We start from the raw sequence: 72,089 nt of genomic DNA, 5'->3' as shown, positions 1-72,089 counted from the left end.
TAAAGTTCTCCACATTGTTTTAGAAAGTCGGGGTTTAGTTATACAAAGGGAGTGGAGCTTTACCTCTATGACTGAAAGGGATAAATAGGATTCTTAAAGGTTAAAGAATGCAGTCAGTTGCTCAAACTCTTGAAGCTTAATACCTTTGGCTATTCAAAAAGCTAATTAAAACCCAGCTGGAACAAAGTCAATAGACAGTATTTCAAAGGAAAACACATCACAATAGAATGTGTAATTTGTGATGATTGGAGCAGTTCATAGCAGATTGAGTATTCAGAAGTTTAAGAATAAGTGCTTTAGAGAAAAATTTACATATTTTGTGCACTTAGAGTATAGATCAGATTTTCCCACCAGCTGCCAAACATTTGTTGGTTACAACTTCCATCACACAACTTGGCTGCTTGTGTACTATGAACTACAGTCCAACACATCTGGAGCATGACATAAATGTCAAAGGAAGTGTAGGCAGTTGGCAAATTAAAAATAAAAATAAAAAAATCTCTTCTTTAGCACCACAGTTGCTATGACTAATATATACTTTAGAAATGATGTGGTCAGTGTGCTTCTTTTTGTACCTTTGATATCATTTACTCAACAGAAAATTAAGTCTGGATTTAAGATGACTCCTCCAACAAATATTTAGCAGGATAAGCATTAGACCCTCCTGTGCATGTGGCATATCAGGCTACTCCAGCATTTTTGGTTTGGGGCGACTACTTCAGCATCTTCCTGTGTGATGTTTACAGTGTTTAAGCCTTCCATGAACATTCTTTGCCATGTATTTCGAGGGCCTCCTCTTGGTCGTTTGGCTTCAGGAGGGGGGTATCAATCTCATTGCCATCTTGTGAATTCAATTATTCTCCATGTGGAGAATATGACCTGCAAGTTGGAGTCTTCTGCTTGCGACAATGTTATGTAATTTGCAGGAAAAACTCTTTTGGAGCACTTCTCTATCAATATCAACAAATATTAGATAGGAAAAAAATCTGTTGTTGGTTTGAGCACCGAGTTTGGCGATTTGGCTGCAAACGTTTCGTCTCCATTCAAGGAGACATCTTCAGTGCGCTTTGGATTGTGCTTGTCTGGGGGAGTACTGGCCTTTAAATACCTTTCTGAGTCCTGGTCTGATTTTAGGTTGTGCGATTGGCTGACCGTAGTTGCCGAGTCATAGTCCTTGGTTTTAAGTACCATCTGTATGATGTAAATTATTACTGTTGTTGTTGTTCAGATGTCTTCTGATGATGTCATGGTCTGGTTTGATCGGCTGCGTGTGATGTGGTCTGATTTCTTGTGATCTGTCGAGTTATAACTTTGTTTGCAACATGGCTGTTCATTGGTCTTTAAATGCTGCCTTTGGGATCATGGTTGATGTTGTTCTTTTGTTCTAAGGGGTTGGTAGATTGAGTCGATGTCAATGTGTCTGTTTATTGATTTATTGGTGGAAAACCGGCCTTCCAGGAATTCCCTTTCTCTCCTTGACTTTGCCTTCAATCCCAGTTAGATCGAATTTGTGTTCTTTTGAGTCTTCATGGATGAACATGAGGGATAGATGGTCATGTCTCTTGATAGCCAGGAAGTGTTTGTGGAGTCTGGTTGATAGTTTTCTTCCTGTTTGGCAGTTGCTGCATTGGATCCAATATACGGCGCCTGATCTTTGATTCGTTTCTGTCTGCCCTTTTGGTTTTGATGGAGTCCGTCTGAGGGTTGAGGTTGGTTTGTGGATCATTGTGAGGTTGTGTTGGTGCAGCAATCTTGCCATCATTTCTTAAACTTTTTGCACATAAGGGATTGTGATACGTCTGGTCATTGTTGTTTTTGTAGTAGTTGTTGTGTTGCTTTGCATGTTTGTGTTTTTTGCATGTAGGTATCTCCGGATGATGCCTTCATTAGTATATTTTCAGTTAAATAATTCTCCTACTCTAAAGGTAAATCACTGGGGGAGGGAAAACAATGTTACTTTTGGACAAGCCAAATATTTTACATATCATTACAGCTTAGTAAAGTAATCATTTATTTAGTAACACTCACATGAATTGTTATTCTGCTGACTAATCTTGTACTAGGAATAAGGTGTTTGTTAATCCTGTACAGGACAAATCTGACTAGTTATTTCAAGTCACTTTTTCATTGATTCAGTTTTTTATATTGAGAATCAGTTGGGCTTATCAAACATCCATTGAGTTCATTGTTGTCATACCAGCAATACTTATATGAGACACCATTTACAAACTGCAATATAGACAAAACCCAATGATAAGATTAATAGACAATTCAGTTTTAACACCTGTATTTCATATGGATCCAATCTGTACATGATGCAGGAACACATATGGACCAAACAAGCAGATTTATAACAAAAGGTCTTCCTTTTGATCCAGATCACTCTTTAGCCAGTACATGAAATTGAGAGGTTAGGTACATTTTTCTCATGTGTCCGTGAACTGGACCGGTGAGTATCTAGTTGGGAACTCTGTAGGCAATGCATACTCCTTGACTCTCCTCCTACTCTATGCACATGTATAAACTGGCCCTTCTAAGAAAATATCTGCAGCAATAAAATGTATTCAAGGGTTTACCATTTTATTAAGAATGTTTTCATGGCCTTTTGCATAAATGGTGACTGTCAAAATTTAAGTCAACAATGTGGGGTTTCACATGCAAACATCTCCTCAAGTCTCTATGAGCCATCCATAGATCCCTGAAATCTCAAACATCCAATTACTGTCAATTTTTTAAAAAATTCAAAAGTTACATAAATCTTACCAGATCATCACATATCAATACATTTGAATTACTGCAATGTGCTCTACAAGAGACTGCCCTTGAAAACCACCTGGAAACTTCAACTGGCCTGAGAACATGGCAGTGCCTACTCTGATAGGTGCCCCTAGGTTTGTCCATGTAAGACCTCTGCATTGGCATCCAGTTTCTTCCCAGGTGCAACTCAAGAGATGCTGGTCATCATCTTTAAAGCCTTATAAGGCACAGGACCATAATCCCTCACATTCCCAGCAAAATAACTTTTCCTTGTAGTATGGTCAACTGCAGGACAGTCCTAAGCAAAGTAGATCAGGAGCATGATGCAATGTAAAAAAAAAAAAAAAAAAAGCATCTTTACTTCCATAATCCAAGCTGTTGTGTTGACAAATAGCCCCATATTGAAGATATATTCTCTGATTTTAGTTCAAGTTTAAAGGCTCCATTTAATATATGGTAACTGTACTTCATATCTGACAGTCAGAGTTTGTACTCCCTATTGCTGACATAACTTCAATATTAGCACAGCATGATTTATAGCCGTATTGCTTGAATAAAGATTCAAACAAACCTTTAGGGCTGCAACACAAGGAGAAACCATTTTAATGGATAAAAGCAATGTATTCACAGGGAATTCATTCATAAAAAAGCTGCAGTGCTAGAGTTAAAATGTGTACTGTGTGCAGACAAAATAACAACAACCCCAAAGTGATGTTAATGAGACATAAATTGAGAACTACATTTCAGAATTAATTTTTACAACTTAAGAGTCCAATAACACATTACAATGATCGTAGTATTTCAATGCAATTCTGTTTCCCTTTTTGTTTTTGATTCCAAGATAAGCTAATGGATATCTAAGGAATATTTAAATCAGAATTATCCAATCTTGGGAACTTTTAAAACCTGTGGACTCAGTTCAACTCCCAGAATTCCCCAGCCAGTATGAAGTCCACAGTTCTTAACATTACTAAGATTGGACATCCTTGATTTAAATGTTTTCTCCTCAGCCATAATTAAAAATAAAATGAAAGATGGAAGACATTATTTTCCCAAATGTAACTATCAAGTTTAAACACAAATCTTCTGATAAAAAATTGCTTTCCCCCCATCCCCATTTCCCTGACTTAACATCATAGACCGGGAGAGAGCAATTCTTCTCGGGATTATGACTTGGAAATGTTTAAACCTCCTCTTCCTGTGAACCGTCATTCCAAAACAACCCTGAAACTATTATCATACAGTATTTGTAATTTTAAAAAAGAAAAAAAAACACAAATAGAGATGCAGCATAAGGATTTAAGGATAGCTAAATGCAAACCAGAATGCCGTCCAAATGTACCAGGTTCAATTCACAGAGTTTTCCAGCCAGCATAAAGAATGTGAAGAGAGTGGTGCGGTGGCCTAGAGGTGGAGCTCTTGCCTCACAATCAAGAGGCTGTGAGTTCAATCCTAGGTAGAGGCAGTGTCGAGCGTCAAGCAGCACTCGACACCATGTCCATGAATGGCACACAACAACGGCCGCCCGGGGGGGTTGGTGCGGGCGTGGGGGCACAGGGTGATGGTGATGGGGTTAGGAGTTGCGGCTAGGAGGCTACGGCGCACAGGTGATTAGCGGGGTCCGCGAGAGACTACCTGGACAGCACGACGAGAAGGCAGCAGCGATGCTGGCGGAGGGCGGCCGAGGAGACCGGGCTTGCAATGATGATGTCACGAGTACGCGCCCGGAAGTAAGCAGCGGGATTTACAAACGCGCCCAGCTGACCGGCTTTGGCTTGCTCTATAAAAGGGCGCTACTGATAACAGTCGATAGCCGCGTCTTTACCTTACTCCGCATTCCGGTTTTCTGAATCAGCCGTTGTCACTATTAAACCAAGTTATATCGCTGACATCTTCGTGAGTTACTTGTGTCCTGGAGATCGCGGGCTACCGAAGGCCGAGAGGAAGACGTGGCTCCGAACTCCCTCGTCGATTAGACGGCACACCGGAGCAGCGCTATGGCGGAGGGGGTTTCTGCTGACGCGCTGCCTGAGGAGCTGGAGGGGGAGGCTGCAGAGGACACGGTTGTTGAATCAGAAGGTCACAAAAGGGGATCACATGACCCCAGGACACTGCAACCATCATAAATATGAACCAGCTGCCAAGATCTGAATTTTGATCACGTGACCATGGGGATGCTTCAACAGTTATAAGTGTGACATCAGATTTTAAAAAATATTTTCAAGTATAATATTTCAAAATATTAACAACCACTTTAGTATTTTTAAAATTAGAACTGATGTCCTTTTTGTCACTTTTATTATTCTAATTTATATGTTACATTTATGGCTATTATCTAACAATGTGTGGGAGTGTCTTTGGGAGACAGGAGGAAGAGCCGCAGATTAGAGAACCGTCATGCAAAAGGTATCTCAACCCACAGAAAGAAAGGGGGCACAAGAAGAATATCAGAACAGATTTTCCCTAGTTTTCTGTTACTATAATGTTACAATAAAGGTAGTGTTAGTACTCTTGGTTTGTGCTTCTTGTCTGGGCTACCTTGAAAAGCTAACATATTACTGTTGTTGCTAACTTTACTTTCTTCTTTTTTAGCTTTGATTTTTTTTTCTAATATGCTTTAATACAGGGGTGTCAAACTCAAGGCCCATGGGCTGGATCCAGCCTGCGGGGTGCTTAGATATGGCCCATGGGGCCACCCTGGAAACAGTGATGGATCAGCCCGTGGTGCTTCTGCCAGAGAAAATGGGCTTCTGAGCTCCGTTTTTGGCTGCGAAGGCCGCCTGCAAAACCCTCTGCCAGTGAAAACACACGCAGCCCTCCCAAGCTCCGTTTTCACTGGCAGAGGGTTGCAGGAGGCCGTTGCAGCCAAAAACAGAGCTCAGGAGCCCTTTTTCTCTGGCAGAGCACTTGGGCCACCACAGGTGCCGATACGAGTGATGTTGAGCTGGCCATGCCCACCCCGGCCATGCCCACCCCAGCCCCCCAAAGTCAAACACAACCCTGATGCAGCCCTCAAAGAAATTGAGTTTGACACCCCTGCTTTAATACATTTGCATGCCATTAAGAGAAGCATGGTTACCGGACAGTCTAAAATCACAATAAGTGAACAAAGAAACAAACTAGGTTTTTCTATACCTCTAAAACGGGGGTGTCAAACTCGATCCCATCATGGGCCATATTAGGATTTTGTTTGCCCTTGGGGGGCTGGGGTGGGTGTGGCTTGATCATCATGGCTGACTCGGTAGGCGGAGCTTGGGTGGGCCGGGGCAGCACAGGCTGGTCCCTTGCCTTCTCCGGTACTGCCCCACAGGACAATTCTGGGCCTGATACCCCCTGCTCTAGAACATAAGGATCAGTCAGCCTTTTGAGTTAGTCAGGCTAAGAAACAGGCTAAGAAACAGATTTCACATATTTTATTATTGCTGGGTAAAATAAGAGAATCTTGTAAGTTTGACAGTTTTCCTCTATCCTTTTTTATACAAAAGAGAATCAAAATGGGGTACCTTGAGTTTCTTTCTTATCCTTCTTCTTTTCCAGGGCCAAGTTGATGTTAACAATTCTTGAATTTTTTTTCCCTCTGTATTCTTCTACAGGATTGCAGTTTGTGAATGGGACAATGTTCTACTTCTTCCTGAAATTCTGTTATGTAACTATTCTCCCAGTAAATGACCTGATTAGAGCCACACTTGCTTGATTTCAGCTGATTTCATCTCCCGCTTCCAATGCATGGCACATCCTCTGAGAGCTCTTCATTTAGGCAGCTCAGTCTCATCTTATTATTGCATATCGCTTTCAGTTCTGTCATGAAAGAGGTTGCTTGATTGATTGATTATGTGTCAGCAAATCATTGTCAACTCCAAGGAATCACTTAGATTTTTATCCATGATTATTTTTTTCTAAATCTTTTAGATTTCCCACAATGCACTTATTGCCACTATAACCCAGTATATCCACTTTTCTGCTGGTCATTCTCTTCTTTGCTTTCCTTCCACCTTTGCCAGCATTAAAGCTGCTCAAAATCTCAAATCTTCATGTAATATGTCTGAAGCAGGACAAATTCTGGTAATTTGTTCCACAAATAAGAACTCTGGGTTGATTTGTTAGATCAAGGTTCCCCAAACCTGGACTGCGCCCACTACGAAGCCTTGAGCCATTGCAAAGTGGCGAGCAAGCACATGCTCATCCCCACTTGTGCGAGCAGTGGGCAAACATGTGCGCACGCGCTCCAGTTGTGCTAGTAGCAGGTTCGCATGCCTGCTGCTCACGCAAATGGAGCTGTGCACATGTGGTTGCCCACCGCTCACATAGAACCATCCCCTCTCCCCCCCTCCCCGCTGGGCCACAAAGCCAGAAAGTTTGGGGAATTCTGTGTTAGATGATCCATTTGTTTGTTTTCTTGGCTGTTCAAAGCATTGATACTCTTTCTATCCTTCAAAGTCCAACTTTTGCTTCCCTAGAGCATCACAGGAAATACTGTGGCTTGCACAATTCTGTAAGGATAAACTCATCACAGTGTTTGAATATTCTTTCCAAGGCTTTCGTGGCTGCTCTGCCAAGTGCTACTCTACAACTTATTTCTTGACTGCCTGTCCTTTGATAGTTAAAGGCAGAAGCTATCCACCAATTCAATATCTTGTTAACTCTAACACAAAGAGAGGTGGGATATAAATGTGTAATACAGCCATACTGTAACTTGTGCATATGTAGAAAACCTTTATGATAATGTTCATAGCTAGATATTTCTTACACTGTCTCAAGCACAGTGCTCAATTCAAGACCTGTTTGCATCATGCCATAAAAGTGTTCCCTGTTTTTCCTGAGAACTAAGCACAGGAAATAGAAATAATGTCCAGGGATTATAATCTGTTTGCCAAACTGTTTCTTAGTGTAAAATAAACTGCATGCCTAAAAACTGTCCAACAACCACAATCATTTCCATGGAAATTGAATCTGGATAAAAGTTAGGAACAGGATTGTCTATGTGAAAGAGACAGGATCAACACTAAAAACTACTACTACTACTACTACTACTACTACTACTACTACTACCACCACCACCACCACCACCACCACCACCACCACCATTTCTCCTCAAAGCTAAGACAGTTTGTGGACAAATTAATGTTTTCTTTCATTTCTTTCATTTTATTATGAAACTGACAGTCATGAGTAAAATATAAATAAGAAAACTTCATTCCAGTTTGTGTGTATTCACACAAGTTTCATAGGACAGTTTCTTTCTCATGTTTTATCATACTAAAATTTATCACTTCAGTTTCTGTCAAACAGAACAGCTTTGGTATCTAATTATGAGCTTCAAGTCTTCCATTGTAAATATCAGTGGCAAGGTATTTACAGCCTTTTAAATTACAACTACAGGTAGTCCTCGACTTGCAACCATTCATTTAATGATCATTTGACAATGGCACTGAACAAAGTGATTTCTGTTTTTCACACTTACGATTGTTGTAGCATAGCATCCCCGTGGTGACATGATCAACATTCAGATGCTTGACAACCTGGCATGTATTTATGACAATCGCAGTATCCCAGGATCATGTAATCCCCTTTTGCAATCTGCTGACAAGCCAAGTCAAGATTCACTTAACAACAGTGTTACTAACTTAACAACTGCAGTGATTCACTTGACACGTGTGGCAAGAAAGGTCATAAAATGGGGTAAAACTCACTTAACTGTCTTACTTAGCTTAAATTTTTACTTACTTAAATTTTGAGCTCAATTGTGGTTGTAAGTCGAGGAATACCTGTAATTACATGTTGAAATTTTGAACCAAACCTCTTTGATCCAAACACAGATGTTCCTTGTACTGTATGCATGCCTGATAGTTTAGTCACCCATATCTCATAGGAACCCTTTACACCTTCCCTACACATTTCTATCAAGCTTCCACATCTAAATTTTAACATCTCTGTACTTCTCTGATTCTGTTCACTGTTGGACATTTTCCCTTACAAAAAAATGGAAAAGCCTAATGAAGGCTATCATGCTCACATATTTACCCCACGATAATTTTTGTTTCCAAAATACTACAGACCCAGTGTTCCTATCAAAATAGCAAGCTAAACCTCAGCAGAGCTCTTGGCATATTATAATTTTCCCCCCTTGGCAATCAGTGCTGGGTGGCTGGTTGACAGCCAGTTTCATTTTCATCTTGCACACTGCTGCAAAGCAATACTGTAAGAAATGTAAATAGCAGCTACTGAATACCAGTAGTTTTTACGAACACTGTCATAAAAAGCCACATATACAGTATTCTTTCCGTTGTGGAGCATGTATATATCAAAAAGCAAGTTCAAAGGCTAATTTGGCTCTCCATCTCTTCAAAGTGTCAAGAGTCATTGAGAGGAGCAACTATATAAATTGATTGAATACATAAATAAATATCAAGCAAAGCTAAATATCTATGGAGATTCTCAGTCATCCAGGTTGTGGTTGTCCCAAAGACGGTTCACTTCTCAGCCAAGAAGCTTCTTCTGAAGAGCTGAAGAAGCTTCTTGGATGAGAAGCAAAACGTCTTCAAAGAAAAACCAAAAAGTCCAGTTGCCTCTTGAAAAAAGCATCTTTGGGACAAATATCAAGCAACAACAATTTCTTGACCTTGTTTCTATACTGTCTCAGGGAGGGTATTCTTCCAATTTATATGTTCAGACAAACTTATTTCTCCAAATCCTTCCTACAAGGTATGTTTCTTCGTTAATTTCCCATGTCCTAATGGCCATTCATCTTCTACAAATATTTCCCTTTTTAATCCTTAAACTCTCCTCATCTCTTTATCCCTAGAAATTCTCAATCATTCAGGGTTGATGGGTCTGTTTGAAATTTTGAGGCGTGTTGTAGGTAGAAGTAGTCTTCAACTTACAACCACAATTGAGCCCATAATTCCTCCTGCTAACTGAAACATTTGTTAAGTGAGTTTCCCATTTTATGACCTTTCTTGATGGAATTGTTAAATGAATCACTACAGCTGTTAAGTTAGTAACACAGTTGTTACGTGAATGCAGCTTCCCCATTGACTTCGCTTGTCAGAAGATCACAAAAGGTGACCACACAATCTCGGGACACTGCAACTGTCAAAAATACATGTCAGTTGCCAACTATCCGAATGTTGATCACATGTCCTTGGGAATGCTGCAAAGGTCATAAGTATGAAAAACTGTCATAAGTCACTTTTTTCAGTGCCGTTCTAACTTCAAATGGTCTCTAAATGAACTGTTGTAAATTGTACTCTTGTAAAATAGCTCATTTGCAAAATGCTTGCTTCAAAATAAGCATAATTACAAGTTACAAAGCATGGAATTAGCAGAATGTTACCACTGTTCATTCCAGTGGTGAAATGTAAAATTTGTTACTACCGGTTCTGTGGGCGTGGCTTGGCGGGGGGGTGTAATGTGACTGGGTGGGCATGGCCAACTTTGTTTTTTTTTTTAACTTTTAAAAGCATTTTTTCTACCTCTTCAGCCTTTTAAAAGCCGTTAAAAATGCTTTTAAAAGGCTCTGATGATCCCAGCTGAGCAATCATCAGAGGCTTTTTTTTACTTTTAAAAGCATTTTTTTGGCCAAAGAATAAATGCTTTTAAAAGTAAAAAAAAAAAAAAAGCCTCTGATGATCGTGCGACTCAGCTGGACATGGCGGGGGGTAGGGATTTTTGCTACCGGTTCTCTGAACCACTCACCGCCATCGCTACCAGATTGGGCGATCCGGTCTGAACTGGGAGCATTTCACCCCTGGTTCATTCCCTCTATTCTCATGCAACCAGCAGGATACTCTTAGCGCACTCCTAAACAAAGTATTGAGCTGGAACTACCCATCATTGTTCCTTTCTAACAAAATTTGTGGAGCCCAACTGAAACATCCTATGTCTAGAAACATCCTTAAAACATCCTATGAGCTATTTTGCATTGCATTATCCCATTTTTAAAATATTTGGGGTGTTATTTTCTTAAAGGAATCATTTTGTAAATTCAGCCCTAAACTATGAATCAAATAGCAATTAAAGTTCTTTGGAGCAAGCATAACTTATCATTCTACTCAAATAGTACATCTGGTAAAAAAAATGAAAATAGGTTTCTTATATATTACTCATACATCTGTATATAAGCCTGCTCCCATTTTAATCCTAACCCTAATTCAGGGGTGCTAAATTTGTGGCCCGCGGGCCAGATGCGTCACACACTGGCCATGCCCACCCCCATTTTAGTGAAGGGGGAAAAGTCACGATACATCACGTGATGACAACATGATGCCAGGAGTTTGACACCCCTGCCCTAATTTTCCCAAATTCCTATGCATAAGCAGATAGATGGTAAGTTTGATCCATTAGTCACTTGACAAATATTCCCTGTCCAGCACCAAAAGATTTGCAAGCTAAATCATAGGAAGGTGTTGCTTATCTTGTTAACCTTTTAGCCTGGTTAATTTCTTAATTTCGAATTGTTTCACTTTTAACTTGTAAGTTTTAACCTTGTTTTTAACCTCTGTTTTTAACTGTGCTTTTAGTCCTGTTTTTACAATATTTTGTCTTTAAACAACTCAAAGTCACATTTCTACACTGCCCTGTGACTTTGGGCAGTATAGAAATGTGATAAAGAAAGAAAGAAAGGCAGGGCTGTAACTTCATCTACTCTTTTTCTTTCTATATCCCACGCACTGATTTACTTGAAGCAAGAAATAATTTAGCATTTTTGTTCTTCCTCCACGCCCAAGCCTAGATCCCAAGCTCCTAAAGAAAAGAACTAGGGACTTCCCTTCCTTGAAGGGATTATGTGCACCTTGTATAGACAAGTTTAATTTAGTCAAAAACAGATTACATCTCCTCCCTGAATTTAAATAATATTAAATAATTGTTGACAGTAGTGCAGGCAAATAGATATTTGCTATTAGGTGTAAAATATATCCCTGTAATTACTGAAGTTGTACATGCAAAATAAACTATAGCCACAGAGCTGGGCATAAATTCTAACTGGTAGCATTTAAACAATCTGAACCATCTTCAGATGTTGAAGTTCTAAGAGCTGCTACTGAGATCACAAACACAGATTTATTAAAGAAATTCCTCAGAATTACGGTAATAGAAAAGTTCTAAATAATCACTGGAGTGTTCTAGAGGCCCAAATATTTTGGCACAATTCCAGAATTCCCACCTGTACAATCAAAGCCATTTGCAAGATATCTGAAGGATGTAAGGTTAGGAAAGATTCAAGTCAAGATCTTAATCCAGAATATTGCCATTGTTTTATTCATTATTATTTTAACTAACAAGCATAAAAAATTAAACAGAATTAGCATATAGATTATTATTAATTTGTTTCCTTTTAAGAAAACATATATTTAAAAAAAGAAGCCCTACAATTTAATTTTGAAAAGTCAGAAACATCTACCATACTTTTCAGAGTATAAAACACACTTCCCCCCCCAAAAAAAGTGGGTGAACATTGTGGTGCGTCATATACACCGAATGTTGCCAAAGCCCCACCCACCCTTGGGCCCCACCCTTCAGCCATTTTAGGCCTCTGTACATCGCGTTTTCAACCTCTGCATGCCCCATTTTAGACCGGTTCCAGGCTGCGGGAATCGCCACAGCACATCACCACCAATCGCCATCTCTGTGCATTCATTTTCGGTCTCCATGCGTCATGTTTTTGGGCTCTGCATGTCCCATTTTTGGCCTCAGAGCATCACATTTTTGGCCAGCTCCAGGCAGCAGGGATCAGCAGTGGTGTTGGCAATCCCCGCTGCCTGTAACCAGCTGAAAATGCGATGTGCAGAGATCAAAAACAGGGCATGTGGAGACAGGAAATGCGACGCATAGAGGTTGAAAACACAACACACGGAGGCAATGATCAGTGGCAATATGCTGTGGTGATCCCTGCAGCCTGGACCAGGTCTAAAATTGAGTGTGCGAAGGTCAAAAATGCAATGTGTGGAGGCCAAAAATGCAACATGCGGAGGCCAAAAACGCAACTCGCAGAGGCAGCAATGGGGTCTGGTGATCCCTGCAGCCTGGAACAACTGATTGGCAGTATTCTGGGAGGCCAATCCAACCGCCAATCAGCTGCTCATGCTAAATCAGGCTGCGATAACGTGCTGAAGCTAACCAGGCTGTTTGCTGTTTGCTGCAAGGATGCTAGCCAGATGAATACCGATGGAGGCTCGTAGGCAGAGGCAGACTTTTTTTTCTTGTTTTCCTCCCCAAAAACTAATGTGCGTCTTATACTCCAGAGCATCTTATACTCTGAAAAATATGGTATATTGTTTTCTTTCTTAATTTCACATTCTATCTATCCCTTCTTAACAGCTCTGACTGGTTTTTTTCAGAAGAACTTTTAAAGTCAGAAATTAACTTAGCCCACATAACTATTTAATTTAATAAATATTACAGTGTCTTAATAGTTAACAGCGTACATAAATTAGCATTTATAAAAATCAATTACATTGTCTTGTAAGACAGAGGAGAAGCAAGACCTTCACCAAGGGATCATTTGTATTATCTGTTAATTATAATTCATAATTGTCCCTTCTTATCATTTTAATTTGCATAAATAGCATAACTTTAGCATTTACCAGATTTGGATACTTGGATACAATTATACTTTAAGCTTTCTTTTTTGAAATGTTCAGTATTAATTATGGTTTTAAAATTAGCCAGTTCTGATCGCTGACCTTGGAATTACCCTGCAGCTGTCCTCTCTGACTTTGAGGTCATTTATCTCATGATTAAACAGGCTTGTTAATTTATCGCTTTTACACAAAGTTTTAAACATTTTTTTATAGCATGGCAGTTTGCCAAGGTGTGTTTTGGAGGTTTGGTTTCTCCTATGCAAAAATATAGGAGAATTCATTTATCAAGCGTGCCCAGAAGGTACCTTATTTGATAGGCTCCTGAGCAAAAGAGTACTAGAGATAACAATGAGCAAAATTTGGGAAGCAATGAGTATCTTTATCCTGAGCAAGGCATGCCAGACCAGATAGCTGCTCTTCAATAGGTCACTGAAAAATGTATGAATGTGAGCAAGTTTATTGTATATGTAGTGACTTAAAGAAAGTATACGTTAAGGTGAATAAGCTTGAATTACGGAACATTTGTGCTAGTATGGTGTGATTAAATGCAATAGTGTAAGAATAGTATGTGTGAGAATAAATGGAAAGTTTTGTAAGTTTTGTAAATTTTGAGTATAGATTAAGACAAGGATATATGATGTGCTCTTGGTTGCTTAATATATGTAAATGGATAAAACTTCAAGGAATGCTTATAATAATGTTAGAGTGTGTTGGTTGAAGAAGCAAATGTAGGTGAAATTATGTGAAAGATTATGTTGTTGTCTGGGGACCATTTGCAGCAAATGGTGGCATCATTCCTCTTATAAAGGATCTCTTGTAGGGGTGAAATGTAAAATTTGTTACTACCGGTTCTGCAGGCGTGGCTTGGTGGGGGGGTACTGTGACTGGGTGGGAGTGGCCAACTTTTTTTTTTTTTCTTTTCAAAGCATTTTTTCTACAACCTCTTCAGCTGAAGAAGTTGCAAAAAATACTTTGAAAAGCCTCTGCCGATCAGGCAACTCAGCTGGGATTATCAGAGACTTTTCAAAGCATTTTTTTTAACCACCTCTTCGGCCGAAGAGGTTGCAGAAAAAAATGCTTTGAAAAGCCTCTGACGATCCCAGCTGAGCCGCGCGATCATCTGAGGCGGTTTTTTTTTACTTTTAAAAACATTTTTTCGTCGGAAGAGGTTGTAGAAAAAATGCTTTTAAAAGTTTTTTTTAAAAGCCTCTGATGATTGTGCAGCTCAGCTGGGCATGGTGGAGGGGCACAGGGATTTTTGCTACCGGTTCTCCAAACCACCTGCCACCATCACTGCTGGATCAGGCGATCTGGTCCGAAAAGGGAGCATTTCACCCCTGGTCTCTTGACAAGAAGGGCCTCTCATGGCTTTCCAGAAGCCAGGAATATAGAATAATACAGAGTTGGAAGAGAGCTTGGAGGTCTTCTAGTCCAACCCTTTGCCCAAGCAGGAGACTCTATACCATACTGGGCAAATGGCTGTGCAATCTCTTCTTAAAAATCACCACTGATGGAGCACCCACTACTTCGGAAGGCAAGCCATTCCACTAGTTAATTGTTCTCACTGTCAGGAAATTTCTCCTTGGTTCTAGACTGGATTTCTCTTTGATAGGTTTCCATCTGTTTCTTCTTGCCTTGCCTTCAGGTACTTTGGAGAATAGGTTGTCCCCTTCCTCTTTGTGACAGTCTCTCCAATATTGCAAGACTGCTATCGTGTCACCCTAGTTCTTCTCTTCATTAAACTAGACACCGTTCTTAGTATGTTTTAGCCTCCAGCCACCTAATCACCTCTGCTGCTCTTCTCTGCTCTTTTTCTAGAGTCTCAATATCTTTTTTATTTGTGGTAACCAGAACTGGGTGCAATCTTTCAAATGTGGTTTTACCAAGGCAGTATATAGCACTAATACTTTATGTCATCTTGATACTATTCCTCTGTTGATGCAGCCTTGGATTGCATTTGGGTGGGGGGGGTTGGCAGCTGGAGCACACTGTTAGTTCATACTTAAGTGGTTGTCCACTAGGATTCCTAGATCCCTCTCATGATTAAATCTCACAGCAGTTTTGGAAAGCCTCTGGAGACTAACTGCAGAGCCTCAGACAGTTGTGTGCGTGCGTGCTTGCACAGGCACATATGCATTTATGAACAAATTTCTGGGCAGATATTGTTCCAGAAGGCAGGTCCTGCAGCAAGTAAGTGCACTTCTTGGGTCCCATAACATAGTTTAAACAACAGAGTTTGACTCACTCAAACTGAATGGGAAAAAACAGTTGGAAATAGATAGTAATCGACAGTATTACAAAGCCATGATATAAAGAGTTTTAATAGTGAATTGCATCTGGAAACCAATTGATAACTTGTTGCAGACTGCAAAGCAGTAGGGTCATAGTGGCATACTTGGTGCCCTCAATACTGCCCATGTCACCAACATTCTGGAACAGATGTAGTGTTTAGATGGTCTTCAAAGGGAAACCCTAGGTAAAGTGCATGACATAATCCAATTGTGAGATGATCAGAGCAAAAGTGACTACCTGAACGGCTCCTGGTCCAGGTGCTTTAGATGGACCTCTGCAAAGTTTTTTTTGCACACAGCTGCCTCCTACTCTTTGAGCAGGAGCTCAGAGACTAAGAAGTCTCCCAGGCTGTGTGCCACTTTTGAACTAGGAAGTATAACATCATTAAGAGCAAGCAATAAAATATCCCCAGAAATGGAAAGGCCAAATAAATGCAACCACTTGATCTTGTAAGGATTGAGCCTGAGACTCAGGACCAAGCCTTGTCCTACTTCTCTCCATCCCGAACAGCACAATACTGTAGGTACTGGGTTAGACTTTGACACTATCGGATACTCACCGAGCCCAGGGTTGAGATGTACAACTTGTTATCTTCTTGTAACTGTAGTTTTAAAATGTGTTTTTATTCTTGTGGCTCTGTAAATATCTGAAAACTGCCTAGAGTCCATGATGATTGAAGCTGTAGATAGTAAACTGTATAAATGAATACATAAATAAATAGAGAAAAAAGGATAGAGTCATTTTAAAATGTGTAAATGCTATAGAAAGGTAATAGGTGGCGTGTTGTGAGGAATGAATATTTTACAAAAGGAACAAAAAGGACTGTATAAAAGAGCGCTTCTAGCTACTTTGTTATAAGGAAGTGAGAGAAAGAACAACATAAAAGGAAATTTAATGCATAGGAATGGATTACTTAGGAAGTGTATGTAATAAAACATAAAAAGATAAGGTCAATAACAAATGAGGGCTGAATGAATACGGACTGAGCACAAAGGAAAAAAACTGGGATGGCAGAAGTACAATGAAAAGTTTAATAATACTAACATAATGAATGAGAATCAATTTGCAAAACAAATTTCTGAAGGAACAGTGAATAAACTGAAGGGGAAGGGGAAAACTGAGAAAGTCATGGTTGGGCGACTGATGAGCTCCTCAAAAGGAGAAGTGAGGAATTTAAGAAACAAAAGACAATATACAGTATGTAGCAGTGTATGAATGGTGGAAATGAGGATGGTTTGTAAGGATGAAAAAACATGGAAAGTCATAGTGAAGGATGTTGGTGTAAACTAGATGTATCTATATTTCCTTTTCTTCTTATCTCACATTTTTATTTTTTTCGTCTCCTATTTTTTACTCCTGTTCTGTGCTCTGCACAACTTTGTATCAGGAATACAGATAGTTCTCGACTTACAACTATTTGTTTAGGGAATGTTCAAAATTACAATACCATTGAACAAAGTGACTTACAACCAGTCCTTGCACTTATGACCATCACTGCATTCCTACAGTCACATGATCAAAGTTTGAGTACTTTGCAACAAGGCACGTATTTGTGAAGGTTGCAGTGCCCCGGTTTCACATGATCACCATTGGGAAGCCAGATTTGCTTAACAACTGTGTGATTCATTTAATGACTATGGTGTTTCACTTAATGACTGCAGCAAAAAAACAGGTTAGCACAACTCATTTAACAACTGCCTCACTTAGCTACAGAAGTTCCAGTTCCAATTGTGGTTGTAAATTGAGGATCACGTGTGGTAGGATTGGTTCATACATAAGTAGACTATGGACGCGTCCAGTTTTCATCACTAAGTCCATGCTTGATTGTTCTCCCAATACTGTTTGTTTGGGGAATTAAATTTGCCTATTCTAGCCTCTCGCCCCCAGTTCCTCATCGCACAAGCAGATGCTGTGAAGCTGCTTTCTGAGGGGTCCTTGGTGCTCTCTGAGCTTGCTTGCTAACGAGTAACATCATCAGTGCTAGTAAGAAGTGCTGTTTGCTGTCAGTTTATATTCTAGCGCCTGTTTGTGTGGGTGGGGGCAATCTTAAGAGATTCTTTGCTTGGGCTGTTTACCAATGGCTCTTTGGCAGTTTCTTGATTGGGATATTGCTTACTTGATTGTTGGTCTGAAGTTGACCTTGGAGTTAATCTATGCTGATCTAGTTGCTGATTACTAGTGCAGAGGTGCTGGAGTCTTTTTATTTTTGGGATTGGTTGATTGTCTCTTTTGCATAGTCTATAGATGTTGTTAATGTCTATGTGTCTATTGATGGCTAATTTGTCAGACTTCCAGACTTCTAGAAATTCCATGGCATTTTTGGATTTGGCCTGGTCTAGGATTGTCACATTTTCCCAATTGAAACTATAGTTAAATCGTCATGCCTTCTGATTGCCAGTTGGTGTTCATGGATTCGTTCTGCCAGTCTTCTGCTTTCTGTTCCCTCACCCAGCATACTGTTTACAGAATCCCTGATATGATTTTGAGTAGTTTTTCATGAGTTTGAGGAGAGCATCCATTAGATTTGTTATCCCAAAATACAATAAAACACAAAATCAACAGTAACTTCACTTAGGCAATATAAAACTCAATTTTGAATTGATTTCATTATAATGGATTTTGAAATTCCCTTAAAGCTATACCTCACCTTGATGCAAAGGAGGGTTTGTATCGTGGCAATCGGGAAGCTGTGAAGGAATTTCAGTGAATTTCTTTACATCAGCCTTCCCTCGTGTACTCTCCCTTTGATGGGTACACCAATACATGTACAAAGAAACACGGAGGGGAATTTTTCCATTTATTTTATTATCAATCAATTAATTTATTTTATTTCTCTTTTAATGAGGAGTTAGTGTTTTTGTTCCTCCAAAAGCCATGATAGCTCATTAAGTGGGAACTGATTGGATCAGTGGTGGGTTTCAAAAATTTTTACTACTGGTTCTGTGGGTGAGGTTTGGTGGGCATGGCAGGGGAAGGATACTGTAAAATCTCCATTCCGTCCCCAGTCCAGGGGAAGATTACTGCAAAATTCCCATTTCCTCCCAAGCAGCTGGGACTTGGGAGGCAGAGAATAGATAGGGGCGGGTCCAGTGGTGAGATTCAAGTAATTTAACAACCGGTTCTCTGCCCTAATAATTTCTTCCAACAACGAGTACACCAAACTGCTCAGAAAGTTAACAACCGGTTCTCCCGAAGTGGTGCGAACTGGCTGAATGCCACCACTGGGTGGGTCCAGTCAGAATTTTTACTACCGGTTCTCCGAACTACTCAAAATTTCCACTACCGGTTCTCCAGAACTGGTCAGAACCTGCTGAAAACCACCTCTGGATTGGATGATGTATTTTGCACTTGTTTATTTGTCAACTGGAGTTCTCCAAATGTGCAATCATGATAGCCTTCAACTTATTTGATTGTCAACAGAGATGTATAAATAATGAAAATGATCACGAGCCACTTATAAGCCTACAAAAAAAATTCACATGGATTACCAAACCAAATTCCACCAACTTACAGTTTGATTCCTTGTATCTAACAAAGACATTCTGAAAATTGTACATATTCTTTAGCTTCAATTTTTCTTTTCAATTTTACAAGCTACAATGTCCCCTCCAGCATCTCTCTTAAGGTCATCAAAGTTAGTGAGCCTTTTCACCATATCAAGAGGATAACCCCTTGGAATAGTTCACTGGTTAATACTACAACATAATAAATGTACCATCTGACTTCAATATAAAATTAGATTGTGAATGTGCAATATCCTGTGATGCAAATTAATAAGTAGCCATAGATAGATAGATGAACAACAAAAAATATGCATATGCTTTTCCCCTAATACTGATATTAGCATATCAGAAACCTTTGATCTGAATTTTTATAAGTTGCCTTAAATAACTGGCTAGAGACAGTTTTTGTTTTTTACTTTTGTTTGTTAATGAAATTATTATAATTGCAGCTGCACTATGCAAATAAAAGTAATTAATGCTTACTTTTTATGATGCTTCTACATGCATGAACATCATCCAAGCCACACAGTTGTGGGGAAAATAAATGGTTCCTACTTTTTATGATGTATACTTCTTTTACCTACAGATGGAATAGCAGTTGGATTTTCATCATAGCAGGGGAATATTACACATTATTTGTGTTCACTATTTGATTCGCATCACTGCTATTAGCATTTACTCTTTTAGATGTTGAAGAATCATGCTTTAAATGTGGGCATAATATATTGGCAACTAGTGCTATTATCAGCTCAGCAGACATTAATTCATAGACTGCAAGAAGGCCATATTTAATTGCCTGTTTAATATCTTTATCAAGCCTTTAAACAGCACTAAACCATTTTTATGCAATCTATATTCAATTAAATTAAAATAATGGTGAAATCTTCTCACTGAAAAATGGAACCACAGAAAACATGAATGTATTAGTTTACTTAGTGGGACAATTTGTACAATTCTATGAGTAGAGCTTTCACAATACAGGCAAGCCTTGGCTTTCGAGAGGTATACCAAAAGTTCTACCTCAGGTTCTACTGTGGAAAAATGGCCACAGTAAAATATTTCATTTAACTCTAATATGATTTCATTAATGTGATTGTGCCCTAGCTAGTTATAATCTCCACTTAATCACCTTAAAAAATTAAGGTGATTTTAAAAATCATAATTAAAAAATTAAGTATGGTAGTACATTTGGAGTAACATTCTGCAGCCCTAAATTTGCATGTGATATACCAAATATAGTATAGATTGGAGGACTCTGATGTCCAGTAAGGAGCATCCTAGTTGAGAAATTCTAGGGGGTCAAGATCATACATGGAGGACATCTAGGTTGGAAACAGTGTTCCATATATCTAATTTATAACAAGCAAAACTGGAACTATAAGTGACCAGGCTTGGTTTCAGGATACAGTATAGTGACCTCCTTTGATATCTGCCTGGGGTGGGGGGGTTCTCCTTCAAAAGGTCACAGATCTAGAAGAAGCAATTCAAAGTCTCCCCAGTGCCCCAGAATGATGCTATGTTATAGGAATCTGAAACAGTCCATAGCCATTGGAAGCATTCTTGCTATCTGTCACTGTCATCAGAAAGCACATCATATCTTGGCACAGCTTTGAAGGTGGATAAAGTAGGCTCTGAAGGCAGTTGGAGCAGCCAATCTTTCTATATTTGGTGACTATAGAAAGGTGATTTCATATTGCCTGCCAAAAGGAAAGCTTTATATTGTGCAGCCCTTGGTCCAAGTGCTATAGCATTTTCATACGAATAACCTGGTAATGTTTGGAGATAGCATCAAAATTCCAAAACTCTGCCTGACCATCACCGCCTCACCCAGGATATTCATGTTGGCACATCTGCATTTCCTGCTTATTATTTATTTATTATTTATTATCTGAGCCAGGAGGGGGGTTCCCCTTGTTGAGATGTGCCCATCAGGTTTCTACGCATTCCATCGGCCAAGGTCCCAGGGGAGGAGTGGGGGGGTGGCGGTTCTTGTAAAGGAAGGACTTGCTCCAAGGGAGGCCACTGTACCTCAGATAGCCAGATGTGAGTCCCTCCTTGTGAAGTGGGAACATGGGAGGCAGATGGGCTTGCTGATCACGTACCTGGCTCCCTGCCATGTGTCGGTGGCCTTGCCTGAGCTGCTCAATGTGATTGCTGAGGTGGCGGTTGAGACTCCCAGCTTATGGTCATGGGGGACTTCAACTTGCCATCTGTCGGCAAAGCGTCTGAGGCGGCCCGGGAGTTCATGGCTTCCATGATGGCGATGGACCTGACCCAATTAATTCATGGACCCACTCATACGGGAGGACACACTCTGGACTTGATTTTTGTCTCTGGTCAGTGGACGAATGATCTTGAGATAGGGGAGATAGCGACTGAGCCCTTGTCATGGTCAGATCATTCCCTTCTTAGGCTTGACTTTCTAACCGCCACACCCCACCGCAGGGAGGCGGAACAGACTAGGTGGTTCTACCCCAGGGGCCTGATGGATCCTGATAGGTTCCAGATGGAGCTTGGGCCATTCCCTGAGGTTCTGACTCACGGCTCGGCTGAAGAGCTGGTGGCCGCCTGGGATAGGGCGGCCACTGATGCTTTGGACCAAGTCGTGCCTTTGCAGCCTCTGACCCATCGCCGAGTTTACCTGGCTCCTTGGTTCTTCAAGGAGCTAAGGGAGATGAAGCGCTGGAAAAGACGCCTGGAGAGCGGTTAGAGGACCAGCCGTTCTGAATCTGACCAAACACTGGTGAGATCTCATATTAAGACCTACCTAGTGGCGATAAAAGCAGCAAAATGTAATTATTTTTCCGCTCTTATCGCATCTGCAGATAACCACCCAGCCGCCCTGTTTAGGGTGACCCGCTCCCTTCTCCATCTGGGAGTGCGGGAGGATCCCTTGCAGGGTTGGGCTGAGGATTTTGTGCAGTATCTGCATGATAAAATCACTCAGATTCGGGAAGGCTTGGTCTCTGACTGGGTGGATACAGGCGGATGATGGAGGCAGGTCTTGAGAATGTCATTTGGGAGGAGTTCAACCCTGTCGCTCCTGAGGACGTGGACAGGATTCTGGGATGGCTGAACGCGACCACATGTTTATTGGACCCGTGTCCCTCCTGGTTGGTGCTGGCCTCCCGGGAGGTTACGCGAGGCTGGCTCCAGGGGATTATTAATGCTTCTTTGAGTGAGGGTGTCTTGCCTTCCATCTTGAAAGAGGCGGTGGTGAGGCCCCTCCTCAAGAAGCCCTCTCTGGATCCGACTGTTTTGGCGAATTACCATCCAGTCTCCAACCTTCGCTTTGTGGCACGACAGCTTCCACAGTACCTGGATGAAGCTGTCTATCTAGATCCGCTCCAGTCTGGCTTCAGGCCTGGGCACAGCATGGAAACGGCATTGGTCACATTGGTAGATGATCTCTGGAGGGCTCAGGATAGGGGTTGTTCCTCTATCCTAGTCCTGTTAGATCTCTCAGCGGCTTTTGATACCATTGACCATGGTATCATGCTGCGCCGGTTGGAGGGGTTGGGGTGGGGGGCACCGTTTTACGGTGGTTCTCCTCCTATCTCTCTGACCGGTTGCAGTCGGTGTTGGCAGGGGGGCAGAGGTCGACCCCGAGGCGCCTTGTTTGTGGGGTGCCACAGGGGTCGGTCCTCTCACCCCTCCTGTTCAACATTTATGTGAAGCCACTGGGTGAGATCATCCGTGGTTTTGGGGTGTAGTTCCATCAGTATGCTGATGATACTCAGCTGTACATCTCCACCCCAGGCCATCCCAATGATGCCCTTGAAGTGAGGTCCCGGTGCCTAGAGGCCGTGCAGGTCTGGATGGGGAGAAACAGGCTCCGACTCAACCCTTCCAAGACCGAGTGGCTGTGGCTTCCGGCGTCCTGATATAGCCAGCTGGTGCCATCGCTAGCTATTGGGGGCAAGTTACTGGCCCCCACGAAGAGGGCTCACAACTTGAGCATCCTCCTGGATGCACAGCTGTCTTTAGAAGAGCATATGACGGCCGTGGCCAGGGGGGCTTTTTATCAGGTTCACCTGATTCACCAGTTGCGTCCCTTTCTGGATCGGGACTCCTTACACACGGTCACTCAGGCACTTGTCACTTCCTGCCTGGACTACTGTAATGCTCTTTACATGGGGCTCCCCTTGAGGAGTACCCAGAGGCTCCAACTGGTGCAGAATGCGGCCGCGCGGGGGATTATGGGAGCGATGGGGCGCTTCCATGTGACACCCCTCCTGCGCGAGCTGCATTGGCTTCCGGTGATCTTCCGGGAGCGCTTCAAGGTATTGGTTACCACCTTTAAAGCGCTCCATGGCTTAGGGCCTGGTTACTTACAGGACCGCCTTCTGCCACCGATAGCCTCCCACCGGCCAGTACGCTCCTACAGAGAGGGACTCCTCAGGGTGCCGTCGGCCAGACAATGTCGGCTGGTGACCCCCATGGGGAGGGTCTTCTCTGTGGCAGCACCTGCCCTCTGGAACGACCTGCCCCCGGAGATTCGTAGGATACCAGATCGCCGTGCTTTTCACTGTGCCCTTAAAACTTTTTTATCTCATCAAGCTGGGCTGGCGTAATCCCCTCTTAGATATTTTTATATATTTTTAACTGTAAATTGATTTTAGTTGGAGTGTTTTAAATTTATTGGGCCAAAATTTGTTTAATTCTTTTAAAAATTTTAAATTTGTATGTGATGTTTTTATTCTTGGCTGTGCACCGCCCTGAGTCCAGCAGGAGAAGGGCAGTATAAAAATTTAATAAAATAAATAAAATAAATAAATTTATTAATTCAATTTGTATGCCGTCCCTCTCCGAAGACTCAGGGCGGCTCACAATGCATTTAAAATCATTATAAAAAACATTTAAGAATTAAAAACATTAAAAACATTAAAACTCATTCACACCATCCATGGCCGGATCTCGCCGGATTGCAAGAGCGAGATCAACGGCCCCAGGCCTGCCGGAAAAGCCAGGTCTTCACCACTTTTCGGAAGGCCAATAGGGTGGGGATGGTCCGGACCTCAGGAGGTAACTGGTTCCAGAGAGCTGGGGCAGCCACAGAGAAGGCCCTCCCCCGTGGGCCTCTGCATTACTTTCATGCAGAGACATTCCAATCTGAAAGACATGAACACCCTTTGCCTCTCTACCCATCCTTTATTGCTACATATCTATTATAATAGTTTCCAACTCTTGCTGGCACAAGCAGTATGATGTGTCTTTCTGCTGTGCTTCATTTCATTATAGACAAAGAGAAAAAGTTTCTGAGAATGCCTTCTATCCATTCTAAAGCAATACTGAATTGTTTTTATACATTGTATTTTCCTAATTTACCCCTTGCTTTAATAGCTTATATGCAGACCCAATTTCAGTTGAAACCATTTCAATTTCTACAGTGTTTCTTTCACAGCTACAAATATAGCTTAATGTTAAGAATCATAGTTACAGTTTTTATAAAGGTTAAGAATGTATACTTTAATTCTGTATGTAAATCAAAAGATACCATCTCGTGTTCTTGTACATAAAGATCTCTGGATTACCTCATTTTTTGCTGGAGAGGAAAAGGAACTGCTCTACTGCTTTTTCCTAAAATGATCCTAGATCAAGAAATTATTCCTTATTTAATTCCCTTGACAACAAATCAATCACAAAATATTTTTGATAACAGAGAACTCAGAAACAACAAGACATGTGTCTGTATGTGAAAGTACATGCATGAGGTGTGTGTGTGTGTGTAAAATCTCCAGCTGAGAGCTGGTCCCCACTACTTGACACAAGGCAAGTGTCTCCCTTGAGAAAGGGATTTTCAGAAGGCTGCTTATTCTTTCAATCTTCTCCAGGAGATCAGCTGGTTGTAAGGGCAAGAAAATAAGTTAAATCCACTCCAAGTTGTGAGCTGTATCTTCAAGAATCTAGGAAGGAATTCCATGAAATTCTAGGTGCAGCTAGAAAATATTAGTGTTTTGACTTTAATTTTGAATGGACCCCAGCCTTGCCCAAATCCTTTCAGAGCTCTTTTGGATGGCCTACTTATTGTTCCATTAGAACATAGAACATAGAATAACGGAGTTGGAAGGGACCTTGGAGATCTTCTACTCCAACCCCCTGCCAAGGCAGGAAACCCTATACCACTTCAGACAAATGGTTATCCAACATCTTCTTAAAAACTTCCAGTGTTAGGGCATTCACAACTTCTGCAGGCAAGTTGTTCCACTGATTAATTGTTCTGTCAGGAAATTTCTCCTTAGTTCTAAGTTGCTTCTCTCCTTGATTAGTTTCCACCCATTGCTTCTTGTCCTACCCTCAGGTGCTTGGGAGAATAGCTTGACTCCCTCTTCTTTGTGGCAGCCCCTGAGATATTGGAACACTGCTATCATGTCACTCCTAATCCTTCTTTTCATTAAGACAGACATACCCAATTCCAGCAACCGTTCTTCATATGTTTTAGCCTCCAGTCCCCTAATCATCTTTGTTGCTCTTCTGCACTTTCTAGAGCCTCAAAATCTTTTTTACATCGTGGCGACCAAAACTGGATGCAGTATTCCAAATGTGGCCTTGGAATACTGCATTATAAAGTGGTATTAACACTTCACATGTTCTTGATTCTATCCCTCTGTTTATGCAGCCTAGAATTGTGTTGGCTTTTCTGGCAGCTGCTGCACACTGCTGGCTCATATTTAAGTGATTGTCCACTCCATTATCCCTCTCACAGTTACTACTATTGAGGAAGGTACCACCTACAGTATACCATACCTGTGCGTTTTGCTCTAAGAGAATTGAATTCGCAGTAATTGCAGGCAGCTGGAAGCTAAATATTATCTTTAACAGTAGCATTAGTCTGCTACACCACTCAGGCTAAACAGGGATTTGGTGCCATTTTGGATCTTGTAACATGCCTCAGAAGGCCTAGAACTTTAAAGATTGATTACCACTGGCTACCAGATCAAAGCCAGGTATTAAACAGTCAAGATGGTGGCTGTGACTGAATGATTTAAGCCCCATTGCATTTTTATATGCATTACATGTATGTAACTTAAGTGAGGAAATATAGTCTGGATACAGTGTGGGCATCCAGGATCTGGAAAAAATACAACTCCCTTTAATTGCTGCTCACTGGTTTTCGGAACGTGCTCACACCTGATCTAAATCAATGTTGTATTTGTATGTGAATACTGCACACTTCTAGTGCCCTGGTATTGCCCAATAACAGAAAATATATCATTGTTGGCCTTGCTGTTATAGGCCTGCTAGAAGGAAGGAAGAAAAAGTGGTAGCACCAAACATCAATTGAAGGTGATAAATGTTGCCCCTCCCAGGCCATCTTTTTTGGGTGGTGAGAGAAATTTATATTGTATAAAAATGTATATATTATATTAAAAACAAAGTTGTAAAGGAAAGCCCTTCATTCGCTATCCTTAAAAGTGCCTGTAATTTACAAGTCCAAAGTGGCATAAGGGTTTCAATTTAAGGAAAACAGATACAAAGCATTAGAAGCATGGAATGTTCTATATTATGCTAGCATGGGGTGGGGAAGAGTAATATTTCAAGTCAGACCATAACAGCTGACTTGAAAACTACAAACATATGCACCATCTGTGGCTAGTAATGGTCTACAACTGTAATGCAATGCAAATGGAGCCTAATAATCAGAATTCTGGGGGGGAAATGAATGGAAGCTTCTTAAATTGAGCCTTCAGGTGGATTATTCATTTCCCAGCAGAGATGCAAAGTAGCATAGTCCCATTCCTGGTTACCTCTATAACAGCCTTCCTGAATTTCTGCATTTTGTGGTGCTATCAAAATGAGTTGGATTTCAACTCCCTTAATTCCCAGCTAACACAATTCTTCCTTCTTAAGGGTTATGATTGGTGAAAGCCAACACTTGGAATATACTGAGTTGGAAAAGGCAGTTCTGCATGCTGTTATAAATGTCTGTTTAACTTGGAAATAAATTATTTGTTGCTATGAAATAGGAGGCTTGTTTATATAGTAGGCAAAAGCAGCTAGGCATAATTTTGATCAAATCATGGATGAAAGGAGAGATCTGGCATTTGTCACTGAGATTTGGCTGGATGAAGAGGAAACAAGAGAAAACAGTTCCACTCACAAACATCAGCCAGGTTTCATGTTTTGCATCTGTCCGAACCTTGGAGCAAATGAGCTAGTGGGGCAATTGTTTACTGGAAGACTCTAGTTATTGTGAAGACTACTGTTCTGCAAGGAGCCAAAAGTGAAGCCTTGCTTGTGAAATTTGGCCAAGGGACAAGTTGGGTGCTGTTTTTGTACCATTGTCCAATCTGCATGTTGACATCTGTCACTGAGCTGTTTGATCTCATTGTTAGGATAGTTGTGGATTTACTTAAACAGTGAGTACCGAGTGATTTAAAACTGCCTTCCTTGGGATCAGAAGTGGCTTAGGAATTTATGTGAACTGAAAGTGAAAATCATGAGCTTGTCCCAAATCACCACTGGACCAATTCATGTGGCTTGTAATACCGTAGATCTGGTGTTTACCTCAGAGCAGATGTGTTAAGATCTGATTCTGTAGGATTCATCATACCACTGTCAAATTCAGATCGTTTCCAGTAGAAGAGAATATTTGTACCTCAGAGTTGAACTGTGGGATCCTTGGTGTTCTTTAAGATTGGTTGTTTTCCTGCAGACATCTCATTATCCAACTGTGTACATCATCAGTGGTAGAAGGGAGTGGGCTTTGTTTTCTGTTTATATACAAGTGGCTTGCCCTGTTAGCAGTGGTGGGATTCAGCCAAATCGCACCACTTCGGGAGAACCGGTTGTTAACTTTCTGAGCAGTTTGGCAAACTGGTTGTTGGAAGAAATCATTAGGGCAGAGAACCAGTTGTTAAATTACTTGAATCCCACCACTGCCTGTTAGTATATTAGTGTAAGTGTTGTTTTATTCTTGGTAGTTTAGGTAGTTCACTTCCCCATAACAATAGGATTTAACTAGAACTACCAATCTCTGCAGGGCAGGGTTTATTAAGATGCTATGCACCAAATATTAGGTAGATCCAGCAGCTTCCCAATACCACTAGGAGTTTTTTTCAGTAATCTGGATAGTGCTTCTTCTGAATGCCCTGTTGATCACTGCAATATGGAGGCAATGCTCTTAATGAGATCACTTCTGAGCAACCTGTTCTCACCACCAATCTTGTGGGGTCTTTGGTTTATTGGCAGGAAACAAGAAAATCTGACTGGAAACATGTAAGAGCCCAACTGAAAGTGTTTTCTGTTTCAACTAAGCTAAGGCAACAAAACATAATTACTTCTATGCCCTTATTGTGTCTGTGAATGTCAACCAACTGTGCTGTTCAGAGTGTCCTGCTTTTGAGAAAGGATGGGCCAAAAAATTCAGCAAGTGTAAGTTGTGATTACTTGACAAAGCAGTTCATTGGTAAAATCACTCACATTTGCTCTGAGCTGGAAGCTGAATGGATAGAATCTACTGAAATGGACAGGGCTGATATCTCACAGTGTCATCTGGAAGGACTTCTGAGTCTATGAACTTTGATGTTCATAGACATAATAGACTATGCTATGCTATGCTATGCTATGCTATGCTATGCTATGCTATGCTATGCTATGCTATGCTATGCTATGCTATGCTATGCTATACTATACTATACTATACTATACTATAATATCAGAGTTGGAAGGTCTAGTCCAACCCCATGTTTAGGCAAGAAACCCTACACCACTTCAGACAAATGGTTATCCAACGTCTTCTTAAAAACTTCCAGTGTTGGAGCATTCACAACTTCTGAAGACAAGTTGTTCCACTGATTAATTGTTCTAACTAAACATGAAGTTCTCTGTGATCTTGACTCTGCCACTTGTGGACTGGATCCCTGACCTGGATAATGAAAGTGGCCTGGAAGCAGACTGCTGGAAACAGGCTGCAATCAACATCTTTTTAACAGAAGTAAAGATACCAAAGACCCTTACAGAGATACTGGTTCACTCACTTGAGAGACCAGATCTGGATCCAATAAAAATGGATAACTATTGTCCTAACTGTAATCTTTCTTTTGAGAAGAAAAGTAAGGCTGCAATTTCAGAGGATTTCTAGAGGATATGAATTATCTAGAACCATGGTCATCCGGGTATAAAACAGAAACTACATTTTTAATTTTTTTAAAAATTGTCTTATAGAAGGACAAAAAAAAAATATTATAATGACTCTGCATTGTTTGTACTGAAGAATAACCTATGAGGAGGCTTGGATTGAGTTCATGCAAACATTTTTGTCCTTTTAGATTTCTGAGTTTGATATTTTAAATAAATATTATGCTGATTTTTATTGTACTTTATAAGGAAGCTCCTTAAACTGCCTGGAGTCTGGTAAGGTTTCAGGCAGTAGATAAAACTCAAACATACATGCCCTAAAATCAATAAACTCATAGAATACTCACGAGAACAAATTTCCAAGATCCTAAAAGAGTCCTGGGATTATTCTACGCTTTATGCTAAAAACAGCTAGAGTTTCCCATTGTCACAAAAGAGCCATGTATTTACAACACATCTGAAAAGCAATGAACAATATATTTGTTATTGTATCAAAGGTCCCAAGCATTCTGGAAATAAATCATGTTGAACCTCTATTTAAATGCTGGTTAGCTACTGAGGATGTGGCCTTTGTTGTTGTTGCACAATATGATAATTTTAAAAACAGATTTGCCAGAGAAAATAAAATCTGGATACATTAGGGTCAAAGGCAATATTTCATTATATGCATAAGACAAGAATCTCTCAAGAAGCACGTACATTCTTCCAGTGGCAAAATAATTTATCAGCTTGGTTTACTTTAATCTGTCGTAGCTTCAAATGACTTTCATTCGAAGTTTGCGTTCTCCAACTTGAAGCCTTCCAATCAGGGGTGCTATTCAGCAGGTTCTGACAGGTTCTGGAGAACCGGTAGCAGAAATTTTGAGTAGTTCAGAGAACTGGAAAATACCACCTCTGGCTGGCCCCAGAGTGGGGTGGGAATGGCAATTTTGCAGTATCCTTCCCCTGGAGTGGGGTGGGAATGGCGATTTTGCAGAATCCTTCCCCTGGAGTGGGGTGGGAATGGAGATTTTGCTGTATCCTTCCCCTGCCACGCCCACCAAGCCACACCACACCCACCAAGCCACGCCCACAGAACCAGTAGTAAAAAAAATTGAATTCCACCACTCCTTCCAATTCCGTTGACCAGAATTTCAATCATCACAGCGATTGGATCTGTTAACTGGAGGTGAGAGTAGACTTAGTCTGACATGGCTGTGGGTGCTAGATTGAAGAATGCCACCTCAATTCAGGAAAAAGAAATAATAATATTCAGCTTTTCTTTTCATTGCAACAGCTCCTCAGCCAAGGTTGCTGTTAAACAATTGCATTTTATTCCTTTCATTTGGCTTCAAGGGTTTTTGCTTGGTGAAAGGTTGCTCTTTGGAGGTCAAAGTGATTAACTTTGTCAAGGGTGTCTTTCCCAGAATGAAAGCAAAGCAGTTACACGTTAACAGGTTTTAACAGAAGGTGATAGGTCTGCCTGACATTTTGTGACCTTTGCTATGTAATATGGATTCCGAATAGCACAGACCTAATTAAGCAGAATAAGTAGAAAATGGACACTGGGTTTGCTGGCACAGCAGACTGTTGCTAGAGTTTAAAACAGGTTAGTTACAAGCAATTTCCCCACTTTCAAGTAGTGTAGTGGCCAATAATTTTCATTCCATTCCAGTACTTTGTTTCTGAAAAATAAAATCAGCCCTATAAATGTTTGGAAATATATTTTTCCAGTCATCTTTTTGCATCTTCCATTTCAACTTATTTCTCATTTTAGCTTCTCAAAATCCATCACATGATGTTTCTTTTTTCCACAATCAGATATCTTTCCTGAACTATTAATGTCTTGTTTTTGTTAAAAGGAGATTCCTTCTTACTGGACAAAAAAGGGGCACAAAAGTTCACGGTGACTCCCAAATTCTCAAGAAAACTCCTGGACATGATTCAACCTTGGCCGTGAGCCCAAACAACAGAACAGGAGCCAAATGCATCAACACCGCCAAGATCCCTAAAGCAAAGTTATTGTGATTTGTTTAACTTCATAAGAACTATGGAAAATCCACTGCAGCCTTTCTGTTTCCTTTTAAAGTTCATTGTTAGTCATAGAAAATGTTGTAATTGCTACTCAACTTGTGAAAGTCACCTTAAAAAATATAGTTGTGGGAGCGGGGGCTTGATTTGCTGTTTAAATAATGAATATAATATGGTTAGTGTTTTATTGTATTTTACAGTATTGTGTTTCAAACTGAAGCATTTTGAGGATAAAATCTTTCATATTCACTCAGGATTGAGTAATGGCTGCATTGACATGGATACCATCTTACAATATTATTTAGGATTCATTTGGACTTTTAGATTGCAATGAGGTACACAGGATCTTTGTGAGATGAGCCTTGCCCTTCCTGGTTCATTCCAATTGTCAAAGAGGAGATATACCAAGTAGAAGATTTAGTCCTGTGCTTGGAGGTTGTAAGGCACTAGATGGGAAGAAGCAAGCTAGAGACTTAATCTCAGCAAGGTGGAAGTCAGATTTAGGATTTGTGGTCCTTTAAAAGCACTGGTCCAAAATTTTGAGATCCTTCTAGAAGATGCATGACCCTGCTAAGGAAGCAAGTGGAAGCCATAACTGAGAGAGCTATTCTCAGCAATTTCAGCTGTACTTGGGACAGGATGAGCTAGCCATAATCATTCAAAAGCCCTTGCAGTTGGACTACTGCACTTTACTCTATATGGGCTGCCCTTAAATGCCATAGAAACTACAGTTAATGCAAAATACAATTACCTATTTGACCATGGACAGGGGCAGGTATGGCCACATTTGTATTTTTATTATGGCCTCCACCTGCTGAAATATTCTGTTCTCCTTCCATTTATTTATTTTATATATTGGTTTGATTTATATGGCGCCCTTTTCCGGAGACTCAGGGCGGCTTACAATGCGTTAAGCAATAGTCTTCATACTTTTGTATATACCTGCTTAGTAGGGCTTTTGCCCCCCACCCTAAGCGTGACTTTAAACAAAGTCAGCTTATTGCTCCCACAAACCGGGTCCTCATTTTACCTACCTCGAAAGGATGGAAGGCTGAGTCAACCTTGAGCCTGGTGGGATTTGAACTTGCAGTAATTGCAGGCAGCTGGTGTTACTTAACAGTGCTTTAGTCTGCTGTGCCACCAAGGCTTCCATCCCACTTTAAAATATCTCCCTTCCTGGTAATATTTAGGAGGACAGTTAAAACAATGTCTTTCCACAGAATCTTTTGGGATTGATTCTTAGTGTTAAATCTAAATTAAGTTTTTATTATTTGGTAAAGTTTTGTGAGAGGGTTACGATACTGCTACCTGATCTGCCAAGTTGATAATTATTGGCTGTTATTTTATTGTGATTTTAATGTGTTAGTTGTAAGCTGCTTATACTCTATGACTGAAGTGTCATGCACTTTTGTTAATTTTTTTTTAAAGCTTTAGTCATCATTAATTTTAGACCACAAAAAGAACACTATTCTACAAGTCAGCAGAATATAAACTTACACCAAACAGCACTCCTTACTAGCACTAATGATGTTACCTAGTTAGGTAATGAAACTTCTGCAAGAAAACAAGCAAGCTCAGAGACCCCTCAGAAAGCAGCTTCACAGCATCTGCTTGTGCAATGGGGAACTGGGGGCGAGAGCACCAAGGACCCCTCATGTCAACCCTGAGCTACAAATATTCTATTCTGTTCCGTAACTAGAATTTAATAATATACAAAAATAAGGATCCAGAAAATAAAAACATCCAACATCTGTTTGATCCTTCTTTTGTTATTGATATGGTAGTCATTCAACCAGGAATCCAGCTAGCATTTTCAAGCATGAAATTCCATCATTGAGGAAATGAAATAAAGCGTGAAAGGTCAAGCTCTGTTGTCCTTGTCAGAGACATCCTGGAAGAGATTGCTCCATAAAGGACTATTTTTTTTTTCTGGAGTTCTGTACTCTGGTGAACTCCTCAGTTTCCTCTTTCACATGCACGTAGCTATGTGTGATTCACTGGACAGAGAGACTTGCAGCAAACTTGGGGGTGTGAGGTAGGGAAGGCAGAACAATCCTGTGATCCACACAGTTGGGTAAAGTGTCCATAGCTGTGAAAGAGTAAACCAGTGCTGACACACCTCACTTAGCAAAAATAAAACATTCTAAAATCAGGCTGCTTTCCACATTACCAGCCTGTATTACTCCCTGTATTTTTACAGAGGTCTAAATGAAATCTGAACATGTTCATGCTAACTTTGTTTTTTGCTTTTAATTCTGAAATTCATAGTAAAATTTAAAAGGTGTCTGCATATGTTTTTGAATTTCTGTTTTAGCATCCTTAGTTTGCATTGCATACTAACCAATTAGCATACTTGATGGTGGCAAGTAGCCAATAAACCAATATCCTTTGTTGGTCCCACCCCTCTACCTCTCCTGTGTATCTGAATAGAGACATGAGATATAAACTAACCATTCTTCTACTCAAAACTAAATGAAACAACATACTGCTGATTTCCTCCTTCCTGAGCCATGAGCAATGCATGCTTTGTTTCACAATCTGCAAAAAAAAACCTAAACCCCTTCTTCCTGGAGACTCCTGTATGAGAGATGACAAGTAACAGATTATTTCTTTTTTAAAAAAAAAACATAAAGACCACTGGATACTGAAGCACCTCTAAACTTGCATACACCCTTCCAAATGCTAGCCCCAATACAGAATCTTAACTTGAAGTCTACATTTCTGAAAGGCAAGATGGAGAATGAAGCCAGATGAAATGAAAGAAACCAATGTATAAACCAGTGCCAGGATACGGCAGCCTCTGAAAAAATGGGGGGGAGATGAGAAACGTCAAGAGATGGGAAGAGGCTATTGCAGATGCTCAATGCCCTCGTATCGAGTGAAGCAAAATGCTGGACTTAACCATGTGTAATGGGGGGCAAGATGTGTGCTGAGACATGATCTCTTCCATAGAAAACAGGTAGACTTCCTAGTGTGCAGGAGGGCAGTTGAAGGTACTGATAAAGGGATGGTGTCAATAGAATTATGCATTTCAAAGAGGAAAATGGCTTTTCGTACATCCTGAAAATGCCAAGATGCATTTGGTTATGTACAGAAATATGTCTGCTTCGTGAAAATAACATGAACTAAGTTGGCCCAGTCTAAAGAAAGACTGAAGCTTTTTGGAAGAGGCATTCACCCATTCTGGATGGCTTCAGTTTTTTCCATTATATAACAAAGAACAGGTTTGCTTTAAGGACACCTGCATAAGCAAAAAAATAAAATAGTTGGAAAGGAAAGAAAATGTGCGAGGATACAGGGCTTTTAGGAAATTAGATAAGAAGCAGGGTTTATGTCTATTAAGTCCCATATCATTTTTTTTTTCATATTTGTAGCACATATTTTATGCTTTCTGGATATCAGTAGTAACTGTAAATTATATATGTAAATATTTCTGCTGTTGTTGCGCTTAAACAATGAAAAAAAATTAGTAATATAGTTTAAAATTCAAATAAAATTAAAAATATTAAAATAGGCTTAAAAGAAATACAGGAAGATGTCTATTTTGTGAAAATATCATTAACTAAGCTAACCCAGCCTGAAGAAAGACTGAAGTATTTGGCAGGAGCAGTCACACATCATAATTATAATGTAATTGTGATTTCCACTTTATTTTTTATTGCTTTTTAATTATTAACACACAAAAAAGAGCAAAAGAAAAAATAGTAATCTCTTTCCTTCGATTGATTGATTAATTGATTATTAGTTTGATTTATATGCCGCCCTTCTCCGGAGACTCAGGGCGGCTTACAATGCTTTTAAGCAATAGCCTTCATACTTTTGTATATACCTGCTTAGTAGGGCTTTTGTCCCCCACCCCCCAAGCGGTGTTCTTTTTTATACAAAGTCAGTTTATTGCCCCCACAAACTGGGTCCTCATTTTACCTACCTTGGAAGGATGGAAGGCTGAGTCAACCTTGAGCCTGGTGAGAATTGAACTCACAGTAATTGCAGGCAGCTGGCAGCTAAATATTACTTTAACAGTAGTTTAGTCCACTGCGCCACCAGGCTCCTTGCTTTGACTTTGTCAGAAAGAAAAGCCTGTACCATTTTGTCTGAAATGGTATAGGGTTTCCTGCCTAAGCATGGGGCTGGACTAGAAGATCTTCAAGGTCCCTTCCAACTCTGTTATTCTGTTCTATTCTAAAATACATATAAAAAGTCCTTTAACAAAAATATGACTATGTATATATATCAGTTACATTCTACATATATTTGTCTAATGCATGTTGCAACTGTCAGTACTGTATTGCTTTTGGGTTATATCTGATAAATGATTTTTATCACTTAACACAGAGTATGTTTTAAAAAAATCATCATTTAGCAATTGGTCCAAAATCAATCTCTCTGCTTCCATCCAATTTTTCCATATCATCATCTTTCCCCCCAGTTTTTAAAGGTGGGGTTTCCCATAAATATAAATTACCAAACCTGGCAATGAAATGTTTGCAGAACTTGGAGAACATCAAGGATCCAAAAGCTGTCAAAAAATAACAGATGAGCCAACCTGTATCTTTGTACATGAGGTTTTCCACCTTACAATCCCTACCCCTATTCTCCTTGGAGACTGTCTGCCTCGCAGTTTGCATTTCACACACTTCAATCCAGGAAGAAGTCCTAAATTAGAGCTTGGGTTGCTCGCAAGGTTGCTGCCCTAGCCCAGCTACTATTGCATGAAGAGCTTCCTAATGCTTGTTGATCTGGTGACATGGTGAAAAGAAAACGTATGAAATTATTTGGCACCTTCAGATTTAAAAATCAATTTAAAAAGAAAATCAACCATTTTTTGAACCACTCCCAAACCGGCTCTTCTCCCTCTGTCACCTGGATATCAGCTTGTTCCAAACACTGATTTGGCATTTCTGGTTTTGTACTAGTTTTATTTAAAACGAGCAAAACCACACTTTTTTTTCTGCAACACTGATATTTGTTATCCTTATCACTGATACCAGTGTTATCAATGATATCTGTTAATTAATCTCTTGCTCTTTCTTTATTAGGTGTCCCAGCAATACGGCACAAACAAAATCTTATTCAGCATCCACTGCAAACTATCTAGGCTAGAGAACGTAACCTTACCAATAAACCTAATCATAATTCTCCTGGTCAAATACTCTCTTGTTCCGACAGAAACACCCCAAAACCTACCTAATTTATTTCTTGTCACTTGCTCTTAATCTTTCTAACCTCTTTTTATAGAAGTTCACAGTACTTGCCCCTCCCCCCAAAACCCCACTAGCTTGATTTTCCTTGCTTATATAAGCAAAATGCATCCAATGTAGAGGGGAAGAAAGGAGGGGTCCACGGTGCTTTCTGAGCTTGTTTATTTTCTTGCAGACTTTTCAGTACCCAAACTAGGTAATACTGTATAATCAGGGCTGGTAGGGAGTGGTGTTTGTTCTCCTCACTCCCTATCAGCACTGATAATGTTACCTAGTTTGGGCTAGGAAATGTCTGCAAGAAAATAAGCAAGCTCACTAAGGATACCAAGAATCCTTCATTTCTACCTTGAGCTACAACTATTCTCTTCTTTCAGTAGGGAAAAGAATGCTAAACATTACTATCTTTTTTTCCTCTATGAGTAGAATGTGAGTGATGGAATTTTGGCTCTTGGACATTTAGGAAGCAGTACATCATTTGATTCGTGCAAAAAAAAAAAAAGCCTTCTTCAATCAGTCAGCTGAGAGGGGAACTGATTGGTTCATGGAATTCCCAGCTGGCTCTCAGTATTTCAAGGCCAGGGGAATGTCAGCTTTAAAATGGTTTGGGAGGTAAAAATGGATTGAAAATTGAGCTTTGAGGCCCTAAATTACTAGAACAGATAGAAGGATATGGAAAAGTATCTGGTTTGAAAATAAACAAAGACAAAACAAAAATTTTGGTGAAGAATATAACAGAAAAACAAAATAGAGAGATAAAAGAAAATGTAGATATACAAGTGGTGAAAAAAGTGAAATATTTGGGAGTATACGTAACTTCAAAATGTGCAACAATAAAAGAAGAAAACTACTACAAATTAAAGCATCAAATTGAAAAAGACTTGGAAAAATGGAAGAACTTTCAACTATCACTTATAGGTCGGATTGCATTGATAAAGATGAACATATTACCAAGACTATTATTTTTATTCCAAACTGTGCCAATAAAAATTGAAAAGACTTACTTTCAATATCTTAATAAGATCATGAGGAAATTTATATGGCAAAGGAAAAACGTAAGAATACGTTTAAGAATGTTGCAGGACACGAGACTACGAGGGGGATTTGGTTTACCAAATTGGGAATTATATTATCAAGCAGCAGCATTGACATGGTTGAAGGAATGGATTGAACTAAGAAATACAAGGTTGCTAACATTGGAAGGGCATGATTTACAAAGGGATGGCATGCCTTTTTATAGCATGGTAGAAGTAAGATACACACATACTTTCATAGACATTATATAAGAAAATTGAGCTTTGAGGAAGTGCCATCATTTCTAGCCATACTATAGGGCTAAGAGAATTTAAGAGCATGGGGGAGGGAGATCAAATTTAATTTTTTAGTTGTTGACAAAGCTAGTTACATATGTTTCCTAGCAAAGTAAATGAAACCCCTGTTAATTTATTTTTTTTACAAATTACTTCTATTGTTTCAGAAATACAGAGTGTAAATAATTGCAAGAAGTATCTGAACCATTCTCATCTGGAACTGCTATCAGGATTAGCATAAATTACAGTGCCATCTAATAATGAAATCACTGAACGCTGATTGTTCCAACTATTTAAACCTGTAATTATTGCACATTAGAAACGTGTTACATATTATTTGCTCCTTACAGACCCAAATTTGTACTCAAAGTGATAACCAGCCAGGATTTAATCAAACAGAAACCATGAGCAAAGCAACACCGTGGCTTTACCAGATATGCAACTTTAATAATTATGTAAGAATAAAACAAAAAAGCAGCTGTTTAAGCTGTTATGCAGGTCATTTCCTTCAGCCTTTACAATAAATGAAAGATTGGAATCTCTGTGTAGACTCTGATGAAAGGTTTTGTGTGACATTTGTACAAGTATTGATTGTATCTGCAAAAAAGGTTAAACAGCACAGATTATAAAAACCTCAGGAGAGGTCAAACAGCCTGCAGAGCTGTTTACCTGTAGGCTAGTAATAGCCATGTGAGAAAACATGGAGAAAATAAAAGTACAATATCAGGAAAGTTTAAACAAGAAGTCCAACTATCATTACTTTGATTTTTGTTTCAATTTAAGTTAGGTTGTTTCCACGTCTTATGGCTTTAGGAGTCTCAATGTGAGTAGAAGCAACAAAAAAACATACCTCAATTTTCATGAAAGAAGCATATCACTTATTTATATCAGTGACTTGTTTAGATTTGCAAGCACAGAATATTTTACTTGACATTTCCTCAACCAAAAGTGTGTATTATAATGGCTATATTTAGTTGTATACTATTCCTATTCTATTAGGAAAAGTCTGCTTTTCAACAAACACAACAATTGTTTTTAAAAAATTAAAATATCCAGGTAGGACTGGGAAAGACTCCTGCCCAAAGCAACTATCTTATTTCATTATACCTGTCTATACAAAGTCTACATCTATTGGCAATACTCTCATAACTTTTTTAAATAAAACACCACCAGCAGCAAAAACTGCCTGAAAAGAACCTGTGAGCTTTCAAAATACAGATAGCAGATAGATGGCTAAGATTATAGAGAGGAAGAAAATAATTCTAAACAAACCCAAAGCTGATCAGTGTAAATCTATTACACTGTTAGGTCTATAGTTGAGAATGGCTGAGGCATAAATTGTTAGAACGTCAGCTAAAAGACAATTTTGCAAACAACAAGGACTGAGAGGGAAATAAAGAGGTGCTCTTGATAAGAGTAAAGGTTTATGTTCAAGAAACAAGGGGTTAAAATATTATCCTCTACATTATGGAAAGATGATTCAGACTGATGAGTTATAGGCTTCCCTTGCTTCTTCTCCATCACAAATCTATAAACTCTTTGTTTTGTGACCAGACCTCTGATGCTTTCTGCTGAGAACTAAAATGGTATTATATAATATAATAACAGAGATGGAAGGGACCTTGGAGGTCTTCTAATCCAACCCACTGCTTAGGCAGGAAACCCTACACCACTTCAAACAAATGGTTATCCAACATCATCTTAAAAACTTCCAGTGTTATATTTCCAGTGTTATATTTAGGTGTCATTAAGTACAAATGCCCAGCAGAAACTATGCTTTTGAAGCATGGTCCTCAACAATGCTCTATGGTGCTGGTGTTAACTATGAGCCATTGCCAGTTGTGCACTCCCTACCCTGAGCCACAAAACATGGCTTTCAAAATCACAATAGCAGAGGTTATATAGCACACTCTGCCACACCTGGAACACTCTGCCACACCTGGAAAAGCCTCCATAATCATGAACACAATCTAGGAACTCTGTGAATCTGTTAATCTTATTTTCTGAGTGCTAATTTTTTTTTAAAAAAAAGACAAAAGAAGGTAAAACAATGTATCTGGATCCTTTCTTCTTCACCCCAGCGGCTTTAATTTTTTCCAAATGAGGTGCAGCAATTGCACTGTCTAAACCTTGCCTGAAAATACCCAGATTTTTTTCTCTTGCATTTTTATCAATTTTGTTTGCCCTAGAACACGGGTATCAAACTCAAGGCCCGGGCCCCAGATCTGTCCCGCAGGGTGCTTAGATCTGGCTCACCCTGGCTACCCTGGAAACAGTGAAGGACTGGCCCAAGGTGCCTCTGCCAGCAAAAACAGAACTTGGGAGGGCCATGCTGAGCTCGTTTTCCTCCGTTTTCCGGCCTCCTGAGATCCGTTTTCGCTGGCAGAGGGTTGCAGTAGGCCATCGCAGCCGAAAATGGAGCTTGGGAGCCCGTTTTCACTGGCAGAACACTCAAGCCACCACAAACTACCCTGACATGAGTGATGAGCTGGCCACGTCCACCCTGGCCATGCCCACCCCGGCCCCCTGAGGTCAAACAGAACCTTGATGCGGCCCTCAATGAAATCAAGTTTGACACCCCTGCCCTAGAAAAAAGAGAGGGGTTATTTATTTATTTATTTATTCAGTTTCAAAGATTTTCAGTTGTTTGCAAGTGTCTTTTCCTAGAATATTCTCTTGATGGCTCTTGGTCTTAGATGAACGTGAGAATAGGACACTATTGCTCTCAGAATTTTTTTTTAAAAAGAACAGCTTGATTTAAATGGTTGAATTTTTTTTTTTTTATTGTCTTCCAGTTTACAAAGGAAATTGGTTTCCTTTAACAAGATAAAGTAAAATTCTATTCAGTGGATCTTTCTTCCCTGGCAATAGAAACCAGGTCTGCTTGGTTGGTTCGTCTTCTTTTCAACTGGATTGCAAGATTGTATTATGTTTTATAGCACACATAGAAATGGTGATTTATTGTGACAAGAAAAAAGAATTTGTGATTTTACACTATGGAAGAAAGGTTGATATATGAATATATTTTACAGTTCTTAATATAGGTAAAGAGTAAGGCATTGAAAACTTGCCCAATTATCTGTCTTCTTTGTTTACTCAAATGAATGGGGAAAATGAATTGGCTAGAGATGGAAAATCAGGAACAAGGAAAGCATTTCAAGTAGCATCAGCTTGTGAAATTATGCTTCCAGAGGGTAGCCAACTGTACAGTAAGACATCCGAGATAAACCTTTTCAGATTAGATCATGGCAAGGTGTCTCTCCATGTTAATGCCGCTGGTTTACAACTGGGACATTCACTGAGCAGAGTAAAGGAATAATGAAACTTTGGTGGACATTAAAATAAGATAAAGCCTATTCAGCATAGAGTTCCAGGCTTTTCCATAATCTTATAGGAAATGATGCATATAATATGCATCCTGATAACTGATATGCTATTCATAATGAGACCATTGAAGTGCATGGCTGAATTTTTCCTTCTCCCTCCCCAAAAGTGTATTTTTAACATCTACCAACTTCAGCCAGAGGTGGTATTTAGCTGGTTCGGACCAGTTCAGGTGAACCGGTAGTGGTGACCTGTGGGTGGGCCCATCCACCTGCCTGGGCGCAATCCCATCCTATATCGCTGTGTTTTTTATGCCACACGCATGCACGGACGGCATGTGTGAGCGAATTGCCATGTTGTTAGATGTCGCATGTATGTGTGGATGGCGCACGTGCAAGCGAATTGCTGTGTTTTGTGATGCTGCATGCATGCATGGATGGCGCATGCGCGACTGAAGCAAGTGTGTGCATGCACATTTACATTTCCGGTGCTGGCCGAACTGGTTGCTACAGTATATGAATCCCACCTCTGACTTCAACCCTATTTACATGCATCTTAACCAATGTAGCACCTACTTCTGGGTAATTCTTTAAATATTGGAATCATAGGGGCAAAGCCAAATGTGATATACAAACACACACACACACACATATTATTCATCAGACTTAGAGGAAGATTAGGTGGAAAGAAATTACGACATTGTCTTCATAGCCCAATCATGGTGCCCTTCAGATATTTGGACTTCAATTTTCAAAATTTCCCAACCAGAATGGCAAACTTGTTTATTATCAGAAATGGCTCTAACACTAGAGACTTTGTTTTTTTAATGATTAGACTACAACTCAATGTTTAGTTTTATTTTTAAGAAACCTACTGTATCCATAAAAAGGAAGAATCTAGAGGTAGGAAGGAATGAGGAATGGAGGTCTTCCTTCTGATATTTGGTCTATTGTTGAATTTGTGATTTCTGTGTGTACTGTATATCATCTGTTGTGACTGTTGTGATATGTGCTTGCCTTTGTGTATGTGTGTAGTGCCAAATTTAGTGGGCATTTTTCTTGAGTTACATATTTCAGCACGAATTTAACTGTGCCTTCTGTGAAATGGGCCTTTTATTGCTTAAGGCAACAAATATCTAAATTGGGCTGCAAACACCCTAACCAGGTTTTATACTTTTTCTTAATGATGTTATTTACCTCTGAATCTTCATCAGTTTGGTGATGATGTGGTGGTGGTGTGGTTACAATTATATTTCAACCTCACCTGTGCCTAATGCTTCAGTTCTTTGGCAAGATATTTTCCTTTCAGGTCTAGGGAAAAAAATCAAGCTACAGATCTGATAGTCTGCTTCCCTTCATGGAAACCACAGCGTATTTTCAAAATTCCACATTTGGTGCATTGCCCTCACCCCAAAGGTTGTGAATTTATAACAATTAAGAATACCTCTTTTGAGTTTTTACTATTCTTGTCTCCCAAATCATTGCCATTACATGAAGTCTTGGAGTTTCTTCTTTAATATTGTTAATCAATTTTTTCAAATAAAGTTCTAAGGTTCCACAAGGTTTTATGAGAAGTTAAAGGCAAATAAAAATTCACTTGAATGTGGACAATTTTCTATTACTAAAGCTTTGCCTCTTGAACAGGTGTTCTGGGAGTTTTGTTTTAAAGTAACAGCTTTCACACAGCCTGAAAAATATTGAAAATCCTATGGTCAAGACTGGTTCTTTAGGGATCTTTTCCAGTCTTACCTGGAGATGCTGAACCAGAAACCTTCTTCTAACAAATAACTAAGGTCCTACTGGCCAATTTCATTGCAAGGAATCTAAAAATCAAAACACCATGGAATCCCATCCACCCCGACCTCCCAAAAATATTAGCAAGATGACTTAGTCATTTTTTTACATGTTCAAAAGAAAATATACTCCTCTATATTTCTCTCAAAATGATTTATATTTTGTATATCTATATAAATAGAGATAAGGGATGTGGTGGCTTAGAGGCTAAGATGCTGAGCTTGTCGATCGAAAAGTCGGCAGTTCAGCGGTTCGAATCCCTAGTGCCGCGTAACGGGGTGAGTTCCCGTTACTTGTCCCAGCTTCTGCCAACTTAGCAGTTCAAAAGCACGTAAAAAATGCAAGTAGAAAAATAGGGACCACCTTTGGTGGAAAGGTAAGAGCGTTCCGTGTGCCTTTGGCATTTAGTCATGCCAGCCACATGACCACGGAGATGTCTTCGGACAGCACTGGCTCTTCAGCTTTGAAACGAAGATGAGCACCGCCCCCTAGAGTCGGGAACAACTAGCACATATGTGCGAGGAGAACCTTTACCTTTACCTTATAAATAGAGATCACCATTGATAAAATCCTCCTCTCACTGCCTATAGTTTGCAATTTCCATTATTTTTCAACTTTTGTTTTCTTATTTTACATATTACCAAAGTTGTTCCACTTACATTAAACAAATTGAAAAGAAATTAATTATATCATTCTTTTTATTCATAATTACAGAATCTTCTTATCTGTACACTTTTTGTTACAGATGTAACAAAAAGTGCGAATTGTTAGAACAATTGTATAGAGTTAGCAAACCAATACATAAAAATAAATGACCTTCACTCTGCATTCCGACAAAACTCAAGAAAAAGGCAATTTAACTGGCTATATCTTATCATAACCTCTGAAATTCAAAGTACAAATGTCATACATGCATTTATACATCCATTATATGCAAATGGAACTAATACCTATCAGCTTAAATGTTATAGCATTGTGTAGGCACAAATGAAGGATTTATTCTTTATTTCTCACAATTTATCCCATTTCTTTCCACCTCTGCAGAATAGATGGTAGCTCATACAGCTAACATCTATTTAAATGTCTTCAGCACATCCCTGTAAGGTAGATTCACAAATAGTCTAATCAAAAATAATTACATTTTCCCATCCATTGTGAACATTAATTACTCTGATTAGTAATGAATTTTGTATAATGAAATTATTCATAAATAAAAGATAAGACAGGCTACGATAGGGGGTTTCATTTCCATCATAGCAGAACAGCAACCATCTTTGTAACATTCGGTATGAGTATGTACTGTATACATGGCATCTTAATTTAATCCAAGGAGATAAATATGCCCTGGTGTTACATATTTTCAAGTTTTTCTTCCTTTCTCTCCCTATATATTAATTTTATAGATTGTTTTATTGTCTGAGTATACTAGTTGCGTGAGAAGCAAAACAATAGGCTATCTACTTTCATTTCAAACATGGCATTTCTATAATTCAGCCAAGTGTGCTTAAATAAATCTATAAATGGCTGATAAATCAGTGTTCTTTGCTAAACAAACTATTGAAATAATTTATGGTAAAAATAATTCTAGGAAAGAGATTCTTCACCTTGCATTTCAAATATGTATAATATTCTCAATGGTCCAAATTCTGATGGCAATTGTAAAATATGACTAGAACAGGGGTGGGAAAATGCTTTCTCACTTGCATATCTAGACCTCTTGTGGAAGAACTTTTATTCATTCATTCATTCATCAAAATTATATGAGACTCATAATGGTCATGATAGGCTATTCCCCAAAAATTACACAGTTAAAATGCATTTTTCACCAAATCTAAATTTCTTGGATCCCATATTAAAACGTATGAGATCTTTCCCTCTGTTTGCCATGTTTAGAAGTGAGTTGGATCTATCCTAACACCAACTTTGAACGGTCACTAAAGGAGCTGTTGTAAGTCAAGGACTGCCTGTAGATGGTCTTAAAGATATTTACAATATGTAGGAATATGTTTTTTTACAGAGACTGATCTTACAACATCCATGTTTTAAGTCGAGTGCTAAGCCAAGAGGGCAGCTCCTAAGTCCAACTAGTGAGTTTATAACAAAGGCTATATCCAAACCAATGGAGAATCCCTGTGGCATAGCATTATTGGATTGTCACCAGGGAATTCCAGGCTACCATACAATGGATGATTTTAGCCAATAAATCTCAATCCAACAAATCTTCCTAGGCTTGTTTTAGGGATTAGGGAAAAAGAGATACCCTTCGATACTGTAATACTTTCAAATTCCATCATCCCTCATTAGGCAAACAAAATGCTTAATATGTTCTGGGAATCTCTGAGGTTGCTTCACCACACTTTGGAGATGTTTCATATTTGGTTTTTTTCCAGATGATTAAAAAGAAGACAATTAATATTATTATATTTATGAGCCATCTGGCCTGAGGGAGTTTAAGATAGCAAATTGGGGGAAGTCCTCTCTCTCTCATTTTCTCACAACATAACAACCCTGTGAGAAAAGGTGGGCGTAGAGATCGTGATTGACTCCAAATCACCCAGTGAGCTCTATAAACCTTATGGAATCCCAATATGACATTTTATCCATTATTGTCCAGTTTTAGTGCTGCATTTCTACCAGTCACAATCCCGGTTCGATTTACATTATCATGGTGCATACAAGTACAGATAGTCCTCAACTTACAACCATTCATTTAGTGACAGTTACAACACTGAAAAAAGTGACTTATGACCATTGCAACATCCCCATGGTCAACATGATCAAAATTTAGATGCTTGGCAACTGATTCATATTTATGACCGTGGTATTGGACCGGTTCAGGCAAATCGGTAGTGGCGACATGCAGGTGGGCCCACCGACCTGCCCCTGTGCTATGCTGTCCTATTTAGCCATGTTTTCTAAGCCACGTGCATGTGTGCAAGCTGTGCATGCAGGTTGCGTGCACAAGCTGCATGTGCAGCGAACCGTTGATAAAATTATGCGAAACCCACCTCTGGGCAAAACTCATTTAACAAATGTCTCCCTTAGCAACATAACTTTTGGGCTTGATAGCGGTCATAGGTGGAGGACTACCTGTGTATAATGGTGGACTATGTGTGAAGACTTGGTTCATAGGCTCTACAGAGGGGCGAACAAGACCAAATGACAAAATATGCATTGCATATCATGCCTCAGTTCCTATGACCGATGTACCAGAGGTGGGTTTCAGCAGGTTCTGACCAGTTTTGGAGAACCGGTAGTGGAAATTTTGAGTAGTTCAAAGAACCGGTAGTAAAAATTCTGACTGGCCCCATCTATTCTCTGCCTCCCAAGTCCCAGCTGACTAGGAAGAAATGAAGATTTTCCAGTAACCTTCCCCTGGAGTGGGGTGGGAATGGAGATTTTATAGTATCCTTCCCCTGCCACGCCCACCAAGTCACACCCACCAAGCTATGCCACACCCACCAAGCCACACTCACAGAACCGGTAGTAAAAAAATTTGAAACCCACCACTGCGATGTACATGTGTTTGAAGTCTGGATGCAAGTAGGATTTCTATCACAATCTCACCACACACTTGCCCTTACTTCTTTGTATTTGTGGTTACTTGCAGATGCTATGATTTAAAGCTGTTATTCTGTGTACCTTGTTTGGAGATAAATAAAGGTCTTGACTTTCTTCCACAGGACATTTGAACAATGCTATTAATCTCTCCTGAGTCTTCTCTTCTAACTAAACACTCTGACTTCCTTCAATCTCTCTTCATAAAATTTAGTTTGTCATTTGCTGGTCATCCAACTTGCCCTTCTCTGAAACTTGATGCAGTTGGCTGACTCGTACTGTAGATTCCAGAACGAGATGCAGTAAATGAGCTGGGCTGTTACTAACATAAAGTAAAATGAAATTATTACTTCCCATCATTTAGAAACTGTATTTCTGTTGATGCAGGCTAAATTCTTTTTTTGCATTCATATCATACTATTAATTCATATTCATTATTATTACAATTACAATTACAATTATTACTATAACAGATTTTCCACAAGTATTGTTACTAAGCAATGAGTCCCCCATTCTGTACTTATATATTTCGTTTCTGTTTCCTAAATAAATAATACGCAGTTCTATAGTATTTTATATTTAATTCTGTTCTTTCCAGCTATGTCTCTAACCTATCAAGAGCATTTTGAACTTTTATCTTGGGTATTAGCTTCCCTTCTTAATGTGTGGAATCTGCAGACTTTTCTTACAATCCAGTTATAAAAATATTGAAGAGATAGTCACTTGGATGGATTAAAAGATTTATTTAGTTAGTAACTGACTAAATAATTAACTCTATATTGTTTATTACATTCCAAACTTTCAGTATATCTTCAGTATATCTAAGAGCCTTGGTGGTGCAGAGACTAAAGTGCTGTTAAGTAGCACTTAGCTGCCAGCTGCCTGCAATTACTGCGAGTTCAAATCTCACCAGGCTGAAGGTTGACTCAGCCTTCCATCCTTCCGAGGTAGGTAAAATGAGGACCCGGATTGTGGGGGCAATAAGCTGACTTTGTATAAAAAAGAACACTGCTTAGGGCGGGCTGAAAGCCCTACTAAACAGGTATATACAAAAGTATGAAGGCTATTGCTTAACGCATTGTAAGCCGCCCTGAGTCTCCAGAGAAGGGCGGCATATAAATCGAATAAATAAATAAATAAATAAATAAATAAATACCTCCTTTCATATATTCACACGATCATATACAACAGTTGAATAGCAAAAATTATTTTATAGGTATGATGCTAACATAATATACTCATTATTTATTTATTTATTTATTTGTTTGTTTGTTTGTTTGTTTCAATTTGTATACTGCCCTTCTCCAACAGGACTCAGGGTGGTGAACAGCCAGAATAAAAACAGAACATACAAAATTTAAAAACAATTTAAAATAATTAAATATTTTTGGCCGCAGTTTAAAACAAACCCAATTTAAAATCAATTAAATTTAACCCAAAAACTGTGGGATCAAGCCAGCCTGGTTATGGCTAATTTAGTCACCCAAGTAATTTAATATATTACTGTGCTACTCTATCTTAAATCTATAGCAGTTACTGATATTAAATTGGTCTATAATTAAAACAAAGGTTAATTAAATGATTTTCTTTATACATTCAATTCACTCATAATCCATGGTGAAAATACAATGCACACAGCAAAGAAAATGTGATTATTTACAATCAATCTATAAAGCAATAATGTGCAAATTGTATTAATTGTATATTAATTTATTCATTTGTTGCATTGGATCCAATTGTGACTTCCAGGACTATGTTCAGGAGGGGCAGGAAAATCAAGATTGCAGCTGTGACCACCCAATTGAAACCCCACCCCCTTTACATGAATAGCACATAAAAAGAGAGAGGGTTTTGGTCACACAGCTGTGGCAACCCACACACCTGGCCATTCACATTCTTTTCGCATGATAGTGCATCAATACATGCCATATCACATTTTCCACCATATTGCACATTGTTCTGCTGCTATTGACAATACAATGTTGAATAGTTCTCTAGGCTAACGAATTTGTTTGTCTTCATTTTATTTATTTATTAAATTTATATGCCATCCATGTCACTATCCAAGTGACTCTGGGCAGCCCCCTAGAAAGACAATGTTTAAAATTCAGTCTTGTGTTTTTCAAGAATTGTACTTTTAAACAGAAAGTAGAGTTTCATGCAGTTTTATTTTTTTTTATTTAAAAAGTTTTACAAATACATTTTCTCCCCAATTTCCCCCCCCAAACCCTCCCTAACCCTCCCCTCCCCCCATGACTTCCTCAAGATGAAATCCAAATCAAAATCACATTTTATAATACTTCACCCCCTAGCTATTCCACCCCGTATTTCATGCAGTTTTAGAAAGTCCTATATACAGTAAAACTGATACTTATAAAAGAATCCAATCATCAAACTGGGCATTGTTCCTACTACAGTTTTGAATCAACTCATGCAGAAATCATTAATAATCTATCACAATAATAGAGTTAGAAGTGAGCATTTAGACCACTCTGTTCAAACCCCATCTCAGTGCAGTAATCCAAAATGAACTACCCTAGACAGATGGATCTACTTCGACATATCTAGAGGATGAAATATGGGGAATATTAAAAGAGGCAGAATATTATATTTCCCCTAAAGGAAAAGGGGAGAAAAATGTTCTTAAAGGCAGAAAGCAACCCCAGTCTTCCTGCCATAGGAAAACAGCCTCAAGCAGAAGTTTGAAGAGGCTGGATTTTTGGAATGGAGATTTTGTATCCATTCAGAAATACTGGACTAATCTATTCATAAGCAAAGAAACTCCAAATAAGCAACACAATTAGGCAAACTGACAAGATTAGCTCAGGCAAACACCTAGGATTTGCATTTCCCTTTTTGCCTGAAGAGCCAGTCATGACTCCTACAAGACCCCATAGGAATCTGGCAATAGCCATTAAACTATTAAAGCACACATTCTTACACAGGAACAGGCATCTCAGTCACAAAGCCCCAAAGGATATATAAAAGCCCACCTATCCCAACCCCATTTTGTCAGCCACCCCAGAAACATGCTGCTGTCAACTAAAGTTTCTGGCATCCAAATAAACAGAGACCTTCTTTCCTTGCGGCCAGCCTCCATTTTATTTCCAGCGTCTTTCTCCCAGCTTGGAACCAGACTGGATTTTTCTCCCAACAATAATACTGACTCATATTCAGTTTGCAATCAAATACTAAGAACTTTTTCACAGGTGTTTTTATTAAATAAGTTAGACCCACCCTATACCTCTACATTTGGTTTCTATTTTCTAAGCGAAGAACTTTCTATTTGTTTCTGTTCAAATTCATTATCTGACTTTAAGCCATCTGTTATGGCGATCAAAATAATTCTAATTTTATTTCTGTCTTCTGGGTATTAACTATTCTATCTATGGAGCATCGTCTGCAAATTTGATAAGTATTCTATTTTTTTACTCAAGTCATTAAGAAAAAAAGTAAAGCAGAGAACTTGGATTTTTTTTTCCCAGAACCCATCATTTGCAGGCTATGTGCCAACTTCTGAATTCCATTTTGGAGACCCCAGGATGCAATAAAATTTGGCAGCAGATTGCTGAAGGGTGGGGAGGAGATCATCTGGAAATTTTTGATAGAAAATAAAACAAAAATAGGCAATAAGCCATTACAAAGGGGGGGAAGGAATCAACCTTGTCAAAAAATAAAAAATAAAAACCTCACAAATTACCACATGATATAAATTGCCATTGTGTCATTGCAACCTCTCAAGAAAGATCCATTTGGTATCTTCATTATCATCTTCTAGGATTCATGGAAAGACCATCATGTTCAAATAGAATTTGGATGGGTAAACTGATACGTTGTACTTTTCAGTTTAGGATTTGATTCTGTTTTGGCCCTGGCCTGGTTGACCTCATTTCTGACTATCTAAGTGCTGTTAGAGATCTGTGTGTGAGGGTATGCTGATTCCGACTTACTATTTACATACTATTTTTGATTAATACTTTAAAAGGGTCTTAAGTACTTTGAATGGTGGCTATTTTAGAACAGTAGACAGGTTCTAAAAAAGTTCTAACAAAGTGGTCTTACCAAATTCTCACATTGCAAAACAAAAGCATGCTTTCTTCTCCCTGACTATCATAAAGAGGAAGGTTCCCATCAAAGATATTTTAGAGAGTCTGTAGAGTTAAGTATAGGAGATATTTTGCACAAAGAAAATCCCCCAAATTCAACAAAAGCATCTTGAAAAATTGCTGCAAAATGCAAAGAAATGCTGACAATCAAGTCTTAGATTAGATGAATCAGATATCTAAGCTATTATACAACTTCCAATGTTCCTCTTCAAAGTAAATGAGGTTGGTGTTTATATATGGATTATGTGGGTTCCTCCTTTACTTCTCATTCCCATAGAAAAGGCTTTGTAATGCTCTTATCCTGGGTACATCCCCTTGCGTTCTTATCTTAGATCCTGTGGTCATTTTGTGTACTTTTGCACTTATTTTTCTCATCAGTACAGGTAAAGTGAAGTTTTTATTTTATTTAATCTGAGTATTTATTATTTTTTAGGTTTATTTCTCAAGTAAAGTAATGATATATAACACTATCTTTTTACATATTGCCCTAAAATGTGCATTGTCTTTCGTTTCGAAAAGCATTAAATTTATTTACATTATTCCATATGAGAAAAATTTGGTACTTGTCATTTTGATACTCACCTCTCAGAATAAATTAACAATGAGTACCAAGATACCGCTGTATTTCATTCTTTTTGTTTGCAGACTTAGTTTGAAGGCTCTAGGCAGCGAAGAATCCCATCATAAGATAAAGGCATTCATAAGTAATACGAATATCCAAAATATTTACTGAAGTGAAGAATATTTTTTGCATTTTTAGTAATGTATTTATTTATCAAATTTATTTGCCACACATGTTAGCTAATAGCCATAAATGTAACATATAAATCAGAATAATAAAAGTGTAAAAAAGGGCATCAGTTCTAGTTTTAAAAATAGTAAAGTGGTTGTTAAAATACTGGAAAATATAACAAATCTGATGTAAAATGTATATTTAAAAATCTTATGTCCAAACTCCTTTTTCAGGCTTGCACAATTCATAGAGGGTGGCATACTAATCAGCTATTCAGTGGCTAGTGGAGCAGTAGCAGTAATTGAGCTGTTATGTCTATGAGGCCTGGAGGTATTGGAGGTAACATTTCTTTGAGGGTGCCAATGAATCCTTCCTTGCAGTGGCAACTTGTGGTGATTGAATTTGGGCACTATCTAATAAAATGAAATTCAATGGTGAGAAAAGTAAGTTTCTATATTTAAGCAAGAAAAACCAAATGCACAGGTATGGTATAGGCGGTACCTTCCTCAATAGTAGTAACTGTGAGAGGGATATTGGAGTGGACAATCACTTAAATATGAGCCAGCAGTGTACTGCAGCTGCCAAAAAGGTCAACACAGTTCTAGGCTGCATTAACTGAAGGATAGAATCAAGATCATGTGAAGTTTTAATACCACTTTATAATACCTTGGTTAGACAACACTTGGAATACTGCATCCGGTTTTGGTTGCCACCAGTAGTGGGTTGCCCCGGTTCGCACCAGTTCTATAGAACCAATAGTAAAACCAGCGGGAGGCTCCACCCACCGACTTCGACATCATCAAAATACTTCTGCACTTGCGTAGAAGAGCGTGTGCGCACGAGCGAATCAAGCGCACGTGTGCGGCCCTGCTGCAAACCAGTAGTAAAGGTAAGTTGAACCCACCCGATTGCCACAATGTAAAAAAGATGTTGAGACCCTAGAAAGAGTACAGAGAAGAGCAACAAAGATTATTAGAGGACTGGAGGCTAAAACATATAAAGAATGGTTGCTGGAATTGAATATGTCTAGTTTAATGAAAAGAAGGACTAGGGGTAACATGATAGTGTTCCAATATCTAAGGGGTTGCCAGAAATAAGAGGGAGTCAAGCTATTCTCCAAAATACCTGAGGGCAGGACAAGAAACAGTGGGTGGAAACCAGGGGTGGGTTCTAAATTTTTTACTACTGGTTCTGTGGGAGTGGCTTATTTTGTGGGCGTGGCTTGGTGGGGGGTAATGTGACTGGGTGGATGTAGCCAACTTTTTTTTTTTTACTTTTAAAAGCATTTTTTCTACAACCTTAAGACGTTGCAGAAAAAAATGCTTCTAGAAGCCTCTGACGATCAGACAACTCAGCTGGGATCGCCAGAGGCTTTTAAAGGCTTTTTTTTTCAGAAAAAAATGCTTTAAAAGCCTCTGACAATCCCAGCTGAGCCGCGCAATCATCAGAGGCTTTTTTTCCTTACTTTTAAAAGCATTTTTTCGGCCGAAGAGGTTGTAGAAAAAATGCTTTTAAAAGTTAAAAAAAAAAGCCTCTGATGAGGTGGGTGGGGTAAGCAAGCAGCGACCAGGCCGGGGATTAGCCAATGTTATTACCGGTTCTCCGAACTACTACAAATTTTTACTACCGGTTCTTGCGAACCGGTGCGAACCAGGAGCAACCCACCACTGGTGGAAACTAATTAAGGAAAGAACCAACCTTAGAACTAAGAAGAAATTTTCTGATAGTTAGAACAATTAACCAGTGGAACAACTTGCCTTCAGAAGTTGTGAATTCTCCAACACTGGAAGTTTTTAAGAAGAGATTGGACAACCATTTGTCTGAAATGGTATAGGGTTTCCTGCCTGAGCAGGGGGTTTGACTCAGTGGTGGGTTCCAAAATTTTTTACTACCAGTTCTGTGGGCGTGGCTTATTTTATGGGTGTGGCTTGATGGTCATGTGACTGGGTGGGCATGGCTAGGGTTAGGGTGCCTGGCCTCTCCTTGCCTCAAAGACCTCAACGAGATACAATTTCCCTGTCTATTTATTTACTACTACTTAACATCCAAACTATACTATATAATCCTATGTATATATGCCATATGTGTACATACATATTACATAGTATATAGTGTATATAGGCACACAAAAAGATACATTATCTACTATACACACAGCTCTTCTAAAACTATACACATTCAACTTTGGAAAGACACACCCAGAGTCCACTTTCTGCCACACATTTAACTATAACATCTGTACATTTAGAACATTACACACACCTTCAGATGTTCTTCCCTAGCTTGCACATGACTGTTAGAGCCAGGAGAGGTCATGGATTGAGTAAAATGTGGTGAAATTCACTTAACAATGCTCTTGCTTAGCAACCAAAATTTTAGGCTTAATTGTGGTCATAAATGAAGGACTATCTCTGTCTTCCTCTGCATGATAGCCTTGTCCTAGTAAACTCCTTCTCCTTTCTCGCAATGTTCCTCTCTGTCAGAGGCACCAAAATAATCCAGACCATATAAGATTTCCTGCTGGAGCAGGGGGTTGGACTAGATGACCTCCAAGGTTCCTTCCAGCCCTAGATTGCTGTTCTGTTTCAAAGCGTTTTCTGAAGCCACATCTAGTGCCAGGGTTTGTGGTCCTTCCTTCCTCTTTCTTTCTCTTTCTTCTTGCTTTCTCTTTCTCTCTCTCTTTTCTCTCTCTCCCTTCCTCTTTCCTTCTTTCTTTCTTTCTTTCTTTCTTTCTTTCTTTCTCTCTCTCTCTCTCTCTCTCTCTCTCCCTCCCTCCCTCCCCTTCCTCCTGAAACGCCAGCAAAACCCACCACTTTGCTCCTAAAGTGGTCTAGGGCAGGGGTCTCCAACCTTGGCAACGTTTAGACTTGTGGACTTCAACTCCCAGAGATCCTCAGCCAGCAAAGCATAGCTGGCTGGAAAATTCTGGGAGTTGAAGTCCACAAGTCTTAAAGCTGCCAAGTTTGAAGACCTCTGGCATACAGTATGTCTTATCCAGATCGGGAAGCCATGGCCCTTGGGGAGGAAGAAACTGTTACACTTCTCTGTATGTCTCTCTCTTTCAGTGTCTGTGGGTGTGGGTATGCTTGCACACACATGAACCAGTACAAGAGTTCTATTTTTAATCTTTTTCCAAGTTTGATTGACATGTGCTATTAGCAAGTTTTGCATACAGAGATAAGAAAGGTGGGACGTCTCTGATAGGGTGTTTTTTTCGCTTCAGGGGTATGTTTTCTTCCTGGGAACATATGAGATATTTGTCTGGAAAGCTTCTTACCTTCAGGTTAAAAACAAAGCAATTAAGACAGCCATTTTAACCTTGATTTAAGTCAACAGTAAAAAGCTGTTTTAAGTCAGCAATAAAGAGCTAAGATTTGTGCTTTGGTTTACTTCTACAAACCAGACATTCCCAGTTCAGGTCAACCGGATTTTATAGACAGCACAGCAAATAAAACATGCTTCAGTGAGATAGTTGGGCCCTCTATTTCTCACCTTTACAATGATTTGTAACATGGACAGTATTACCTTTCTGATATATATGTCAAATATAATTTTCTTCAGAGATCTCATGAGGAGTTGTACCATGACTTCAATATAACAATCTTATACTTCAAACAGTGTTTCTTAATCTTGACCACTTTAAGATGTGTGGATATCAACTCCCAGAATTCTCCAGCCAGCCTGGGAGTTGAAGTCTACATAAGCCAAAACTGAGAAACACAGCTTTAAACCAAGGAAAAAACTGTTCTCATTTCCACTGAATTTTAACATTTGCTGTCCATCTAGTCTTTGGACAATAGGTTAATTAATGCAAAACAAAAATATTTAATGTTTTCTCACTGGTCCGTTTTCATCCTATTTTATGTGTCCTAGTTTTTTGACTGGGAGGATTACAGGACTTCCAGCACTGTTCATGATAATAGTTTTCTTTAAATGTGATTATTGGAGATTTAATGTAATACAGTTAAAGGATGCAATATATTTTAAATAGATATAAGTAAAAATATTTACATATATTTCCTACATTTATAAACATATAGCTTACCAAAAACCTGAGGCTGACCCAGGGGTAAAATTTACTTACCTTTGCTACCAGTTCACAAATGTGAATGCACATGCCTCCTCCACACCCTTCTGCGCATGCACAGAGGGTCAAAAACAGGATGTGATGATGTCTGGGTGAGTGGGAGGAGCCTCCTGCCACCGGAGCTACCAGTTCGCCCAAGCTGAATAGAACCAAGTCAATTTCACCACTGGGCTGACCCCTTAAGGACACTTCAAAAGATACTGTTCCAACATCATCAATATTGAGATATCGAGATAATGAGTCTTGACTTAAATCTCCAAAGAAATACCCAACTCTAAACTTTCTTCCAACAAATTCAACTCAAATGACTTATCCCCTTTAATTTGTTCATGGAAGTTGATTCACTGTACAGCTGGAAAAAGGAAGAGAGTTAAATTCTGAAATAATTGTTAAGAAGACCGGTGATCAATCAGACCAAAAGTCTGTTTCCTTCTAGCATTCTGTTCCCATAATAACTAACCAGGTGCCTATGGAAAACAAATGCTATAACACAAGACCAGTATCAGCTTTCTTTAGTGAGGCCTTTTATAACCTCTGTGACAGCGTCTTGAAGAACCTTGAAGGATGAAATCCTTTCCCTAATTGTAATGAAAGTGGCATAGACCAAGCACAGAACAGAACAACTCTGCCTTGCATGCACGATGGAAGTTTTCCTTGCATCTTTACCCCTCTGTTCATGCTACTTTTCCATACCTACTATAATGGAAAAGCTCAGAGGTGGGTTTCAGCATGTTCTGACCAGTTCTGAAGAACCGGTAGTGGAAATACCACCGGTAATTACCACCTCTGACTGGCCCCGCCCCCATCTATTCTCTACCTCCCGAGTCCCAGCTGATCAGGAGGAAATTGGAAGTTTGCAGTATCCTTCTTCTGGAGTCAGGTGGGAATGGAGATTTTTTCAGTATCTTTCCCCTGCCATGCCCACCAAGCCATGTCCACCAAGCTATGCCACGCCCACCAAGCCACTCCCACAGAATCGGTAGTAAAAAAAATTGAAACCCACCACTGGAAAGGCTGACACTTACATAAAAATGGTAATGAAACTTTCCAGAATAGATACTGCTGAGCTTACTGGCTTGTTTTGTTTATTTCATATATTATTCTACTAATAAGATTCTGGGAAATTTACAAATATTCTGCAATAATGCTATTGGAGTATTCCAATAATACTCCATACAACAAAATGCTCACTATTCAATATTCAGTAACATTTTCACTTACATACTTGTTAAATTAATTTTCTAATGTAACAGTTGTTCAGCAATGCAGCCGATTTTCTTGGGAGGCGATGGGTATTATTTCAAAGAGGATGAAGGGCCATCCTTCAAATGGCAAGGAAAAAGAGGCAAAAAGTGAAAGAGAAATGTTTTGGCCTTCCTGTTCACTTCTTGTTCTCTTGTTGTTTACTCTAGCATGCAACTCCTAAAAGATTTATCTGAAGAATGTGATCCTAGCTAGAAGTAAGATTCCCTAGATCAAAGAAAGATGTTGGGCGCAGTTCTTTCCCATTCTACCTCCGGATTGTGTAGCAGAATACATGTTTCACAGAGCTTTTAAAAGATGGTGACAATCAATAACAAGATTATCTCACTGCAGGCTACTTATATTTCTATTCTGGCAGATAATGTATTGTAAAACATCAGTTGTACAGTCCTGTGGAATGGATAATATGCAGTTGAGTCATGCTTTGATTTACTGATATATGTAAGGGTTCTTAAAAGAGCATCTGTTCGGCATGCTGCAGCCAATAAAATAAATTTCTCTTTACATGTTGTTTATTTTTTCATAGTTCTATTTAGATTCTTCCAATAATACTGCAAATGATTTGCAATTCACAACTATAACTCACTACCCAGCAAAAGTTGAAACTTTGAGAGGATGAATACATGTTATATTGCACAATGTAAGCCAAACTAAATAGGTCTTGGCTCATGCTATTTCCTTATAAACTGTCATAATTGCTGATTCCAAACTATAGTTTAATACCAGAGGTAAAATGAGTCAAGGGTGGGTCTTAATACTGTTACATGTGAACAGTGTCTCCAATGCAATTGAATCATGCCCATCTCTTAGGAAAGAAGTGCACCAAGATGTCAAGCTTCAAACCTGAACTTGAAGATTTCATAGTTCAGACCAAATCAGCTATGCATGGGTAGAAATCAAGATGACTTCTACAAAATCTGATGATAAAAGCAGGAACAAGGAGGGGAAATGAGCAGGAAAAATCTCATGATGTTTCTATCTATGGTAATATTTTCCTCCCCTGGGAGATAATTAAGTTGCACAATAACCTCTATTGCATATATAAGGATACACATACATATCTTAAAATGGTACAGTAAAGGAAACATTTACTGTTTGATTTTGATAATTGAATAAATTGGACCTTTAAAATTGGACTTGCTACCCTGACAAGGAGCCACTTAATTCACATGTTTCAGCAAAACCACTTTAGTAGGCCATAGAATTAGGGAAAGACATGAGGGTGGTGAGGAGTTCTGAAGATGGGACTGGTTCTGTTTGGTTAGGTAAGCATCATTACCAAACAAAGAACTGAATGTTCCCCAGAGTTAGGATTACTGCACTTATTTAAGGGATTAAACCTCAAGCTTAAAGCAAGGAATTTATTATTTACTTAATCTTAGCAGTTAAAATAATAATTGCCCAACAGTGAAAACCTTGGATAATTGAGATGTGGATTAACAACACCTATTCAATTGCCATGTTAGAAAAGTTTTCAAACAAAGTTAAAATAAAGAAACATCAGAAGCAGGAATCACAATTCTATCGAATTTAGGCTTTGTAGTTTATCTTAACTGCAACAGACCTATGATCTGCAACCCTTCTGATAAATGGTAAATATGAATGTCTATATTATGTGGGGTTTCTTTTTCAGTTTTTAGCCATTTCTTTCCTCTGTGCCTCATGGATTTACGTTACTCAGTTACTTGATAAGGTTAATTGTTAATTACTGTTCAGCAATTTAAAAAGAAGAGGAAAGTGCCTCATCCCATTTCTTTACACAGAAGTTACTAAGAGGACTATAAGGGGCGTTCATAAGCGCACCAGCGTGCCTTCCGTCCCTATCCTAATGTTTTCTTTTATTTGTATCCTTTTCGTGTATTTATAATTATGTTTACACTTGTATCTGTCATAAAATACATGCTTGACAAAATAAAATAAATAAATAAATAAAATGATTAAGAATGCAAGATGCTACAATACTAAAATGTGTTCATACCAGAGGTGAAATCCAGCAGGTTCTGACAGGTTCTGGAGAACCGGTAGCGGAAATTTTGAGGAAAGAGCATGAAATAGCAGGAAAGAGCATGAAATAGCAGGAAAGAGCATGAAATAAATTTATTATAATAGTTACATAGGAAATATGGAGTAAAGCAAGAAAAGGTTAAGAATGAATGGGCGATGAATGAATATAGATTCATTTATCCCTTCAAAACTGGATGTTATCAAAAAGAAAAACTTTCCAATGTAACATTTATTTAGCTGCCTTATCAGAGAGAGGTTTGAGGAGAGAAAAGGCAAAAGAAGGAAGATTAAAGTCTCACTTGTTCAAATGTATCTTGAACTACACCAATTTTATCTGCTGCAGCCTTGGCTTTGTGCAGAATCCCTGAGAATCAGCCAAGCCAATTTTCTTCTAGCTAAAGTTGCAGAGTTGTTGTTATGACCCCATGTTGTAGGGTCACTTTTGCTCCACAAAGGCGGGAAAGGTAGGCTGCTGGAGATCTAGCCAAACTCAAACTCACAGTTCCATGTTTTTCCTGTTACTCGGTGTGAACCAGTGGTGAAATCCAAATTTTTTTACTACCAGTTCTGTGGGCCTGGCTTGGTGGGCATGGCGTGGTGGGCGTGGCAGGGGAAGGATACTGCAAAATCTCCATTTCCACCCCACTCCAGGGGAAGGATACTGCAAAAATCCCCATTCCCACCCCACTCTGGGGCCAGCCAGAGGTGGTATTTGCCAGTTCTCCAAACTACTCAAAATTTCCGCTACCGGTTCTCTGAACTGCTCAAAATTTCCACTACCGGTTCTCCAGAACCTGTCAGAACCTGCTGGATTTCACCTCTGGTATGAACACATTTTAGTATTGTAGCATCTTGCATTGACCTACACAGCTTTCTCAGGAAAACCACTCTTTCTCCCATCCCCATAGTAAATTTAAAACATCATGTAAAAAATGTAGGCATTGGCTGAGGACTGAGTTCTAGATTTCCTCATTGATTGGATAAAAGAAGCAGAGGTTGATTTGAAGGAGGGAAAATGTGAGAAACAACAGTGCTGGCTATGTGGGTGCATCTTCACTGCACAGATAATCTTTTTCATTTGTTTGTTTGTGTACAAGCAAAAGACAGATTGCCTTGCCATTGTTATTCAAGTGCTTAAAATCCCTATACTTTACAATTATGTGTTGACAATAAAAACTGCTATTGATAGTTTTCAGGAAGCTGATTAGTTCAAATTCAAACTGATTAGTTCAAATTAGTTTCTAAGAGGTCCATAAAGGGGCATGAATAAGCGTACCAGCGTGTCTACCATCCCTGTCCTATTGTCTCCATTTATTTGTATTCATTTCTTTCATTCATAACCATGTTTATATTTATACCTGCTATCTTGTACATGTTTGAAAAACTAATAAATACTAAATACTAAAATGCAATTGTTGACTTTCTAACTGGGACCTGATATACAGAAAGCCGAACAGCTCTTAAATAGCTACACCAGTTGCTGATCTGTTTGTGGGCACAATTCAAAACATGTACATCCTTAAATGGCTTGGAATGTAGGTACCTTAAAAGCTATCTCAGATTATGTGGCTAGACCTTGACTTTACAATTGTCCTCAATGTTTTCTGGATCTGCTTGTATCATCACCCATACTGCTAGTTTTACTACAAACACACTACAAGTCATGATAGTCATTAGTTGCTTTTTAATTGGTTTTAAGAGACATTGCTTAGAGAGCCACAATAACAGCTCTGCATATGTTAAGATTAGACTCAATGTACAGTACAACATAGTGGGAAGAAATTCTTCATGCCAAGATCCACACATTTGTATTTATTTCTCCAGGTAACTGGGAGCGGGACGGGAGAAGTTGATGATAGAGAAACAACATCAGGCTACCACAAAAATGGTTTCTCGGGGTGTTTTGTGTCAACCCAAATTTTAAATGTATAAAATTAACTTAAATAGTAGCATACTTCTTTTCTAGTTAAAAATTATCAAAAATTCTACCTCCATGATTTTATGGTTGTCATGAAATTTTGATATTGTAAACTGGGTAGTTTGAGGACTTTAGAAAGGTAGCTTGGGAGCCCTTTGTGATCCTGAACATTACAGATTTTTATATATTTTATATACCAAAACAGAATTTTTCTGAATTACTACTGAGAAAGAGACACTGTCCTTGATATTTTTGTAACTGTGCTTGAATATTCAAATAAATGGTCTCATTACTACTGACAGCATTGCTTTGTATTATATTTTTATAGCATATATCATATTTTAAGATTCGTAAGGTTCACCAAGATAACTATGAATAACTTTATTAAAGATCTAGCTTTTTCCTGCTAGTTCACAGCACCATCTACAGGTTTCTCCATTTGCAAAACAACAATTTATCTAACTCTAAGTGTGAACCGTTCCATATTGTAATATAAATTGTGCTGCTGCTTTAATCTCGGTTAGGATGATAGATTGATGTTTGTAAATTAAATAAATAGAACATATTAATAAGATTGGGAGGTGTAGGTTATTTTAAATAAAGTACAAAAGTGTAAATGTTATTTCTATAATTATCAGGGAGGATTTGGTTTATAACGTTCAACTAAAAATGGAAGAAGTGCTAAATCTTGTTGATTTTATAAAATACAATGAAGTGAAAGATTAATCCTCAAAAAACCCTGATAAAAATAATTGCATTAGTTGCAAGAAAATATCTACCCTTCCAAGTTTCATGTAAAAAATTTTTTAAAATAGTGCTTCAGGATTCAAACATGGTTAACTTTGATCTCTATATTTATACCAATTCTTTCTCACAGCATAATATTTATGCTGATTTAAACACCAGAAACTGGGTCCTATGAGGAAATAATAACTCCATATTGCATATTTCATGTTTTGGAAAGAGATAAGTGTTATAAGGAGGGGATATAACAGTAGTTCTCAAATACCTGATTCAAACTCACCATGTCACGTTGCCATCACGTGACGTTTTGTGACATTTTTCCCATTCAGGGAGCTAGGGTGGGTGTGGACGGTGCATGATGCATCCAGCCCATAGGCCACCAGTTTGACACTAAGTTATCCCTTCTAATGTTAAGATTCTATGAATATTCTGTAATTTTTATACATGACATTAAAACTAGTAGCTAAGTGCACTGATAATTCAATACTAGTTCACATTTGAAGAGAAAGAGAAAGTGTCATTGCATCCTATAGATTTTTTGATTAGAGGCTGCTGGTGCTCTCCACAGAGCAATAGCATATGGCAGGAACCTACACTGTGTTTGGCCAGTTATGGACAATTAGGTAAAGGACTTCTTTACACCACCGCAACTTTACATACAATGCTGGGCGACCTATAATTTCACTCCATCCTCTATTGCCCTCTCCAGCTCTCCATCATACTATACTCCTTAACATAAAGATGGGACAGAACTGTTTATACCTAAAACAAGTTCAAACTACATTCAGTGTTTTCCATCTCAGTCAAACAAGGTCATAGAGGCTCTAAGTTGATGTCCAAGATACGTAAAAATCTGCATGCGGGATAACAAATTCGAACCTAATCGAAACAAAGGGCTCCTCTCCAGTAGTAACACCAATCCAGAAACAGGCATTTTATTCTGTTTTAGGTATAGTTATATCCTTTATAAAAAGGCTGTAATCTGAATGTACCTAATAATGAGTTGATCTTAGATGATTTAGTAACTGTTACAATCTGGTACATTTTTGCCTAGGTTCACCTGATATGTTGATTATACTGTATATCTTTTGAAAGAATGTGGATCTGTGCATGATCATGCATAACTTAGCTAAATCAAGACTGATGTATTGAAATGTGTTCTACTTATGTCTGCTTTTGAGACTGTCTGGAAACTAGCTGCTACAGAACATTGGGCTGCTAAAATATCAAGCCACCATTGGGGAATTTATGATTCTCTCTTGATGTCAGTGTTTCTGGCTTTCAGAACAAGTTTAGCTAAGTTCAAAGCACAGGTTCTCATATTTAAATTTCATAGGAGCCTTCCCATACTTTGAGGTCATCTAAAAAGGTTCTTCGGGGCATTCAACCAACGATTCAACTAATGATATTATCATATGCCATAACGTATCTTGAGCTAGTGTATATATATAAAAGTATGATTATGTATGGTATTAATGTGTTGTAATAAAATTATATACACAATGTAAATGTATTATGGTGTATCAAAATTAGATTTCTTTATCCTGCCTTTATTATTTTTATAAATAGCTCAAGGCAATGAACATACCTAGTACTCTTTTTGCCTTCTATTTTCCTAAAAAAAACAACAACCCTTGAGGTGAGTTGGGTTGATAGTGACTCACCCAAAGTCACTCAGACGGCTTTCATACTTAGTCTCCTGGTTCCTAGCTGGAGCCTTAATCACTAGATCAAACTGATTCTATCTATATCAAAATTAACTGATATTTCTAGAATAATAATCTTCTCTTTCTGTATGGCAGACATATGCACGTGTATTTGTATCTATCTACCTAGATACTGTAGATGTTTCTGAATAATAACCATATATGATATGAATTATGGAAGGAAGAGAAGCATCCTCTCTTCCTAATTGGCACTCTTGAGGAAGAAAAACAATATATTTCCAAGATGCTGATGGAATGATTTATGCCAATTATTTCCTTGGTGACTAGTAGCAAGAGGCAATTGAACTTGCTCTGCACACAGATTTTTTTCAAAGCAAGATGTCCCATCTCTGCAGCCAATAGGACTGAGTTGCATGATTACCACCAGTATGTACTATCAGGCTCTTGTTGACAGAAATAATACAGATGCCAATTTATAATGTTCCTGGATTGCATGTATGCAGTAGCTTATTTAATATATATATATAAAGTAGATATTCCCATATATAAAGCTGATTTCCTTGGGCAAAAAAGTCTTGCGTGCGGAAAAGAATCATTAATTTCATTCAAAGTGATTCCCACACAGGAAATGGAGCCTCTAACAAGCTCTTTGGGCTCTGCCAATTGTTTAGTGCAGGTGTTTAATCCAAGTGCTCAACTGCACGTAGGGAGCAGTCATTTTGCAAAGGAGCAACTACATGCCAAGTGTCACAGAGCTGCAAGGGGTTGATTCCTTGAAATCAGCAGAAACCTTGGGAAGCTGCTAATTTTTGTCAACAAGAGCCTTCATTTTGTGGAGCAAAACCAAGCAGAAAACAATGCTACTCAACGAGAACCAAGCTGCTTCTGCAAAAACCTCTTTTATTATAGCACTGAAGCACTAAAACTTGCCATAAACAAATTGATTGCTCATTTCTCCCTATTTCTCTCTATGCCTGTAGCCAGAAAAAGCTGCAGTAGCAACAGCAGTCTTAAATGGTATTTGCTAGGATCAGAAACTCTCCTGAAGGTCATGCTCAATTTTATTTTAGTTTGTTTTGAATTTCTTTATTCTCATAGCCAAAGAAACAATGTTTAGGATGCTGCAATAGAAGTATCAAAAATAATGGCATATAGTATGTGGACAAATCCTTTCTTAGTGTTATAGGGCAGTGGATCTTATAAAGCTGCTACAGTGGGAATGAAAACATGAGTGACTGCCAGATAATATAAAGGTATAGATTCTTGTGTGTCTCATATTAAACCTTTGAACCCAGTGGAAGCTAGATAGAAGTCATTAGGGACTATATTTTAAGGGCTGGCCAGTTCCGGGGGAGTAATTCAGCCTATATGCTATCATCATAAATAGCTTTCCCTTAGAAATCTTCTAAATGGTATTTTCTTGAAATTGCTAGCATTTTCTTCCAGATTCATAGGAATGTAGGATGCTGTCTTATATTGATCTGGCTAGCTAGCTAGAATCATCTGACCCAGACAAGATGATCTGATGTCCTCCACAAAGATGCTTGTATCACAGCAAGCATTTCTAATGGTGAGAGAAATATCTACAAATCCTGCACTGCCTAGTCTCTTTCTTTATTCCTCAGTCTTATTTGGAGATGTTTGCAAATGAGCCTGGGACTACCATGAAAAGACAAGCAATTCCAATGGTTTAAAATTATTATTGTGCAGAACTGTCCTAAAGATGCTCAGCAGCATAACTACTACCTCTAATCTACTGTATTCGCTTCTGAAGGCTATTGATACACAACTGTTACCCGTTAGTTCATAGAGCATCATTGAATCCGTTTTAAATTGAATTGCATGCAAGCAGTTAATTCAATGGTGTGCTGTTTTGCCTATGAGGTGGCACTAGCTCACATCAAGCACAGAGGCAGGAAGCTATGGGGAATTCAATCCACATAATAGCCCATTTTAAGACATAGTCCAATGAAATTTAATTCTGGCTGAAGGAATTTCCCAACCACAGCACCTTTGAACTCTTGGACTTATGATACATACTCTGCCATCATTTTAGTCAGCACAGCCAATTTTCAAGGATAATGAACATTGTAGAATATGTGCAACCCCATCCAAGAACACAGGTGAAAATGTCCATGACCCAGGGGGTCCAAACTGTCACAGTTATTCAATCTTGTCAGGACTGAGCCAAAACATGCAAGAGCACTTTTCAATTATAATCTCTTATGTAACTGGGGAACTAAGTGAAGACTGGTTTTATGAATCCTTCCAATGGAATTGGAAGCCTTTCCAATTCCAAAAATGGTGCCTTTCCATTTTTGCATGGCATTCAAAAGGTCAGGATCCATTCATCTGACTCCTGTAATAAAAGAATTGTTTTACTGTTACTAGCAGTTACCATTTATTTATTTTATCTGTGGTAGAACAAATAGAGTGTTAGGGATATTCCAAGAGAGTGATGGGCAACCTTTTAGGGAAAGAGACATAATCTTTCTATAAAATGTGAGAGTAAAATCAGAAGAGGGGAAGATGAAGCTAGGAGGCTATATGAAACAGGTGAGTTTATTGCAAGCTTTGATTTAAGCTTTACAAAATTAAAAACAATCCACTGAGTCTAATGGCAGAAATGTGACTTGTAGTTTGCAGTTGCCATCCCTATTCTGAAAGTAGAAAACAGAAGCAGACCTATGTGGCCATATTATTTATTTATAATTTGTTTTATTTTACTTTACTCTTCCTCCCAAAAACAGCATTTTCTTTCTGAAAAGTCCAGATACATAGGCCAGATATAAATCCTATGATGGTTCAGCACCTAAGGAATTCAAACCAACAATACCTTACATTTCTCCTCTCCCCAAATCTTTAAAAAAACTAAGTTGAACTCTGAATTCTGAAACTAAGTTGAGTTTTACGTGAAGTTAGGTTACTGGAACACCAGGGACTTTCAGCTGCTCATACAATGCCATAACTAATAGGATTGGGGAAAAGAACAAGAAAAGTTTCCAATGCTGGAAACCTGTTGCATTATAAGATCTAAAAAGGTATCAACATCTAGGGTTCCCTTCCCATAGAGGTATTGATGAAAATGTTAGCTGATGTTGGCTAGGCTCCCTAAACCTATGATTTAACACTTTTTCCCCTTCCATGAATGAATACTTTATTTAGGAAACTGGCATTCCACAGATTGAAGCACCAATCTCTCAAAATATCTGTATTTCAAGAATGCTTTAGAGACCCAGTGAGTCTCAGGTGTAGAAAATAGAAATGGTAGCTTGCCGCAATCTATCATATAAATCCAGATGGTCAGAATAAAAGGGGAAAAATAAACTAGGTGGGTGATAAGGAACACTGGGAAACAGGGCTAGGGGGAAGAAGAAAATATATTTCTTAATGTTGTGGTAGAAAGATATTATGTGCATTAACAGTATTTGATTTTTGATACAAATATGGTTCTGCTTTGTTTTGATATGAGTTGTACAAATAGATATTTTGTTTGTATGAGTTTGTTTCTCTCAACATCACTCATTTGCCTTCTCTGAAATGACTACTAATGTATTTTTCCAATTTCAGAATGGAGGAATGGGGCTCAGTTTTGTGGTCCAGGCCCGGCTTCTGTCTTACATTTAGTTTCTTAGCCAAGCAACATTTCTCTGAGACTATTATCTGCAATAGAAACCATGGAGCAAAAAAGAAATTGAATTAAAAGAAAGATTATATGTTTCATAGCTAGCTTGTTGGGCGTGTTAAATTTTCTTAAGACTTCTACAATTTGGGTGTTTTGTGACTGATCATGTCCATCATGGCAGCTGTTTTGTGACTTAACTTTCCCACTGTACCAAGTGTCTACAGGTATCAGCCCACCTAAAAAGTGTGAAGACCACTGATACATCTACTAACAAGGATTTTCTGTCTCACATAGAATTGTCATGTAAGATCAGTTCTATTTGTAAAATGTAGATATCCAGAACTATATTAGTTTTAACAAACGCATATCAATGATACTAGTACAAGAGCATAGGCCAGGTCATATCAAGGACTACTGTTCCTCCAGTCTGACTAGTGGCAACAGCAATCAGCCACATAGGGTCTGGACTTTGCTGATGCCTCATGATATTCTTAGAAATAAAACCATTCTGCACAGTATATCAACAACAAAGAAAAAAGAACATTTTCTCTTCTCTTACATTTAAGATTTATCTTTGGCTTCACTTGGACTGGTCCTTACATTTGGCAACTGAATCCAGTTCCAAATGCATGCAGATGCATCCAACTTATTTCTTCTTGCTCTGGTTATTAAGAGGAAGACCATATAAAACTTTGCAGGAAATTCCTATGAACTACGCAAAACATAGCAATCAATATAAATGGTGAATGATCCCTGGGCAGAATGAGAATGGATTGTTGAGAGTTAGATGGTCTTTGACCGCAAGTCAAAATTAGTAAGAAGTGTCCATCCTTGCCTAAAGAATTACATCTGGCTTTAAAGCTTTATTCATAAGAAAAATACTGAATTTACACTTACATATTCAAAAATAGTTATATGATATTAGCACCATTTTCACATATGTAGGAATAAATAAATGGTGAGGAATCTAATATCAATCCCATTCTGTTAAAAAAAATCCACAGGGAATGTATTTCAAATACTTCCATGCAGAATCGTTATATACAAAGCCAAGTTGAGCTACCACTTATTAAGGAATATTTAGGACTCCTTACCCAGAAACACTTAATTCAATGGAATTGCCTATTCTGGATCTCATTGCTCCTTCTAACAGTGTTATTATTAGAAGGTTGGCCCTAATCCTCAAAGCAGAGAGGATATTGGAGTAGAAGCTGATGGCTGATAATGAAATCTGATGTAAGAAATCTCAGCTTCTAGCAAAGCATGTATGCGCAGTGATAAAATCTAAGGCTCAAAATATGAGTTCTAAAATAAACTCAGTGATAATTTAAAAGTCGCCACCTAGGATTTGGTAGCACAAAGACTGAATCCATTTTTGACAGACATAAGTAGAGATGTTGTTGATACAAAAAAAAATGAAGGAATTAAGTAATGTAAGAATCCTGATCCTGTTAGATCCTTGTCAGTAGAAAATTCAAAATTCAAATTAAAAATCAGAAACATAAACCCTTAAGAAAGTTCCATTTGGAACTTTGCATAAAGTTCCAAATGGATTTATTATTTATCTATAGGGACTTTTGTACCATGGTTGATCAGGATTATGGAATTCTGAATAACACATTCAACCAGGTTTCCATGATTCTCTGAAAGAAGCCAAACAGAGAAAATGAAAGTAGAAACGAAAAACATTTAGATCAGTAGTTCCCCAACCTTTGTAGCTTAGCAAACTGACCGTAGAGGGGGAGGGGAACCGATCCGAGTGAGCAGCAGGCCGAAGCACATGCACAGCTCGACTCGCGTGAGCGGTGGACCAGTGGCACATGCACATGCAGACGCAGCGGGCTAATTCCATTCTGCAACAGTAATATTTAAAGCAAACTGGGACCTTGAAATTGCTAGGATGAAAAGGCCAAGCAGTTTGTACACAAGTGGGATAAATAACATAATAATAAATAATAGATTGCTTCCAGAGGACTTTTGGAAGTAGGCTAAAGGCCACAATTTCAAACTTGCCAACCCCTGCTCTACAATATGCCCTTTCCCTCATTCTGTTCCTTTACTTCTAGATCTGATATTGCTCTTCTGAATTGCAATATGGCATCCCATAATACCATAAGATCCAAAATCAACAATAAAAATGGAGAATTGAACATTATGAATATTGCTGTATCTCATTTAATAGAATGAGCTCTTTCCTTGACCCATACGCACACCTTCAACTGATCACGTTCAGCCTATCACAAAGAACTTTAGCTAACCTTCTCCATGTCACACTGCTTTTAGGGTACAAAATAATTTAAAACACTGAGAGCATTTAAACTTCTTGTACTAATGCTCATTAAAGTACAACAATTCTGGAAGCACTATATATTTGAGGTGACTCAGACAAGAAACTTAGAAGATAGTATATTTGTTGGTACCTAATCTAATTTCTCCAGGGTAAATCTAAAACCTTAGTCAATAAACTTAATGTGCCTAACTGTGTTAAAAGGATCTGCAAAATTTCAATAAATATGCTGCTGTTTAAGAGTAAATTAAATGTTAATAGGGACAGAAGAGGACAGACACAATCTACAATGAGTATTTACTAAAATCAATTCTGTTGTAAATGCTCAATGCCGTTATTTGCATGGATTTCACATGTGCGTGACCAATGTTTTTTTTTCTTGTTTAATTTGTAGATGTTTTTACTAACTTACATGCCTCATAGGAAGCCCTTTTTCCTCTAAATCAGTTCCATAATGCTTCACACACAATCAGCTGCCACGGATCAGATCCATAAAAAGAACATTTCAGAAAGCAGGTGTCTTCCGGAGTGACTAGCATTCCACAGATGGGAGAAATGATTAAGCTTAACAGGAAGTGCTATCTTGCTCTACAACAAAATGCAGTGACAGATTGATAATTGTGTTATTCTCATGAGAAAAACCGAGGTCATTATTAAATGGATGGAAACTGTTATTCATAATAAAGACGTTTGTACAAATGCTTTCTTAGAGGCACATTAAGTTCATCACAAAACAAAACAAAAACTGATAGCTCTTCTGGCTCTTAGCCCTCAGTATAAATCTTAATTCCCTTTTTACTACCAATTTAAACCAGTCAAAACATCATATGCACAAGAATTCATTCCTCTGCTTCCTCTGTATCATATCTTTGTGCTTTCCATACACATTTCCATAGGTTTCTCTATATAACGTTGTTGCTACAGTCAAAAATAATGGTAATATGTGGAACTGCAGAAACATAGAACTCCTATCCTGTTACAGGGAATGCTCAGATAGCAATCTGATCTTCTGATCAGCTGACTTTGTCACTGGCCTCTTAGTATCACATACGCCTTCCTTCATGCTACACTCTTAGGGCTTTGCAAAACCCTAATTTTCAGACAAATTTTTGTAGCAAAAGCTGTTTGTATAAATTTAGTCAGAAAACTTTGATAATAGAAAGGCTGGTGCTCTAGAATAAGGGTCCCTAACCCCTAGGCAGCAGCCCATCCCTGGGACATGGCCTATTCAGAATTGGGCCATGTGAGTGGCTGGCTGGAGTGCATGAGCACATGCACACAGCTCGATTTGTACAAATGAAAGGCTGGTGGGTATTCGCGCATGTGTGCACCAGCCCACTGCTCGTGCAAATTGAGCTGCATGCATGCATGCGCACCAGCCCACGGCTTGCACAAGGGCTGCACATGTGCGTGCCAGTCTGCCACTCATGTGACCCCAGTTTATCTCCCCCCCCCCAGTCAGGCCGCCAAGCCACAAAGGTGGGGACCGCTGCTCTAGAAAAGCCAGAGATAAGGAATTCCAAATTATCTGATGCCCTTTGCTGTTCACATTTCAAGGGGACCAAAATAAGGACTCATCTCTCTGCTTGGTTTCTGGATTATTATCATTAAACTGGCTTTTTTGTGGAGGTATGAATCCAATAACACTGACTTTCAATGTAGATTGAAGGTTAAGGATTTACTCTGTATTACAACTTTGTATATCACTCCACTTGCTCTTTGTTTCATGGGACTGTTATCTCTTCTGTCCTTCTTGGATACTCCTCCTGATAGGATATGGTTAGTTAGGTACTAGGGTTTGCCTAGCCATGTAATTAATTTCCTATAAATATAGGAAAGTGATAGTTATAAAACCTACTTTATTAAGTCATTGCTTAGGATAGATTCCCACTCTCAGAAACATTCACATGTTCACACAGAATGGTTCAACCAATAATATGTTTTCTATTATAAGCAACAGTAATGACTTTTCTTATGCCAACGTAATGGTTGGTTTACATTTTCCCTGGATCAAGAGTGGGGTACAAGATGGAAGGGGAGGGATACCCTTCTTCCGAACCCCAAGAATATTGTACTCTCTCCTGCCCAACCCTACAACACTTGGAAATGGATTTTTGGTTAGATTTTCATGGAGAAAATTAACAATATTGTTCACATTGAGATATAACATGTGCATAACCTTATTCTAAGGCCATGATAACAGATATCTATATTGCACTGACTTTACTGTTAAGCATATATACAAAACAGGTGGGTTGAGCAGCAGCCAATGCAAGGAAATTGGTTTTTGTGTATATTTTAAATAGATACTCATTGGCAGGGAGCCTTTTTTCCTCAAAAAAAAAAAACATGATTACTATGGAAATGAACTTGGCATTCATTGAATTGTACAAATATTTTTCAGAGCAAACAACCATTTTTCCAAAGTTATTTCATCAGCAAAAAGATAAATAGAAACAAGATGACCTTGAATTTAGAGTAAAATATTCCATGACATTTAGGAGGAAAGTATTTTATGGACACCACATTCATTTTACCACAGGAATAAAATCTTCATTTATTACAGCGCTCCCAACGTTACCAATCACCTTAAGACAATATTGTCCTTTTTTTTCAGTCTTTAGATGGTTACATTCAAAGAGATATATATGTGTGGTACATACGGGTAACTAAGCACTCAATTGGCATTATCTATTGTACTTTGCAATGTGCTTATATGTTACTTTGTGGCTTATTTATTTTTATTTCCTTTCCCCAAAAACTCATTTTGGATTATACGCCACTTTTCTTTAATGGGATTTTTAAGCAAGTGGCTCACAGGCAACTTTTTGAGGTTTTCCTCATATAATTCTCTCTCAGAGCTGTTGAACCCATCCTTACCATGTTGCCAAATTATTCCTTTCATGAAGACAGCCAAAAAATTATCCTCTTTCCTCTATTATTTCATCCCAGGATCATCTGGTGAATCTTACGTTAACTTTATTTTTCATACTGCAATATTGCATGGGAGCCATCAAAACACAAGGCTATGAAAACAAACAAACAAACAAATGATCTCAGATTCTATTGGGTAATATGTTCACATGGCTCTCTTTAAACAAATGTTGACATTGTTGGTATTGAAATGTTTTCTCTTTGTTTTATTCTTTGTTTTGTGTCTTGAACAAAATGAATTGAATTGATTTATAGTTTTCTATATTCTTATCCAAACAGTTCTGCATTGACTTGGAAATCTTATACAGAAATAAGC

Source organism: Pantherophis guttatus, chromosome 1 (assembly GCF_059756535.1).
Source record: "Pantherophis guttatus breed Tessera chromosome 1, ASM5975653v1, whole genome shotgun sequence".
Lineage (NCBI taxonomy): Eukaryota > Metazoa > Chordata > Lepidosauria > Squamata > Colubridae > Pantherophis > Pantherophis guttatus.
The sequence above is the reverse complement of the archived record's forward strand: the minus strand, read 5'-3'. Positions refer to the sequence as shown.